Consider the following 72,089-nt stretch of genomic DNA (forward strand, 5'->3'; position numbering starts at 1 on the left):
TACGGTATGTCGGGGCCATCGTAGGTCTGGGGGGTCACTGTATATATATGGTATGTCGGGGCCATCGTAGGTCGGGGGTCACTGTATATATATGGTATGTCGGGGCCATCGTAGGTCGGGGGTCACTTTATATATGGTATGTTGGGGCCATCGTAGGTCGGGGGGTCACTGTATATATATGGTATGTCGGAGCCATCGTGGGTCGGGGGGGGTCACTGTATATATATGGCATGTTGGGGCCATCGTAGGTCGGGGGGTCACTGTATATATATGGTATGTCGGGGCCATCGTAGGTCGGGGGGGTCACTGTATATATATGGTATGTTGAGGCCATCGTAGGTCGGGGGTCACTGTATATATATGGTAGGTCGGGGGGTCACTGTATATATATGGTATGTCGGGGCCATCGTAGGTCGGGGGTCACTGTATATATATGGTATGTCGGGGCCATCGTAGGTCGGGGGATCACTGTATATATATGGTATGTCGGGGCCATCGTAGGTCTGGGGGGTCACTGTATATATATGGTATGTTGGGGCTATCGTAGGTCGGGGGTCACTGTATATATATGGTATGTCGGGGCCATCGTAGGTCGGGGGGTCACTGTATATATATGGTATGTTGGGGCCATCGTAGGTCGGGGGTCACTGTATATATATGGTATGTTGGGGCCATTGTAGGTCGGGGGTCACTGTATATATATATATGGTATGTCGGGGCCATCGTAGGTCGGGGGTCACTGTATATATATGGTATGTCGGGGCCATCGTAGGTCGGGGGGGTCACTGTATATATATGGTATGTCGGGGCCATCGTAGGTCGGGGGGGTCACTGTATATGTATGGTATGTGGGGGCCATCGTAGGTCGGGGGGGTCACTGTATATATATGGTATGTCGGGGCCATCGTAGGTCGGGGGTCACTGTATATATATGGTATGTCGGGGCCATCGTAGGTCGGGGGTCACTGTATATATATATATGGTATGTCGGGGCCATCGTAGGTCGGGGGTCACGGTATATATATTGTATGTCGGGGCCATCGTAGGTCGGGGGTCACTGTATATATATGGTATGTCGGGGCCATCGTAGGTCGGGGGTCACTATATATATATGGTATGTCGGGGCCATCGTAGGTCGGGGGGTCACTGTATATATATGGTATGTCGGGGCCATCGTAGGTCGGCGGTCACTGTATATATATGGTATGTCGGGGCCATCGTAGGTCGGGGGGTCACTATATATATATGGTATGTCGGGGCCATCGTAGGTCGGGGGTCACTGTATATATATGGTATGTCGGGCCCATCGTAGGTCGGGGGGTCACTGTATATATATGGTATGTCGGGGCCATCGTAGGTCGGGGGGTCACTATATATATATGGTATGTCGGTGCCATCGTAGGTCGGGGGTCACTGTATATATATATGGTATGTTGGGGCCATCGTAGGTCGGGGGGTCACTATATATATATGGTATGTCGGGGCCATCGTAGGTCGGGGGTCACTGTATATATATGGTATGTCGGGGCCATCGTAGGTCGGGGGGTCACTGTATATATATGGTATGTCGGGGCCATCGTAGGTCGGGGGGTCACTGTATATATATGGTATGTCGGGGCCATTGTAGGTCGGGGGGTCACTGTATATATATGGTATGTTGGGGCCATCGTAGGTCGGGGGGTCACTGTATATATATGGTATGTCGGGGCCATCGTAGGTCGGAGGGTCACTGTATATATATGGTATGTCGGGGCCATCGTAGGTCGGGGGGTCACTGTATATATATGGTATGTCGGGGCCATCGTAGGTCGGAGGGTCACTGTATATATATGGTATGTCGGTGCCATCGTAGGTCGGGGGTCACTGTATATATATATGGTATGTCGGGGCCATTGTAGGTCGGGGGGTCACTGTATATATATGGTATGTCGGGGCCATCGTAGGTCGGGGGGTCACTGTATATATATGGTATGTCGGGGCCATCGTAGGTCGGGGGGTCACTGTATATATATGGTATGTCGGGGCCATCGTAGGTCGGAGGGTCACTGTATATATATGGTATGTCGGGGCCATCGTAGGTCGGGGGGTCACTGTATATATATGGTATGTCGGGGCCATCGTAGGTCGGGGGGTCACTGTATATATATGGTATGTCGGGGCCATCGTAGGTCGGGGGGTCACTGTATATATATATGGTATGTCGGGGCCATCGTAGGTCGGGGGGGGGTCACTGTATATATATGGTATGTCGGGGCCATCGTAGGTCGGAGGGTCACTGTATATATATGGTATGTCGGGGCCATCGTAGGTCGGGGGAGTCACTGTATATATATATGGTATGTCGGGGCCATCGTAGGTCAGGGGTCACTGTAAATCATTAACATTTTATTTTATCAGTTCAGACCATTACCCATGCGGCGGGATCACATTTACGCTGGTTTCTGTACAGGATCATTAATAATGACGGCGTAAACGTAAAACATTTCAAAAATTTCTGCTGTTTGGTCACATGACATGTAGAAGACTTTTGATGTGGTCATTGTACAGAATTCTTCAAGTAGAATCAGCTGGACCCCTTATTTTGGCCCTTTTTTCCGATTAATCGATACAATACTCGCCAGCTGCAGTCCTAAAACCATGTGACCAATAGATTGTAATGAACAGGTCCTAATTGTGATGTCACCAAATGGAACAATAGTAATTGTGATGTCACCAAATGGAACAATAGTAATTGTGATGTCACCAAATGGAACAATAATAATTGTGATGTCACCAAATGGAACAATAGTAATTGTGATGTCACCAAATGGAACAATAGTAATTGTGATGTCACCAAATGGAACAATAGTAATTGTGATGTCACCAAATGGAACAATAGTAATTGTGATGTCACCAAATGGAACAATAGTAATTGTGATGTCACCAAATGGAACAATAATAATTGTGATGTCACCAAATGGAACAATAGTAATTGTGATGTCACCAAATGGAACAATAGTAATTGTGATGTCACCAAATGGAACAATAGTAATTGTGATGTCACCAAATGGAACAATATTCATTTCTGTATCTTTAGTGATTGTGAAATGGAGAGATTTCAATATTGTGCTAAACGTATCCCACAAACCAATATGGCTGCCGGACCATGTGACCTGTGACCTTTCTGTTACATATTTGAGTTCTGACGTAACATACAGAAATAATAGGGATGATGGATGATATTAACCCCGTGTTGCCTCCTTCTGACAGGGTCAGGTGTTGTATCCGGATGGAGCGTCTGGTCACACGACTGTTCTGCTGGATCTACAGTCGTCCTCGAGTACGGTAAATTCTCACTCCATAAAACTACCGCCACATGATGGGAGGCGGAGCCACCGTATAACTGTCCGCCATATTGTCTGCAGATCAGCGGCCTCCAGTGGATGATCCATTCAGAAGAGCGCGGAGGAGGAGCCTATAACCCATATGATGTCATCAGTCAGGTGACACTCTACACATATATACAAGGGACCCCCCATATATGTATACAAGGGGCCCCCCACATATATACAAGGGGCCCTCCACATATATACAAGGGACCCCCCCACATTTATACAAGGGACCCCCCCACATATATACAAGGGGACCTCCACACATATATACAAGAGACCCCCCATATATGTATACAAGGGAACCCCCACATATATACAAGGGGCCCCCCACATTTATACAAGGGGCCCTCCACATATATACAAGGGGCCCTCCACATATATACAAGGGGCCCTCCACATATATACAAGGGGCCCTCCACATATATACAAGGGGCCCTCCCCACATATATACAAGAGACCCCCCATATATGTATACAAGGGGCCCCCCACATATATACAAGGGGCCCTCCACATATATACAAGGGGCCCTCCACATATATACAAGGGGCCCTCCACATATATACAAGGGGCCCTCCACATATATACAAGGGACCCCCCATATATGTATACAAGGGGCCCTCCACATATATACAAGGGGCCCTCCACATATATACAAGGGACCCCCCACATATATACAAGGGGCCCTCCACATATATACAAGAGACCCCCCACATATATACAAGGGGGCCTCCATATATATACAAGGGACCCCCCATATATGTATACAAGGGGCCCTCCACATATATACAAGGGGCCCTCCACATATATACAAGGGACCCCTCACATATATACAAGGGACCCCCCCACATATATACAAGGGGACCTCCACACATATATACAAGAGACCCCCCATATATGTATACAAGGGAACCCCCACATATATACAAGGGGCCCCCCACATTTATACAAGGGGCCCTCCACATATATACAAGGGGCCCTCCACATATATACAAGGGGCCCTCCACATATATACAAGGGGCCCTCCACATATATACAAGGGGCCCTCCCCACATATATACAAGAGACCCCCCATATATGTATACAAGGGGCCCCCCACATATATACAAGGGGCCCTCCACATATATACAAGGGGCCCTCCACATATATACAAGGGGCCCTCCACATATATACAAGGGGCCCTCCACATATATACAAGGGACCCCCCATATATGTATACAAGGGGCCCTCCACATATATACAAGGGGCCCTCATCATATATACAAGGGACCCCCCACATATATACAAGGGGCCCTCCACATATATACAAGAGACCCCCCACATATATACAAGGGGGCCTCCATATATATACAAGGGACCCCCCATATATGTATACAAGGGGCCCTCCATATATATACAAGGGGCCCTCCACATATATACAAGGGACCCCCCACATATATACAAGGGGACCTCCACATATATATACAAGGGGCCCTCCATATATATACAAGGGGCCCTCCACATATATATACAAGGGGTCCTCCACATATATACAAGGGGCCCTCCACATATATACAAGGGACCCCCCATATATATACAAGGGGCCCTCCACATATATATACAAGGGGCCCTCCATATATATACAAGGGGCCCTCCACATATATATACAAGGGGCCCTCCACATATATACAAGGGGCCCTCCACATATATACAAGGGACCCCCCATATAAATACAAGGGGCCCTCCACATATATACAAGAGACCCCCCACATATATACAAGGGGGCCTCCACATATATACAAGGGACCCCCCATATATGTATACAAGGGGCCCTCCATATATATACAAGGGGCCCTCCACATATATACAAGGGACCCCCCACATATATACAAGGGGACCTCCACATATATATACAAGGGGCCCTCCATATATATACAAGGGGCCCTCCACATATATATACAAGGGGTCCTCCACATATATACAAGGGGCCCTCCACATATATACAAGGGACCCCCCATATATATACAAGGGGCCCTCCACATATATATACAAGGGGCCCTCCATATATATACAAGGGGCCCTCCACATATATATACAAGGGGCCCTCCACATATATACAAGGGGCCCTCCACATATATACAAGGGACCCCCCATATAAATACAAGGGGCCCTCCACATATATATACAAGGGGCCCTCCATATATATATACAAGGGACCCCCCATATATATATACAAGGGGCCCTCCACATATATACAAGGGACCCCCCACATATATACAAGGGACCCCCCATATATATACAAGGGACCCCCCATACATATACAAGGGGCCCTCCACATATATACAAGGGACCCCCTATATATATACAAGGGGCCCTCCACATATATATACAAGGGGCCCTCCATATAAATATACAAGGGACCCCCCATATATATACAAGGGGCCCTCCACATATATATACAAGGGGCCCTCCATATATATACAAGGGGCCCTCCACATATATATATATATACAAGGGGCCCTCCACATATATACAAGGGGCCCTCCACATATATACAAGGGACCCCCCATATATATACAAGGGACCCCCCATATATATACAAGGGACCCTCCATATATATACAAGGGGCCCTCCACATATATACAAGGGACCCCCACATATATACAAGGGACCCCCCATATATATATACAAGGGACCCCCCATATATATACAAGGGGCCCTCCACATATATACAAGGGACCCCCCATATATATACAAGGGGCCCTCCACATATATATACAAGGGGCCCTCCATATAAATATACAAGGGAACCCCCATATATATACAAGGGGCCCTCCACATATATACAAGGGACCCCCCACATATATACAAGGGACCCCCCATATATATACAAGGGGTCCTCCACATATATACAAGGGGCCCCCCATATATATACAAGGGGCCCTCCATATATATACAAGGGGTCCTCCACATATATACAAGGGACCCCCCCATATATACAAGGGACCCCCCATATATATACAAGGGGCCCCCCATATATATACAAGGGGCCCTCCACATATATATATATACAAGGGGCCCTCCACATATATACACAAGGGGCCCTCCATATATATACAAGGGGCCCTCCACATATATACAAGGGACCCCCCATATATATACAAGGGGCCCCCCATATATATACAAGGGGCCCTCCACATATATACACAAGGGGCCCTCCATATATATATATATATATACAAGGGACCCCCCCATATATATACAAGGGGCCCCCCACATATATACAAGGGACCCCCCATATATATACAAGGGGCCCTCCATATATATACAAGGGGCCCTCCACATATATACAAGGGGCCCTCCACATATATACAAGGGACCCCCCATATATATACAAGGGGTCCTCCACATATATACAAGGGGCTCCCCATATATATACAAGGGGTCCCCCACATATATACAAGGGGCCCCCCATATATATATACAAGGGGCCCTCCATATAAATATACAAGGGGCCCTCCATATATATACAAGGGGTCCTCCACATATATACAAGGGACCCCCACATATATACAAGGGACCCCCCATATATATATACAAGGGACCCCCCATATATATATACAAGGGACCCCCCACATATATACAAGGGGCCCCCCATATATATATACAAGGGACCCTCCACATATATATACAAGGGGCCCTCCATATATATATATATATACAAGGGACCCCCCCATATATATACAAGGGGCCCCCCACATATATACAAGGGACCCCCCATATATATACAAGGGGCCCTCCACATATATATACAAGGGGCCCTCCATATATATACAGGGGGCCCCGTACATATATACAAGGGGCCCCCCATATATATACAAGGGGGCCTCCACATATATACAAGGGGCCCTCCACATATATACAAGGGGCCCCCCACATATATATACAAGGGGCCCTCCACATATATATACAAGGGGCCCTCCACATATATACAAGGGGCCCTCCACATATATACAAGGGGCCCTCAACATATATACAAGGGGCCCCCCACATATATACAAGGGGCCTTACACATATATATACAAGGGCCCCCCCACATATATACAAGGGGCCCTCCACATATATACAAGGGGCCCCCCACATATATACAAGGGGCCCTCCACATATATACAAGGGGCCCTCCACATATATATACAAGGGGCCCTCCACATATATACAAGGGGCCCCCCACATATATACAAGGGGCCCTCCACATATATACAAGGGGCCCTCCACATATATACAAGGGGCCCTCCACATATATACAAGGGGCCCTCCACATATATATACAAGGGGCCCTCCATATATATACAAGGGGCCCTCCACATATATACACAAGGGGCCCTCCACATATATACAAGGGGCCCCCCACATATATACAAGGGGCCCCCCACATATATACAAGGGGCCCTCCACATATATACACAAGGGGCCCTCCACATATATACAAGGGGCCCTCCATATATATACAAGGGACCCTCAATATATATACACGGGGCCATCCACATATATACAAGGGGCCCTCCACATATATACACAAGGGGCCCTCCACATATATACAAGGGGCCCCCCACATATATACAAGGGACCCCCACATATATACAAGGGGCCCTCCACATATATACACAAGGGGCCCTCCACATATATATACAAGGGGCCTTCCACATATATATACAAGGGGCCCTCCACATATATACAAGGGGCCCTCCACATATATGTACAAGGGGCCCTCCACATATATATACAAGGGGCCCTCCACATATATACAAGGGGCCCCCCACATATATACAAGGGGCCCTCCACATATATATACAAGGGGACCTCCACATATATACAAGGGGCCCTCCACATATATACAAGGGGCCCTCCACATATATACAAGGGGCCCTCCACATATATATACAAGGGGCCCTCCACATATATACACAAGGGGCCCTCCACATATATACAAGGTGCCCCCCACATATATACAAGGGGCCCTCCATATATATATACACAAGGGGCCCTCCACATATATACAAGGGGCTCTCCATATATATACAAGGGACCCTCCATATATATATATACAAGGGGCCCTCCATATATATACAAGGGGCCCCCCACATATATACAAGGGGCCCTCCATATATATACAAGGGACCCTCAATATATATACACGGGGCCCTCCACATATATACAAGGGGCCCTCCACATATATACACAAGGGGCCCTCCACATATATACAAGGGGCCCCCCACATATATACAAGGGGCCCTCCACATATATACAAGGGGCCCTCAATATATATACAAGGGGCCCTCCATATATATACAAGGGACTCTCCACATATATACAAGGGACCCCCCATATATATACAAGTTTCCCTCCATATATATACAAGGGACTCTCCACATATATACAAGGGATCCCCCATATATATACAAGGGGCCTTCCATATATATACAGGGGGCCCACCACATATATAAAAGGGGCCCCCCACATATATACAAGGGGCCCTCCATATATATATACACAAGGGGCCCTCCACATATATACAAGGGGCCCTCCATATATATACAAGGGACCCTCCATATATATACAAGGGACCCTCCATATATATACAAGGGGCCCTCCACATATATACAAGGGGCCCTCCACATATATACAAGGGGCTCTCCATATATATACAAGGGGCCCTCCATATATATACAAGGGACCCTCCATATATATACAAGGGGCCCTCCATATATATACAAGGGGCCCTCCACATATATACAAGGGGCCCTCCACATATATACAAGGGGCCCTCAATATATATACAAGTGGCCCTCCATATATATACAAGGGACTCTCCACATATATACAAGGGGCCCCCCACATATATACAAGGGGCCCTCCATATATATATACACAAGGGGCCCTCCACATATATACAAGGGGCTCTCCATATATATACAAGGGGCCTTCCATATATATACAGGGGGCCCACCACATATATACAAGGGGCCCCCCACATATATACAAGGGGCCCTCCATATATATATACACAAGGGGCCCTCCACATATATACAAGGGGCCCTCCACATATATACAAGGGGCCCTCCACATATATACAAGGGGCCCTCAATATATATACAAGTGGCCCTCCATATATATACAAGGGACTCTCCACATATATACAAGGGGCCCCCCACATATATACAAGGGGCCCTCCATATATATATACACAAGGGGCCCTCCACATATATACAAGGGGCTCTCCATATATATACAAGGGACCTTCCATATATATACAGGGGGCCCACCACATATATACAAGGGGCCCCCCACATATATACAAGGGGCCCTCCATATATATATACACAAGGGGCCCTCCACATATATACAAGGGGCCCTCCACATATATACAAGGGGCCCTCCATATATATACAAGGGGCCCTCCACATATATACAAGGGGCCCTCCACATATATACAAGGGGCCCTCCATATATATATATACACAAGGGGCCCTCCACATATATACAAGGGGCCCTCCACATATATACAAGGGGCCCCCCACATATATACAAGGGGCCCTCCATATATATATACACAAGGGGCCCTCCACATATATACAAGGGGCCCTCCACATATATACAAGGGGCCCTCCACATATATACAAGGGGCCCTCCACATATATACAAGGGGCCCTCAATATATATACAAGTGGCCCTCCATATATATACAAGGGACTCTCCACATATATACAAGGGGCCCCCCACATATATACAAGGGGCCCTCCATATATATATACACAAGGGGCCCTCCACATATATACAAGGGGCTCTCCATATATATACAAGGGACCTTCCATATATATACAGGGGGCCCACCACATATATACAAGGGGCCCCCCACATATATACAAGGGGCCCTCCATATATATATACACAAGGGGCCCTCCACATATATACAAGGGGCCCTCCACATATATACAAGGGGCCCTCCACATATATACAAGGGGCCCTCCATATATATACAAGGGGCCCTCCACATATATACAAGGGGCCCTCCACATATATACAAGGGGCCCTCAATATATATACAAGTGGCCCTCCATATATATACAAGGGACTCTCCACATATATACAAGGGGCCCCCCACATATATACAAGGGGCCCTCCATATATATATATACACAAGGGGCCCTCCACATATACACAAGGGGCCCTCCACATATATACAAGGGGCTCTCCATATATATACAAGGGACCTTCCATATATATACAGGGGGCCCACCACATATATACAAGGGGCCCCCCACATATATACAAGGGGCCCTCCATATATATATACACAAGGGGCCCTCCACATATATACAAGGGGCCCTCCACATATATACAAGGGGCCCTCCACATATATACAAGGGGCCCTCCATATATATACAAGGGGCCCTCCACATATATACAAGGGGCCCTCCACATATATACAAGGGGCCCTCCATATATATACAAGGGGCCCTCCATATATATACAAGGGACCCTCCATATATATATACAAGGGGCCCTCCACATATATACAAGGGACCCCCCATATATATACAAGGGACCCTCCACATATATACAAGGGACCCCCCATATATATACAAGGGACCCTCCACATATATACAAGGGGCCCTCCACATATATACAAGGGGCCCTCCACATATATACAAGGGGCCCTCCACATATATACAAGGGGCCCTCAATATATATACAAGGGGCCCTCCATATATATACAAGGGACCCCCACATATATACAAGGGGCCTTCCATATATATACAGGGGGCCCTCCACATATATATACAAGGGGCCCTCCACATATATACAAGGGACCCTTCACATATATAAAAGGGGCCCTCCACATATATATACAAGGGGCCCTCCATATATATACAAGGGGCCCTCTATATATATACAAGGGGCCCTCCACATATATACAAGGGGCCCTCCACATATATACAAGGGGCCCTCCACATATATACAAGGGGCCCTCCACATATATATACAAGGGGCCCTCCATATATATATATACAAGGGGCCCTCCATATATATACAATGGACCCCCCATATATATATATACAAGGGACCCCCCACATATATACAAGGGGCCCTCCATATATATACAAGGGACCCCCATATATATACAAGGGACCCTCCATATATATACAAGGGGCCCTCCACATATATATACAAGGGACCCCCCACATATATACAAGGGACCCCCCATATATATATACAAGGGACCCCCCACATATATACAAGGGGCCCTCCATATATATACAAGGGACCCCCCACATATATACAAGGGACCCTCCACATATATACAAGGGACCCCCCATATATATACAAGGGGCCCTCCATATATATACAAGGGGCCCTCCACATATATACAAGGGGGCCTCCACATATATACAAGGGACCCTCCACATATATACAAGGGGCCCTCTACAGATATACAAGGGGCCCTCAACATATATACAAGGGGGCCTCCACATATATACAAGGGACCCTCCACATATATACAAGGGGCCCTCCCCACATATATACAAGGGGCCCTCCACATATATACAAGGGGCCCCCCACATATATACAAGGGGCCCTCCATATATATACAAAGGACCCCCCACATATATACAAGGAGCCCTCCATATATATACAAGGGACCCCCCACATATATACAAGGGACCCCCCATATATATATACAAGGGACCCCCCACATATATACAAGGGGCCCTCCATATATATACAAGGGACCCCCCACATATATACAAGGGACCCTCCATATATATACAAGGGGCCCTCCACATATATACAAGGGACCCTCCACATATATACAAGGGGCCCTCCACATATATATACAAGGGGCCCTCCACATATATACACAAGGGGCCCTCCACATATATACAAGGGGCCCTCCACATATATACAAGGGGCCCTCCATATATATATACATGGGGCCCTCCACATATATATAAGGGGCCCTCCACATATATACAAGGGGCCCCCCAAATATATACAAGGGACCCCCCACATATATATTCAAGGGGCCCTCCATATATATACAAGGGGCCCTCCATATATATACAAGGGGCCCCCCACATATATATACAAGGGACCCTCCATATATATACAAGGGTCCCTCCACATATATACAAGGGACCCCCCATATGTATACAAGGGGCCCTCCATATATATACAAGGGGCCCTCCACATATATATTCAAGGGGCCCTCCACATATGTACACAAGGGGCCCTGCACATATATACAAGGGGCCCTCCATATAGATATATACACAAGGGGCCCTCCACATATATACAAGGGACCCTCCACATATATATAAGGGGCCCTCCATATATATATATACAAGGGGCCCTCCACATATATACAAGGGGCCCTCCACATATATACAAGGGGCCCTCCACATATATATACAAGGGGCCCTCCACATGTATACAAGGGGCCCTCCACATATATACAAGGGGCCCTCCATATATATACAGGGGGCCCCCCACATATATACAAGGGGCCCTCCATATATCTGATGGGTCAGGGGTCCGGGGTTCTAGGTCTTCTCCCTCTCACACTTCTTTCTGTTCTAGACTGCTGATCTCTGCTCCTCGCTCGCTCCGCTGCTCTGCAGAGTCGGGGATCTGAAGGGAAAACACGGATCAGTGATTCCTGGAGACAAAGTTCTGGTGACCGACCCCAACCTGCCCCTCACCGGGGACTTCTCAGGTATCTGAATGGAGATGATGAGTGCAGGATAAGACATGATGGAACAGCAGAATAGTGAGTGCAGCTCTGGAGGATAAGACATGATGGAACAGCAGAATAGTGAGTGCAGCTCTGGAGGATAAGACATGATTTAACAGCAGAATAGTGAGTGCAGCTCTGGAGGATAAGACATGATGGAACAGCAGAATAGTGAGTGCAGCTCTGGAGGATAAGACATGATGGAACAGCAGAATAGTGAGTGCAGCTCTGGAGGATAAGACATGATGGAACAGCAGAATAGTGAGTGCAGCTCTGGAGGATAAGACATGATGGAACAGCAGAATAGTGAGTGCAGCTCTGGAGGATAAGACATGATGGAACAGCAGAATAGTGAGTGCAGCTCTGGAGGATAAGACATGATGGAACAGCAAAATAATGAGTGCAGCTCTGGAGGATAAGACATGATGGAACAGCAGAATAGTGAGTGCAGCTCTGGAGGATAAGACATGATGGAACAGCAGAATAGTGAGTGCAGCTCTGGAGGATAAGACATGATGTAAAAGCAGAATAATGAGTGCAGCTCAGGAGGATAAGACATGATGGAACAGCAGAATAGTGAGTGCAGCTCTGGAGGATAAGACATGATGTAAAAGCAGAATAATGAGTGCAGCTCAGGAGGATAAGACATGATGGAACAGCAGAATAGTGAGTGCAGCTCTGGAGGATAAGACATGATGGAACAGCAGAATAGTGAGTGCAGCTCTGGAGGATAAGACATGATGTAAAAGCAGAATAATGAGTGCAGCTCTGGAGGATAAGACATGATAGAACAGCAGAATAGTGAGTGCAGCTCTGGAGGATAAGACATGATGGAACAGCAGAATAGTGAGTGCAGCTCTGGAAGATAAGACATGATGTAAAAGCAGAATAATGAGTGCAGCTCTGGAGGATAAGACATGATGGAACAGCAGAATGGTGAGTGCAGCTCTGGAGGATAAGACATGATGTAACAGGAGAATAGTGAGTGCAACTCTGGAGGATAAGACCTGATGTAACAGCAGAATAGTGAGTGCAGCTCTGGAGGATAAGACATGATGTAACAGCAGAATAGTGAGTGCAGCTCTGGAGGATAAGACATAATGTAACAGCAGAATAGTGAGTGCAGCTCTGGAGGATAAGACATGATGTAACAGCAGAATAGTGAGTGCGGCTCTGCAGGATAAGACATGATGTAACCGCAGAATAGTGAGTGCAGCTCTGGAGGATAAGACATGATGTAACAGCAGAATAGTGAGTGCAGCTCGGGAGGATAAGACATGATGGAACAGCAGAATAGTGAGTGCGGCTCTGCAGGATAAGACATGATGTAACAGCAGAATAGTGAGTGCAGCTCTGCAGGATAAGACATGATGTAACAGCAGAATAGTGAGTGCAGCTCTGGAGGATAAGACATGATGTAACAGCAGAATAGTGAGTGCAGCTCTGGAGGATAAGACATGATGTAACAGCAGAATAGTGAGTGCAGCTCGGGAGGATAAGACATAATGTAACAGCAGAATAGTGAGTGCAGCACTGGAGGATAAGACATGATGTAACAGCAGAATAGTGAGTGCAGCTCTGGAGGATAAGACATGATGTAACAGCAGAATAGTGAGTGCAGCTCTGGAGGATAAGACATGATCTAACAGCAGAATAGTGAGTGCAGCTCTGAAGGATAAGACATGATGTAACAGCAGAATAGTGAGTGCAGCTCTGGAGGATAAGACATGATGGAACAGCAGAATAATGAGTGCAGCTCTGGAGGATAAGACATGATGTAACAGCAGAATAGTGAGTGCATCTCTGGAGGATAAGACATGATGTAACAGCAGAATAGTGAGTGCAGCTCTGGAGGATAAGACATGATGGAACAGCAGAATAATAAGTGCAGCTCTGGAGGATAAGACATGAAGTAACAGCAGAATAGTGAGTGCAGCTCTGGAGGATAAGCCATGATGTAACAGCAGAATAGTGAGTGCAGCTCTGGAGGATAAGACATGATGTAACAGCAGAATAGTGAGTGCAGCTCTGGAGGATAAGACATGATGTAACAGCAGAATAGTGAGTGCAGCTCTGGAGGATAAGACGTGAAGGAACAGCAGAATAGTGAGTGCAGCTCTGGATGATAAGACATGATGTAAAAGCAGAATAGTGAGCGCAGCTCTGGAGGATAAAACTTAATGAAACAACAGAATAGTGAGTGCAGCTCTGGAGGATAAGACATGAAGTAACAGCAGAATAGTGAGTGCAGCTCTGGAGGATAAGACATGAAGTAACAGCAGAATAGTGAGTGCAGCTCTGGAGGATAAGACATGATGTAACAGCAGACTAGTGAGTGCAGCTCTGGAGGATAACACATGATGTAACAGGAGAATAGTGAGTGCAGCTCTGTAGGATAAGACATCATGTAACAGCAGAATAGTGAGTGCAGCTCTGGAGGTTAAGACATGATGTAACAGCAGAATAGTGAGTGCAGCTCAGGATGATAAGACATGATGTAACAGCAGAATAGTGAGTGCAGCTCTGGAGGATAAGACATGATGTAACAGCAGAATAGTGAATGCAGCTCTGGAGGATAAGACATGATGTAACAGCAGAATAGTGAGTGCAGCTCGGGAGGATAAGACATGAGGTAACAGCAGAATAGTGAGAGCAGTTCTGAAGGATAAGACATGATGTAACAGCAGAATAGTGAATGCAGCACTGGAGGATAAGACATGATGTAACAGCAGACTAGTGAGTGCAGCTCTGGAGGATAAGACATGATGCAACAGCAGAATAGTGAGTGCAGCTCTGGAGGATAAGACATGATGCAACAGCAGAATAGTGAGTGCAGCTCTGGAGGATAAGACATGATGTAACAGCAGAATAGTGAGTGCAGCTCTGGAGGATAAGACATGATGTAACAGCAGAATAGTGAGTGCAGCTCTGGAGGATAAGACATGATGTAACAGGAGAATAGTGAGTGCAGCTCTGGAGGATAAGACATCATGTAACAGCAGAATAGTGAGTGCAGCTCTGGAGGATAAAACTTATTGAAACAACAGAATAGTGAGTGCAGCTCTGGAGGATAAGACATCATGTAACAGCAGAATAGTGAGTGCAGCTCTGGAGGTTAAGACATGATGTAACAGCAGAATAGTGAGTGCAGCTCTGGATGATAAGACATGATGTAACAGCAGAATAGTGAGTGCAGCTCTGGAGGATAAGACATGATGTAACAGCAGAATAGTGAATGCAGCTCTGGAGGATAAGACATGATGTAACAGCAGAATAGTGAGTGCAGCTCGGGAGGATAAGACATGAGGTAACAGCAGAATAGTGAGAACAGTTCTGGAGGATAAGACATGATGTAACAGCAGAATAGTGAATGCAGCACTGGAGGATAAGACATGATGTAACAGCAGAATAGTGAATGCAGCACTGGAGGATAAGACATGATGTAACAGCAGACTAGTGAGTGCAGCTCTGGAGGATAAGACATGATGCAACAGCAGAATAGTGAGTGCAGCTCTGGAGGATAAGACATGATGTAACAGCAGAATAGTGAGTGCAGCTCTGGAGGATAAGACATAATGTAACAGCAGAATAGTGAGTGCAGCTCTGGAGGATAAGACATGATGTAACAGCAGAATAGTGAGTGCGGCTCTGCAGGATAAGACATGATGTAACAGCAGAATAGTGAGTGCAGCTCTGGAGGATAAGACATGATGTAACAGCAGAATAGTGAGTGCAGCTCTGGAGGATAAGACATGATGTAACAGCAGAATAGTGAGTGCAGCTCTGGAGGATAACACATGATGTAACAGGAGAATAGTGAGTGCAGCTCTGGAGGATAAGACATCATGTAACAGCAGAATAGTGAATGCAGCTCTGGAGGATAAGACATGATGTAACAGCAGAATAGTGAATGCAGCACTGGAGGATAAGACATGATGTAACAGCAGAATAGTGAGTGCAGCTCAGGATGATAAGACATGATGTAACAGCAGAATAGTGAGTGCAGCTCTGGAGGATAAGACATGATGTAACAGCAGAATAGTGAATGCAGCTCTGGAGGATAAGACATGATGTAACAGCAGAATAGTGAGTGCAGCTCGGGAGGATAAGACATGAGGTAACAGCAGAATAGTGAGAGCAGTTCTGAAGGATAAGACATGATGTAACAGCAGAATAGTGAATGCAGCACTGGAGGATAAGACATGATGTAACAGCAGACTAGTGAGTGCAGCTCTGGAGGATAAGACATGATGCAACAGCAGAATAGTGAGTGCAGCTCTGGAGGATAAGACATGATGCAACAGCAGAATAGTGAGTGCAGCTCTGGAGGATAAGACATGATGTAACAGCAGAATAGTGAGTGCAGCTCTGGAGGATAAGACATGATGTAACAGCAGAATAGTGAGTGCAGCTCTGGAGGATAAGACATGATGTAACAGGAGAATAGTGAGTGCAGCTCTGGAGGATAAGACATCATGTAACAGCAGAATAGTGAGTGCAGCTCTGGAGGATAAAACTTATTGAAACCACAGAATAGTGAGTGCAGCTCTGGAGGATAAGACATCATGTAACAGCAGAATATTGAGTGCAGCTCTGGAGGTTAAGACATGATGTAACAGCAGAATAGTGAGTGCAGCTCTGGATGATAAGACATGATGTAACAGCAGAATAGTGAGTGCAGCTCTGGAGGATAAGACATGATGTAACAGCAGAATAGTGAATGCAGCTCTGGAGGATAAGACATGATGTAACAGCAGAATAGTGAGTGCAGCTCGGGAGGATAAGACATGAGGTAACAGCAGAATAGTGAGAACAGTTCTGGAGGATAAGACATGATGTAACAGCAGAATAGTGAATGCAGCACTGGAGGATAAGACATGATGTAACAGCAGAATAGTGAATGCAGCACTGGAGGATAAGACATGATGTAACAGCAGACTAGTGAGTGCAGCTCTGGAGGATAAGACATGATGTAACAGCAGAATAGTGAGTGCAGCTCTAGAGGATAAGACATAATGTAACAGCAGAATAGTGAGTGCAGCTCTGGAGGATAAGACATGATGTAACAGCAGAATAGTGAGTGCGGCTCTGCAGGATAAGACATGATGTAACAGCAGAATAGTGAGTGCAGCTCTGGAGGATAAGACATGATGTAACAGCAGAATAGTGAGTGCAGCTCGGGAGGATAAGACATGATGTAACAGCAGAATAGTGAGTGCGGCTCTGCAGGATAAGACATGATGTAACAGCAGAATAGTGAGTGCGGCTCTGCAGGATAAGACATGATGTAACAGCAGAATAGTGAGTGCGTCTCTGCAGGATAAGAGATGATGTAACAGCAGAATAGTGAGTGCAGCTCTGGAGGATAAGACATGATGTAACAGCAGAATAGTGAGTGCGGCTCTGCAGGATAAGACATAGTTACATAGTTACATAGTTAGTACGGTCGAAAAAAGACATATGTCCATCAAGTTCAACCAGGGAATTAAGGGGTAGGGGTGCGGCGCAATATTGGGGAAGGGATTTTATATTTCTTCATAAGCATTAATGTTATTTTGTTCCATGAATGTATCTAACCCTGTTTTAAAGCTGTTAATTGTTCCTGCTGTGACCAGTTCCTGAGGTAGACCGTTCCATAAATTCACAGTCCTCACGGTAAAGAAGGCGTGTCGCCCCTTGAGACTAAACCTTTTCTTCTCCAGATGGAGGGAGTGCCCCCTCGTCCTTTGGGGGGGTTTAACCTGGAACAGTTTTTCTCCATATTTTTTGTATGGGCCATTAATATACTTATATACGTTTATCATATCCCCCCTTATACGTCTCTTCTCAAGACTAAACAATTGTAACTCCTTTAATCGCTCCTCATAGCTAAGATGATCCAGGCCCCATATTAGTTTAGTCGCGCGTCTCTGCACCCTTTCCAACTCCGCTGTGTCCCTTTTATGAACAGGCGACCAAAACTGAGCAGCATATTCCAGGTGAGGCCGTACCAATGCTTTATAAAGGGGGAGTATTATACACTATAGACTGTACCAATGCTTTATAAAGGGGGAGTATTATACACTATAGACTGTACCAATGCTTTATAAAGGGGGAGTATTATACACTATAGACTGTACCAATGCTTTATAAAGGGGGAGTATTATACACTATAGACTGTACCAATGCTTTATAAAGGGGGAGTATTATACACTATAGACTGTACCAATGCTTTATAAAGGGGGAGTATTATACACTATAGACTGTACCAATGCTTTATAAAGGGGGAGTATTATACACTATAGACTGTACCAATGCTTTATAAAGGGGGAGTATTATACACTATAGACTGTACCAATGCTTTATAAAGGGGGAGTATTATACACTATAGACTGTACCAATGCTTTATAAAGGGGGAGTATTCTACACTATAGACTGTACCAAGGCTTTATAAAGGGGGAGTATTATACACTATAGACTGTACCAATGCTTTATAAAGGGGGAGTATTATACACTATAGACTGCACCAATGCTTTATAAAGGGGGAGTATTATGTCCCTGTCCCTCGAGTCCATGCCTCTTTATACATGACAATATCCTGCCGGCTTTGGAGATTTGCTTACATTTATATCACTTAACTTACCTTGTACCATCTCTACATTAAGCCAGTTCAGTACATTACATGATGTGTTACCAGCACTGACCTGTACATGATGTGTTACCAGCACTGACCTGTAGATGATGTGTTACCAGCACTGACCTGTACATGATGTGTTACCAGCACTGACCTGTACATGATGTGTTACCAGCACTGACCTGTACATGATGTGTTACCAGCACTGACCTGTACATGATGTGTTACCAGCACTGACCTGTACATGATGTGTTACCAGCACTGACCTGTACATGATGTGTTACCAGCACTGACCTGGCCAATGTCAGCTCCTTTTTCCATAGTATATACAGAACTAAAGATCCCATTCAGTAGCTCCGTCTTCTCTTGATCGCCTGTGACAACCTCCCCATTATCATTATTAAGGGGTCCTACATGCTCTGTCCTTGTTTTTTTTGCATTTATATATCTAAAAAAAATATTTAGGATTAGTTTTGCTTTCTTTGGCCACCTGTCTCTCGTTTTGAATTTTTTCTGTTTTTATTAAATTTTTACAGATTTTATTAAGCTCTTTGTACTGTATAAATGTTATCGCTGACCCATCAGATTTGTATTTTTTGAAGGCTATTTTTTTGTTGTTTATTGCTCTTTTAACCTCATTTGTCAGCCATGTAGGATTTAGTTTTAATGGTTTATATTTGTTCCCCTTTGGTATATATTTAGCTGTATAGTTATTTAGAGTTGATATAAAGATGTCCCATTTCCCTTCTGTATCAGTATTTGAGAACCCCTCCCCCCAGTCTATGTCCTGTAGTGCAGATCTCAGCCCAGGGAAATTTGCCTTTTTAAAGTTATATGTTTTTGCTTTCCCCGTCTGTCTTTGTCTTCTACATTTTAAGTGAAAAGTAACTATATTGTGGTCGCTATTCCCAAGGTTTTCCCGCACAGTTACATTACCAACCAGCTCTGCGTTGTTGGAAATGATCAGATCCCACAAGGCATCACTTCTTGTTGGGTCCTCCACAAACTGGCCCAGAAAATTATCCTGCAATAAATTTAGGAATTGTCGCCCCTTTGTAGTTTTAGCCAACCCCGGACCCCAATCTATATCTGGCTAGTTATAATCTCCCATTATTACCACTGTACCTGCCCGGGCGGCCTCTCTATTTGTTTATACAGCCGACCTTCTATCTCTTCAGTGATATTAGGGGGTCTGTAGATTACACCAAATATTATTTTTTCAGTATTTCCCTCCTTTTGTAATTCTACCCACAGTGATTCCACCTCCTCAGAATCATCACACACTATGGCATCGTTCACACTGACTTTCATACCACTTCTTACATACAGACAGACTCCACCACCTTTTCTGTTCATTCTATCCTTGGGGAACAATGTAAACCCTGCAGATTAACAGGCCAGTCATGTGAGGAGTCCAGCCATGTCTCAGTGACCCCAACTATATCACCAGCCATGTCTCAGTGACCCCAACTATATCACCAGCCATGTCTCAGTGACCCCAACTATATCACCAGCCATGTCTCAGTGACCCCAACCATATCACCAGCCATGTCTCAGTGACCCCAACTATATCACCAGCCATGTCACAGTGACCCCAACTATATCACCAGCCATGTCTCAGTGACCCCAACTATATCACCAGCCATGTCTCAGTGACCCCAACTATATCACCAGCCATGTCTCAGTGACCCCAACTATATCACCAGCCATGTCTCAGTGACCACAACTATATCACCAGCCATGTCTCAGTGACCCCAACTATATCACCAGCCATGTCTCAGTGACCCCAACTATATCACCAGCCATGTCTCAGTGACCCCAACTATATCACCAGCCATGTCTCAGTGACCCCAACTATATCACCAGCCATGTCTCAGTGACCGACAGCGAAGTCAGCCCAGTTGTCCATGAACCCAAACCCCTCATTCCTACACCAGCTTCTGAGCCACTTGTTTACCTCCCTGATCTCCCGCTGCCTCTCTGGTGCGGCTCGTGGTACAGGTCCCTGATCTCCAGCTGCCTCTCTGGTGCGGCTCGTGGTACAGGTCCCTGATCTCCCGCTGCCTCTCTGGTGCGGCTCGTGGTACAGGTCCCTGATCTCCCGCTGCCTCTCTGGTGCGGCTCGTGGTACAGGTCCCTGATCTCTCGCTGCCTCTCTGGTGCGGCTCGTGGTACAGGCCCCTGATCTCCTGCTGCCTCTCTGGTGCGGCTCGTGGTACAGGTCCCTGATCTCCCGCTGCCTCTCTGGTGCGGCTCGTGGTACAGGTCCCTGATCTCCCGCTGCCTCTCTGGTGCGGCTCGTGGTACTGGTCCCTGATCTCCCGCTGCCTCTCTGGTGCGGCTCGTGGTACAGGTCCCTGATCTCTCGCTGCCTCTCTGGTGCGGCTCGTGGTACAGGCCCCTGATCTCCTGCTGCCTCTCTGGTGCGACTCGTGGTACAGGTCCCTGATCTCCCGCTGCCTCTCTGGTGCGGCTCGTGGTACAGGTCCCTGATCTCCCGCTGCCTCTCTGGTGCGGCTCGTGGTACAGGTCCCTGATCTCCCGCTGCCTCTCTGGTGCGGCTCGTGGTACAGGGAATATTTCAGAAAATACTACCTTGGAGGTCCTTGCCTTAAGCTTGCGGCCTAACTCCCTGAAATCATTTTTAAGGACATTCCACCTACCTCTTTGTCATTGGTACCAATATGTACCATGACTGCTGGGTCCTCTCGAGCCCCGCCCAGCAACCTGTCAACCCGATCCGCGATGTGCCGAACTCGAGCGCCAGGCAGACAACACACTGTTCGGCGATCCTGGCCTTTGTGACAGATCGTTCTGTCTGTCCCCCTAATAATTGAGTCCCCCACCACTAGTACCTGTCTGGCCTGCCCTGCACTCCTCCCTCCCTCCTTACTGGAGCAGACACCCCCCTGGCGGTCAGAGGCGGTATCCTGCTGCAGTTCTGCTAGCTCTGTAATGGCATCCCCCTCATCTGCCAAGTGGGCAAACTTGTTGGGGTGTCCAGTTCAGGACTAGCCTCCCTGACACTTTTTCCCCTACCCTCCCTACTTTTTCCCCTACTGTCCTCCCCCACCTCTACTCCCGAGAGTACTTGCTCAGTGAGCAGGAGACTCCTCTCCATGTTGTTAATGCTTCTCATTGTTGCCAGTCGCCCCTCTAGATGCAGGATCTGGGCTTCCAAACGGACAACTAGCGCACATCTCGCACAACAATACGCACCTCACACTGCTGGTCAAGGACTGTATACATTGTGCAGGGTATATACCGGACTGCATGGTCCAACATGGAGGCCATCTAGTTATGGGGATTTCACAAATGTATAGGAAAAAACAGACACTCAAAATTACACTTCAATTTTTTTTGCAGACCTTGTGGGTTCATTTAACACTCACAGCGATCTCAACCTCCTGCTTTCAAACTCCTCTTTCACGCCCCTTCTTACACAGCAACACTCAGAAGAGCAAGATCTCAGTAAGAGTCCCAAGCGAAGATCTATACACCTGTGCCCAATTATACACCTGTGCCCAATTATACACCTGTGCCCAATTATACACCTGTGCCCAATTATACACCTGTGCCCAATTATACACCTGTGCCCAATTATACACCTGTGCCCAATTATACACCTGTGCCCAATTATACACCTGTGCCCAATTATACACCTGTGCCCAATCTACTCCTGCTCCCCCTAGAGGTGGAACAGAGGGTGTTTAACCTCTAACAGTTATCCCACTATGTGCAAGAGAGAAAGACTTACCCGAAATATGAATGTGGGCTATAGGCAGTCGCACCCACTCCACAGATTCACTCCGCACAACAGATAATCACAGTTTTTGAAACTCCTCTTACATGATGTAACAGCAGAATAGTGAGTGCAGCTCTGGAGGGGAACACATAAAATAACAGCAGAATAGTGAGTGCATCATGATGATGGTGATAATTATATTGATGATGATGATAATGAAGACGATGATGATGATGAAGGTGATGATGATGATGACTGATGATAATGATGATGATGGTAATAATGATGATGACGATGATGATAATGATGGTGATGATGATGATGATGATGACTGTGATGATAATGATAATGATGAAGACGATGATGATGATGGTGATGATAATGATAATGATGAAGACGATGATGATGATGGTGATGATGACAATGATGATGATGACTGTGATGATAATGATGATAATGGTGATAATTATATTGATGATGATGATGATGATGATGATGATGATAATAACTGTGATGATAATGATGATGATTGTGATAATTATATTGATGATGATGATGATAATGATGAAGACGATGATGATGATGAAGATAACTGTGATGATAATGATGATGATGGTAATAATGATGATGACGATGATGATGATGACTGTGATGATGATGGTGATAATTATATTGATGATGATGATGATGATGATGACTGTGATGATAATGATGATGATGGTAATAATGATGATGATGATGATGGTGATGATGGTGATGATGATAATGATGGGGATGATGGTGATGATGATGATGATGATGACTGTGATGATAATGATGATGATGGTAATAATGATGAAGACGATGATGATAATGATGGTGATGATGGTGATGATGATAATGATGATGATGGTGATAATTATATTGATGATGATAATGATAATGATGGTGATGAAGACGATGATGGTAATAATGATGATGACGATGATGAATGTGATGATAATGATGATGATGGTGATAATCATATTGATGATGATGATGATGATAATGATGGTGATGAAGACGATAATGATGATGGTGATGATGATAATGATGATGATGATGGCTGTGATGATAATGATGATGATGGTAATAATGATGATGACGATGATGATAATGATGGTGATGATGATACTGACGATGATGATGATGATGATGATGACTGTGATGATAATGATGATGATGGTAATAATGATGATGACGACGATGATAATGATGGTGATGATGATGCTGACGATGATGATGATAATGATGGTGATGAAGACAATGATGATGATGGTGATGATGATACTGATGATGATGATGACGATGATGATGATGATGATGACTGTGATGATAATGATGATGATGGTAATAATGATGATGATGACGATGATAATGATGGTGATGATGATGATAATGATGGTGATGAAGACAATGATGATGATGGTGATGATGATACTGATGATGATGATGACGATGATGATGATGATGATGACTGTGATGATAATGATGATGATGGTAATAATGATGATGATGACGATGATAATGATGGTGATGATGATGATAATGATGGTGATGAAGACAATGATGATGATGGTGATGATGATACTGACGATGATGATGATGACTGATTTTGTGTTGTTGTCTCAGTCATAGGGAGAAGCCTGAAGGTGACATCGGACAGTGTGGAAGTGTCGTCCCTCATCCTCCCTGATGTCCCCATCACTTGGCTGCATCTTCAGAGGATGACATCATTTGATAGGTGCTGTGATGTCACACGTGGGGGGAATGGGGGACATGTTCTGTGTCACTTGTACATCATAACACATCTCCTTACAGATCAGCCTTCAGAGAAGCCGTGTCCATCATCCTCAACGTCACCTCCTGGAGAATAACATTGTTACCTGACCATGCGGACCCGGACACACCGTGCCACCATGTGGCCTTCTTCATCATAGGTAACATGACCACATGACCGCCACATGATCAGCACACTCCTCTCCTGTATACTCTGTACTGCTGTGGACCCTGCTCCTCCACTATATAACTCTCACCCTGTGACCTCAACATGATCAGCACACTCCTCTCCTGTATACTCTGTACTGCTGTGGACCCTGCTCCTCCACTATATAACTCTCACCCTGTGACCCCCACATGATCAGCACACTCCTCTCCTGTATACTCTGTACTGCTGTGGACCCTGCTCCTCCACTATATAACTCTCACCCTGTGACCTCCACATGATCAGTACACTCCTCTCCTGTATACTCTGTACTGCTGTGGACCCTGCTCCTCCACTATATAACTCTCACCCTGTGACCTCAACATGATCAGCACACTCCTCTCCAGAACTCCTCTGTACTGCTGTGGACCCTGCTCCTCCACTATATAACTCTCACCCTGTGACCTCCACATGATCAGTACACTCCTCTCCTGAAATACTCTGTACTGCTGTGGACCCTGCTCCTCCACTATATAACTCTCACCCTGTGACCTCCACGTGATCAGCACACTCCTCTCCTGTATACTCTGTACTGCTGTGGACCCTGCTCCTCCACTATATAACTCTCACCCTGTGACCCCCACATGATCAGCACACTCCTCTCCTGTATACTCTGTACTGCTGTGGACCCTGCTCCTCCACTATATAACTCTCACCCTGTGACCCCCCCCCCCACATGATCAGCACACTCCTCTCCTGTATACTCTGTACTGCTGTAGACCCTGCTCCTCCACTATATAACTCTCACCCTGTGACCCCCACATGACCAGCACACTCCTCTCCTGTATACTCTGTACTGCTGTGGACCCTGCTCCTCCACTATATAACTCTCACCCTGTGACCACCACATGATCAGCACACTCCTCTCCTGTATACTCTGTACTGCTGTGGACCCTGCTCCTCCACTATATAACTCTCACCCTGTGACCTCCACATGATCAGCACACTCCTCTCCAGAACTCCTCTGTACTGCTGTGGACCCTGCTCCTCCACTATATAACTCTCACCCTGTGACCTCCACATGATCAGCACACTCCTCTCCAGAACTCCTCTGTACTGCTGTGGACCCTGCTCCTCCACTATATAACTCTCACCCTGTGACCTCCACGTGATCAGCACACTCCTCTCCTGAAATACTCTGTACTGCTGTGGACCCTGCTCCTCCACTATATAACTCTCACCCTGTGTCCTCCACATGATCAGCACACTCCTCTCCTGTATACTCTGTACTGCTGTGGACCCTGCTCCTCCACTATATAACTCTCACCCTGTGACCTCCACATGATCAGCACACTCCTCTCCAGAACTCCTCTGTACTGCTGTGGACCCTGCTCCTCCACTATATAACTCTCACCCTGTGACCTCCACGTGATCAGCACACTCCTCTCCAGAACTCCTCTGTACTGCTGTGGACCCTGCTCCTCCACTATATAACTCTCACCCTGTGACCTCCACGTGATCAGCACACTCCTCTCCTGAAATACTCTGTACTGCTGTGGACCCTGCTCCTCCACTATATAACTCTCACCCTGTGTCCTCCACATGATCAGCACACTCCTCTCCTGAAATACTCTGTACTGCTGTGGACCCTGCTCCTCCACTATATAACTCTCACCCTGTGACCATCACATGATCAGCACACTCCTCTCCAGAACTCCTCTGTACTGCTGTGGACCCTGCTCCTCCACTATATAACTCTCACCCTGTGACCTCCACATGATCAGCACATTCCTCTCCTGTATACTCTTTACTGCTGTGGACCCTGCTCCTCCACTATATAACTCTCACCCTGTGATCTCCACATGGACAGTACATTTCTTTCCTCAAATACTCTGTACTGCTGTTGACCCTGATCCTCCACAATATACCTCTCACCCTGTGACCTCCACATGATCAGCACTCTCCTCTCCTGAAATACTCTGTACTGCTGTGGACCCTGCTCCTCAATGATATAACTCTCACCCTGGGACCTCCACATGATCAGCACACTCCTCTCCTGAAGTACTCTGTACTGCTGTGGACCCTGCTCCTCCACTATATAACTCTCACCCTGTGACCACCACATGATCAGCACACTCCTCTCCTGAAGTACTCTGTACTGCTGTGGACCCTGCTCCTCCACTATATAACTCTCACCCTGTGACCCCCCCCCCCCCCCCTATGATCAGCACACTCCTCTCCTGTATACTCTGTACTGCTGTGGACCCTGCTCCTCCACTATATAACTCTCACCCTGTGACCCCCCCTATGATCAGCACACTCCTCTCCTGTATACTCTGTACTGCTGTGGACCCTGCTCCTCAATGATATAACTCTCACCCTGGGACCTCCACATGATCAGCACACTCCTCTCCTGAAGTACTCTGTACTGCTGTGGACCCTGCTCCTCCACTATATAACTCTCACCCTGTGACCCCCCCCCCCCCCCACATGATCAGCACTCTCCTCTCCTGTATACTCTGTACTGCTGTGGACCCTGCTCCTCCACTTTATAACTCTCACCCTGTGACCACCACATGATCAGCACACTCCTCTCCTGTATACTCTGTACTGCTGTGGACCCTGCTCCTCCACTATATAACTCTCACCCTGTGACCTCCACATGATCAGCACACTCCTCTCCAGAACTCCTCTGTACTGCTGTGGACCCTGCTCCTCCACTATATAACTCTCACCCTGTGACCTCCACATGATCAGCACACTCCTCTCCTGAAATACTCTGTACTGCTGTGGACCCTGCTCCTCCACTATATAACTCTCACCCTGTGTCCTCCACATGATCAGCACACTCCTCTCCTGTATACTCTGTACTGCTGTGGACCCTGCTCCTCCACTATATAACTCTCACCCTGTGACCTCCACATGATCAGCACACTCCTCTCCAGAACTCCTCTGTACTGCTGTGGACCCTGCTCCTCCACTATATAACTCTCACCCTGTGACCTCCACGTGATCAGCACACTCCTCTCCAGAACTCCTCTGTACTGCTGTGGACCCTGCTCCTCCACTATATAACTCTCACCCTGTGACCTCCACGTGATCAGCACACTCCTCTCCTGAAATACTCTGTACTGCTGTGGACCCTGCTCCTCCACTATATAACTCTCACCCTGTGACCTCCACATGATCAGCACACTCCTCTCCTGTATACTCTGTACTGCTGTGGACCCTGCTCCTCCACTATATAACTCTCACCCTGTGACCTCCACATGATCAGCACACTCCTCTCCTGAAATACTCTGTACTGCTGTGGATCCTGTTCCTCCACTATATAACTCTCACCCTGTACCCTCCACATGATCAGCACACTCCTCTCCTGAAATACTCTGTACTGCTGTGGACCCTGCTCCTCCACTATATAACTCTCACCCTGTGACCATCACATGATCAGCACACTCCTCTCCAGAACTCCTCTGTACTGCTGTGGACCCTGCTCCTCCACTATATAACTCTCACCCTGTGACCTCCACATGATCAGCACACTCCTCTCCTGTATACTCTGTACTGCTGTGGACCCTGCTCCTCCACTATATAACTCTCACCCTGTGATCTCCACATGGTCAGTACATTCCTTTCCTCAAATACTCTGTACTGCTGTGGACCCTGCTCCTCCACTATATAACTCTCACCCTGTGACCTCCACATGATCAGCACATTCCTCTCCTGTATACTCTTTACTGCTGTGGACCCTGCTCCTCCACTATATAACTCTCACCCTTTGATCTCCACATGGACAGTACATTTCTTTCCTCAAATACTCTGTACTGCTGTGGACCCTGCTCCTCCACAATATACCTCTCACCCACCTCTCACCCTGTGACCTCCACATGATCAGCACTCTCCTCTCCTGAAATACTCTGTACTGCTGTGGACCCTGCTCCTCAATGATATAACTCTCACCCTGGGACCTCCACATGATCAGCACACTCCTCTCCTGAAGTACTCTGTACTGCTGTGGACCCTGCTCCTCCACTATATAACTCTCACCCTGTGACCACCACATGATCAGCACACTCCTCTCCTGAAGTACTCTGTACTGCTGTGGACCCTGCTCCTCCACTATATAACTCTCACCCTGTGACCACCACATGATCAGCACACTCCTCTCCTGAAGTACTCTGTACTGCTGTGGACCCTGCTCCTCCACTATATAACTCTCACCCTGTGACCCCCCCCCCCTATGATCAGCACACTCCTCTCCTGTATACTCTGTACTGCTGTGGACCCTGCTCCTCCACTATATAACTCTCACCCTGTGACCCCCCCCCCCCCCCCTATGATCAGCACACTCCTCTCCTGTATACTCTGTACTGCTGTGGACCCGTCTCATGTTTACCTGCCGCGTGTCCCCAGGTGATGTTTCCATCAGTCACAGCTTTACGATGATCTCCTCACAATGGGGGGTTTAGTCATCGGGTCTCATTGAGTGCAGGGCGGCTCCGTCTGTCACTTCCTTATATTCTATCTCCACATAAAGATAATCCTGCACTCATCGCCGCAGCCGTGTAATGCGGGGATCTGATGACATCATCCTCCCATGTCACATGACATCTTTATTCCATACTTGCCCCATATACAGCAGCAGATACCAACCCGGGCACCATCACCGCTCGTATGGGGTGAATACTTCAAGCAGTTTAGGTAAATATGGGCGAGGAGACGTTGTAATACACATCATCATGAGCACCAGGCCCCTCCCACTGCGCTGTCATCCCAGATGGAGATCATCTCGTCCATCATGTGATCTGCAGGACTCCAGGTGGAGATCAGCTGCTCTGTGTGCAGGAGTCGCCTCTGTATTCCTGACCACAATGTCTCCTGTATACGTTCATCTTCACCTCCCCAGGCTCAGCTGCTCCTGAGTTCACCATCAAAAGGTGTTCACACTATGATGATCTCCCAAAATCTCAGGCGCACTGCACCCCCAGCCCACAAATCTCTGCCTGATGTAATGAACTAGAAGAAGGTCCTGATCTGTATCCTGGGTGAGATGCCCATATCATTCAACCTTAATATTGGGATCAGAACAGGTTGCCGTTGTGTATACCTTCCCACACACATAAACTCTCAGGAGCACTGCACCCCCAGCCCACAAATCTCTGCCTGATGTAATGAACTAGAAGAAGGTCCTGATCTGTATCCTGGGTGAGATGCCCAAGTCATTCAACCTTAATAATGGGATCAGAACAGGTTGCCGTTGTGTATACCTTCACACACACACATAAACTCTCAGGAGCACTGCACCCCCAGCCTGCAAATCTCTGCCTGATGTAATGAACTAGAAGAAGGTCCTGATCTGTATCCTGGGTGAGATGCCCATATCATTCAACCTTAATACTGGGATCAGAACAGGTTACCTTTATGTATACCCTCACACACTCATAAACTCTCAGGAACACTGCACCCCCAGCCCACAAATCTCTGCCTGATGTAATGAACTAGAAGGTCCTGATCTGTATCCTGGGTGAGATGCCCATGTCAGTCAACCTTAATACTGGGATCAGAACAGGTTGCCTTTATGTATACCCTCACAAACCCATAAACTCTCAGGAGCACTGCACCCCCAGCCCACAAATCTCTGCCTGATGTAATGAACTAGAAGGTCCTGATCTGTATCCTGGGTGAGATGCCCATGTCATTCAACCTTAATACTGGGATCAGAATAGGTTGCCGTTATGTATACTTCACACACACATAAACTCTCAGGAGCACTGTACCCCCAGCCCACAAATCTGAGCCTGCTATAATAAACTGGTAGAAGGTCCTGATCTGAATCCGTGGCAAGATGCCCACCCCATTCAACCCTCGATATTGTGATCACTCATTAGGACAGGTTACCTCTTTGCATACCCTTACACACACTCAGAAGCACTGCACCGCAGCCCAGTGTCTGTTGTAATGACCCTCTGTACAGATTGAGCTGTCCATGCCATTTAACTCTCAGAACTGTAGGGGAGATGTATCAAACCCTGTGCAGAGGAAGAGTGGTGCAGCTGCCCATAGCAACCAATCAGATTGCTTGTTTTATTTTTAAAGTGACCTGTGGAAAATGTAAGAAGTGATCTGATTGGTTGCTATGGGTAACTGGTCAACTTTTCTACTGCACAGATTTTGATGAATTTCCCCTGTAATCAGACATTAGAACAGGTTGCCTCTTTGCATACCCTCTCACACACACAAGCACTGCACCCCCAGCCCACAAATCTGTGCTGTAATAAACTCCTCTCGCTCCTCCTTATTCCCTCGGTCTTGTTTATTTGACCTCACACAATGTCTCTGCAGCTCATCCTCCATTAATATATCCATTGTAATATTAATCCTCCAATATATGCTCTGTGTAATATTATCCATTGGTCAGATCCTCTGTTCACCTTCATGTCTCGTATGTTTTCTTGTGCTTTTTGGTGACTGCAGAGATTCTGAGCAGTTACAGACATTGTACTATGCAGGTATTGGCCTGAGGCCGACTCAGTTCTGCTGCATCTCTGTCAGATCTTATACATAACGTGTCTGGTGTGTCTTTGTCTACTCAGGATTCAATGACACGGATGCCCTGTCCTCAATACACACCCAGGAATCACTGGGGCCGCCCTGTCCCCCATCTATAGGTAAATGAACCTGCTGAAGATGGAGAAGAGGAGGAAGATGAGGAGAATGAGGAAGATGGAGAAGAGGAGGAGGATGAGGAAGATGGGGTGGATGAGGAAGATGGGGAAGAGGAGGAGGATGAGGAAGATGGAGAAGAGGAGGAGGAAGAGGAGGAGGAAGATGGGGAGGATGTGGAGGATGGGCAGGATGAGTAAGATGAGGAGGATGGGGAGGATGGGGAGGATGAGGAGGATGGGGAGGATGGGGAGGATGGGGAGGATGAGGAGGATGAGGAGGATGGGGAGGATGAGGAAGATGGGGAGGATGAGGAGGATGAGGAGGATGGGGAGGATGGGGAGGATGGGGAGGATGGGGAGGATGAGGAGGATGGGGAGGATGAGGAGGATGAGGAGGATGGGGAGGATGAGGAGGATGAGGAGGATGGGGAGGATGAGGAAGATGAGGAGGATGGGGACGATGAGGAGGATGGAGAGGATGAGGAAGATGAGGAGGATGAGGAAGATGAGGAGGATGGGGAGGATGAGGAAGATGAGGAGGATGGGGAGGATGAGGAGGATGGAGAGGATGAGGAAGATGAGGAGGATGAGGAAGATGAGGAGGATGGGGAGGATGAGGAAGATGAGGAGGATGAGGAAGACAGGGAGGATGAGGTAGATGAGGATGAGGAAGATGGGGATGAGGTGGAAGATGGGGAGAATGAATAAAGAAGAAGATTATGGGAGGGTGAAGAATAATATACGAGAGGATAATGGAGGATTATGATGATGCAGAGGCGTAGATGGATATATAGCAGATAGAATCGGTGCGGATATAACAAAGACACATTGTAACTCACATCTGCAGTGCGCTCGTTCTTCAACAGATCTAAAGGCGTTCTCAAGAATTACAAAAACATGGCTGCCTTCATCCCGTAACAGCACCACCCCTGTCCCCAGGTTGCGTGTGGTATTGCAGCTCGGTTCCATTGAAGTGAATGGGGCTGGGAAGTAATACCAAACACAACCTGAGAACAGGGGTGGCACTGTTTCATGTTTTTCTAATTCTGGATAAAGCCTTTAACCCTTTACATGAGTTAAATCTGCATAAAAAACATATTTACTGGATGAAGATTCACAGCAAAATCCCTGAAAAAAACATGAAGCTGGTAAAAAAAGAAAAAACACTTATAACCAGATGTGAAAACAATAGAAATCAACCGTAAAGAGAAGCGGCGCTCAAAGTCTGTTACATATACAGACACTAGTAAATATATGTGATTTAATTACTAAATATAATATAAAGTTAGGAATATAGAACATCCACAGGGTCTATAAAATAATAGTGAACTGTATAAACATAAATAATAAAATAATAGATAAATGTATAAACATAAATAATAAAATAATAGATAACTGTATAAAAATAAATAATAAAATAATAATGAACTGTATAAAAATAAATAATAAAATAATAGTGAACTGTATAAAAATAAAAAATAAAATAATAGATAACTGTATAAACATATAAAATAATAGATAACTGTATAAAAATAAATAATAAAATTATAGATAACTGTATAAACATAAAAAATTAAATAATAGATAACTGTATAAACATAAATAATAAAATAATAGATAACTGTATAAACATAAAAAATAAACTAATAGATAACTGTATAAACATAAATAATAAAATAATAGATAACTGTATAAACATAAAAAATAAACTAATAGATAACTGTATAAACATAAATAATAAAATAATAGATAACTGTATAAACATAAAAAATAAACTAATAGATAACTGTATAAACATAAATAATAAAATAATAGATAACTGTATAAACATAAAAAATAAACTAATAGATAACTGTATAAACATAAATAATAAAATAATAGATAACTGTATAAAAATAAATAATAAAATTATAGATAACTGTATAAACATAAAAAATAAAATAATAGATAACTGTATAAACATAAATAATAAAATAATAGATAACTGTATAAACATAAATAATAAAAAATAGATAACTGTATAAAAATAAATAATAAAATAATAGATAACTGTATAAAAATAAATAATAAATTTATAGATAACTGTATAAAATAAATAAATAATAAAATAAATAAATAAATAATAAAATAGGTAATATAGAACACTCACAGGGCCCTTGTGGGCAAACAATAAAATAATAGATAACTTTATGACTATAAAAATAAATAATAAAATAATAGAGAACTGTATAAAAATAAATAATAAAATAATAGATAATTGTATAAAAATAAATAATAAAATAATAGAGAACTGTATAAAACTAAATAATAAAATAATAGATAACTGTATAAAAATTAATAATAAAATAATAGATAACTGTATAAAACTAAATAATAAAATAATAGATAAATGTATAAAAATAAATAATAAAATAATAGATAACTGTATAAAAATTAATAATAAAATTATAGATAACTGTATAAAATAAATAATAAAATAAATAAATAATAAAATAGGTAATATAGAACACTCGCAGGGCCCTTGTGGGCAAACAATAAAATAATAGATAACTGTATAACTATAAAAATAAATAATAAAATAATAGATAACTACCGTATTTTTCGCCCTATAGGAGGCACCGGCATATAAGACGCACCCAATTTTAAAGGTGCAAAGTCTAGAAAAAAAAAAGATTCTGCACCCAACAGTGATCTTCAATCTGCAGACCTCCAGATGTTGCAAAACTACAACTCCCAGCATGCACGGACAGCCATTGCATGTCCGGGCATACTGGGAGTTGTAGTTTTGCAACATCTGGAGGTCCGCAGGTTGAAGACCACTGGTATAGGAGGTAATACTCACATGTCCCCGCCGCTCCGGACCCGTCACCGCTGCCCTGGATGTCGCCCTCCATCACTGTCGCCGCGTCCCCGTGGTGTCCCCGACGCTCTGGACGTCTTCTTCCCCGGGATCCACGCTCTCCGTCGCCGTCATCACGTCGCTACGCATGCCGCTCCTATTGGATGACGTCGAAGGAGAGCGCCAACCATGCAGGAGATCCCGGCACAAAGCAGACACCGAGGAGGCAAGTAAGGTCCCTCCCGGTGTCCTGTAAGCTGTTCGGGACGCCGCGATTTCACCGCGGCGGTCCCGAACAGCCCGACTTTCGCTTCAGACGCGGCGGTCAGCTTTGATCGCCGCGTCTGATGGGTTAATACAGGGCATTTTATAATTGTATAAAAATAAATAATTAAATAATTGTATAAAAATAAATAATAAAATAATAGAGAACTGTATAAAAATAAATGATAAAATAATAGATAACTGTATAAAAATAAATAATAAAATAATAGATAACTGTTTAAAAATAAATAATTAAATAATAGATAACTGTATAAAATAAATAATAAAATAATAGATAACTGTATAAAAATAAATAATTAAATAATAGAGAACTGTATAATAATAAATAATAAAATAATAGATAACTGTATAAAAATAAATAATAAAATAATAGATAACTGTATAAAAATAAATAATTAAATAATAGAGAACTGTATAATAATAAATAATAAAATAATAGATAACTGTATAAAAATAAATAATAAAATAATAGATAACTGTATAAAAATAAATAATTAAATAATAGATAACTGTATAAAACTAAATAATAAAATAATAGATAACTGTATAAAAATAAATAATAAAATAATAGATAACTGTATAAAAATAAATAATAAAATAATAGATAATTGTATAAAAATAAATAATAAAATAATAGATAATTGTATAAAAATAAATAATAAAATAATAGAAAACTGTATAAAAATAAATAATTAAATAATAGATAACTTTATAAAAATAAATAATTAAATAATAGATAACTGTATAAAAATAAATAATAAAATAATAGATAACTGTATAAAAATAAATAATTAAATAATAGATAACTGTATAAACATAAATAATAAAATAATAGATAACTGTATAAAACTAAATAATAAAATAATAGATAACTGTATAAAACTAAATAATAAAATAATAGATAACTTTATAAAAATAAATAATTAAATAATAGATAACTGTATAAAAATAAATAATAAAATAATAGATAACTGTATAAAAATAAATAATAAAATAATAGATAATTGTATAAAAATAAATAATAAAATAATAGATAATTGTATAAAAATAAATAATAAAATAATAGAAAACTGTATAAAAATAAATAATTAAATAATAGATAACTTTATAAAAATAAATAATTAAATAATAGATAACTGTATAAAAATAAATAATAAAATAATAGATAATTGTATAAAAATAAATAATTAAATAATTGTAATTGTATAAAAATAAATAATTAAATAATTGATAATTGTATAAAAATAAATAATAAAATTATAGATAACTGTATAAAAATAAATAATAAAATTATAGATAACTGTATAAACATAAAAAAATAATAACATTAGGTCACGACAACGTAATTCCAATGTGTACACATGTAACAAGTGTTGTTAAGCAAGAAAGAAGCTACAATGTATCTTGAATCCTCACAGTCTTGATGTAACAATCAGAGGAATATAGATGGATCCGTTCAGCAATAAAGGGGCCTGCAGTTCTTTTGAAAACATTTGACATGTAGCAGCGCCGTGTGCGCGTTCTGGTCTCCAGTATGTGGGAGATGTTATAAATCCTGGGAAAATGTCACCTACAGGCCGCTGTTGTTATTAAATTGGGAATCAATGGGAATAATAGTATATATATATATATAGTAATGGCCGTAAATGTTGCCCCCCTGATATTTTTCTATAAAATGAAGTATTCCTCACAGGAAAGGATTGCAGTAACACAGGTTTATTCCCTTTGTGTGTATATATATATATATATATATATATATATATATATATAGATCTCCTCTGTATATATATATATATATATATATCTCCTCTCCTCTGTATGTATATATATATAGATCTCCTCTCCTCTGTGTATATATATATATATAGATCTCCTCTCCTCTGTATATATATATATATATATATAGATCTCCTCTCCTCTGTATATATATATAGATCTCCTCTCCTCTGTGTATATATATATATAGATCTCCTCTCCTCTGTATATATATATATATATATATATATAGATCTCCTCTCCTCTGTATATATATATATATATATATATATATATAGATCTCCTCTCCTCTGTATATATATATATATATATATAGATCTCCTCTCCTCTGTATATATATATATATATATATATATATATATATATAGATCTCCTCTCCTCTGTATATATATATTGCAGTAACACAGGTTTTGCTATACACATGTTTATTCCCTTTATGTGTATATATATATATATATATATATATATATATATATATATATATAGATCTCCTCTCCTCTGTATATATATATATATATATATATATATATATATATAGATCTCCTCTCCTCTGTATATATATATATATATAGATCTCCTCTCCTCTGTATATATATATATATATATAGATCTCCTCTCCTCTGTATATATATATATATATATATATATATAGATCTCCTCTCCTCTGTATATATATATATATATATATATATATATATATATACATATAGATCTCCTCTCCTCTGTGTATATATATATATATATATATATATATCTCCTCTCCTTTGTGTATATATATATATATATAGATCTCCTCTCCTCTGTATATATATATAGATCTCCTCTCCTCTGTATATATATATATATATAGATCTCCTCTCCTCTGTGTATATATATATAGATCTCCTCTCCTCTGTATATATATATATATATATATATATATATATATATATATAGATCTCCTCACCTCTGTATATATATATATATATATATATATATATATAGATAGATAGATAGATCTCCTCTCCTCTGTATATATATATATATATATATATATATATATATATATATATTGCAGTAACGTATGTTTTGCTATACACATGTTTATTCCCTTTGTGTATATATATATATATATATATATATAGATCTCCTCTCCTCTGTGTATATATATATATATATATATATATATATATAGATCTCCTCTCCTCTGCATATATGCATATATATATATATAGATCTCCTCTCCTCTGTATATATATATATATATGTATATATATATATATAGATCTCCTCTCCTCTGTGTATATATATATAGATCTCCTCTCCTCTGTATATATATATATATATATATATATATATATATCTCCTCTCCTCTGTATATATATATATATATATATATATATATATATATATATATATATATGTATATATATATATATATATATATATATATATATATAGATCTCCTCTCCTCTGTATATATATATTACAGTAACGTATGTTTTGCTATACACCTGTTTATTCCCTTTGTGTGTATTCAGTAGGAGTAGGAATGCAGGAAAAATTCCGGGTACCTGGCGCAATCCACTGTGGAAGGACTTAATCCAAGCAGGTTATGTGGAAAGATGCCGTTTATTAGCCAGTGAGCACAGACGCGTTTCGAGGTAACAACCTCTTTCTCAATGTGGTTATGGCATAATGTGGAATTCCATAACCACATTGAGAAAGAGGTTGTTACCTCGAAACGCGTCTGTGCTCACTGGCTAATAAACGGCATCTTTCCATAACCTGCTTGGACTAAGTCCTTCCACAGTGGATTGCGCCAGGTACCCGGAATTTTTCCAGCATTCCTACTCCTAATGTCTACACTTCGGCCCGGAGGATCCGTGTCGCTGACTACCGGGAGGCAGCACCACTAACATCTATGCGCTATAAGTTGTTCTGTTTTGCCATATACAACAACTAAAGGTGAGCAGTTTATTCAATGTAATAACTAATTACTCTATGGGAAGCTCTGCTTATCTTTTTTGTTTATAGTTCCTTTGTGTGTATTGGAACTAAACCAAAAACTCAAATGTCACACCAAACTCCAAAAATGGTCTGGACAAAATTATTGGCACCCTTAACTTAATATTTGGTTGCCAACATTTGGAAAAAAAATCGTGAAATCAGTGTCTTCCTATAAGCATCAGTAAGCTTCTTACACCTCTCAGTCGGAATGTTGGACCACTCTTCCTATAACCATCAATAAGCTTCTTACACCTCTCAGTCGGAATGTTGGACCACTCTTCCTATAACCATCAATAAGCTTCTTACACCTCTCAGTCGGAATGTTGGACCACTCTTCCTATAACCATCAATAAGCTTCTTACACCTCTCAGTCGGAATGTTGGACCACTCTTCCTTTACAAACTGAACCCCGGTCTCTTATTGGACGGTGCCTTTTCCCAACAGTAATTATAAGATCTCTCCACAGGTGATCAATGGGATTTAGATCTGGACTCATTGCTGCCACTTCAAAGAAAAGAATGAACATGATCCTTCTCGGCGCTGAACAATTTCAGTGGCAGAATTGTCCGACCGCTGAAATTCCTCAGTGTGAACGGGTATCGTAGAAAACTCATTCACACTGATGTTTTGTTCACTGCGCTGAATTCTGATCACAGAATTCCGCAGGAATTACGTAGTGTGAACATACTCATAGGGTATGCAGGTCAATAATGTGGAGATTTTGTATAGAAGAACTTCCTTAGACGCATTTTGGAGCCTCCATAGGCTCCTTCCTCAGTCAGGATAAAGGAGAGAAAACACATTACTCATATTCCTCTGTGATTGTTACATTAAGACTACGATGATTCAAGATACATTGTAGCTTCTTTCTTGCTCAACAACAATTTTTATATGTGCACACATTAGTATTAGGTTGTGGTGACCAAATGTTATTATTTATTTATTATTATACAGTTATCTATTATTTTAAGTTTGTTAATTTTTATACAGTTATTTATTATTTTATTTATTTTTATACTGTTATCTATTTTTTATTTATTTATTGTTATACAGTTATCTATCTATTATTTATTTATACAGTTATCTATTATTTTATTATTTATTTATTTATTACAGTTATCTGTTATTTTTTTATACAGTTATCTTTTATTTTAATATTTATTTTAATGCAGTTATCTTTTATTTTAATATTTATTTTAATACAGTTATCTATTATTTTATTATTTATTTTTATAATTTTCTTTTATTCTTTTATTTATTTTATAGTTATCTATTATTTTATTATTTATTTAATACAGTTATCTATTGTTTTATTATTTATTTATTTTTTATAGTTTTCTATAATTTAATTATTTATTTATTTTATACTGTTATCTATTTTATTGTTTATTTTTATACAGTTATCTATTATTTTATAGTTTATTTTTATACAGTTATCTATTATTTTATTATTTATATTTATACAGTTATCTATTGTTTTATTGTTTATTTTTATAGTTATCTATTATTTTGTTATTTATTTATTTTTATAGTTTTCTATTATTTTATTATTTATTTATTTTATACAGTTAGGCTAAGTTCACACAGCCGTTGGTTCCCGTCCCGATATTCACCCGTTCAAGTAAAATAACGGAACATGAAAAAAACGGGTTACCAACGGGTGCAAACGGATTGCAAACTGGTCTAGTAACCCGTTTTTTTTTTTTTTTTTTTAACGGATGAAAACTCCTATATTATATCCGTTTGTACCCGTTTTAATCCATTAATCCTTTAACCTGTGAAGGACCCAGGGCGTACCTGTACGTTCTGAATCCACTCCCGATCTATCACGCGGGGCCACGGCTCGGTCCCACGTCATAGCGGGTAGGGCCCAGCCTCTAACAACGGCCGAGACCCGTGGCTAATAGCACGCGGCATTGATAGCGGTGCCGCACGCTATTAACACTTTAGACGCGGCGTTCAACTAAAATGAAAGTGAAACCATGCCAGTTAGCTCAGGGAGCTGTTCGGGATAGCCGCGGCGAAATCGTGGCATCCCGAACAGCTTACATGACAGCTGAAGGATCACTACCTGCCTCCTCGCTGTCCGATCGCCGAATGACTGCTCAGTGCCTGAGATCCAGACATGAGCAGTCAAGCGGCAGAATCATCGATCACTGGTTTCTTATGAGAAACCACTGATCAATGAAAAAGATCAGTGTGTGCAGTGTTATGGATTCCTATGGGATAACAATGATCAGTATAAGAGATCAGTGTGTGCAATGTTATATGTCCCTATGGGATAATAATGATCAGTATAAGAGATCAGTGTGTGCAGTGTTATGGTCTCCTATGGGATAATAATGATCAGTATAAGAGATCAGTGTGTGCAGTGTTATAGTCTCCTATGGGATAATAATGATCAGTATAAGAGATCAGTGTGTGCAGTGTTATAGTCTCCTATGGGATAACAATGATCAGTATAAGAGATCAGTGTGTGCAGTGTTATGGTCTCCTATGGGATAATAATGATCAGTATAAGAGATCAGTGTGTGCAGTGTTATAGTCTCCTATGGGATAATAATGATCAGTATAAGAGATCAGTGTGTGCAGTGTTATAGGTCCCTATGGGATAATAATGATCAGTATAAGAGATCAGTGTGTGCAGTGTTATAGGTCCCTATGGGACTTATAACATTGCAAAAAAAAAAAGTGAATAAAGATCATTTAACCCCTTCCCTAATAAAAGTTTGAGTCACCCCCCTTTTCCCATTAAAAAATAAAACAGTGTAAATAAAAATATACATATGTGGTATCACCGCGTGCGTAAATGTCCGAATTATAGAAATATATTGTTAATTATACCGCACGGTCAATGGCGTACGCGCAAAAAAATTCCAAATTCCAAAATAGTGCATTTTTGGTCACTTTGTATATCATGAAAAAATGAATAAAAAGCGATCAATAAGTCCTATCAATGCAAAAATGGTAGCGCTAAATACTTCAGATCAGGGCGCAAAAAATGTTATGATTTTTTCCAGAAGTCCGGAAAAATCCAACCGAAATAAGTAGGGGATCATTTTTACCATATGGACCTAAAGAATAAAGTTAAGGTGTCATTTTTACTGAAAAATGTACTTTGTAGAAACAGAAACCCCCAAAATTTACAAAATGGCGGGGGTTTTTTCAATTTTGTCTCACATTGATTTTTTTTCTGTTTCGCTGTAGATTTTTGGGTAAAATGATTGACGTCATTACAAAGTAGAATTGGTGGTGCAAAAAATAAGCAATCATATGGATTTTTAGGTGAAAAATTTAAAGAATTATGATTTTTTAAAGGTAAGGAGGAAAAAAAGAAAGTGCAAAAACTGAAAACCCCCGGGTCCTTAAGGGGTTAATCTGTTAATTCCTGGTTCATTCCACCTCTTCTGAGCATGCTCAGAAGAAAATAGAGGTGAAAAATGGAGTGAAATTAACGGGGACAAACGGGTACATTAAAGGGTAACCCCTTTTGTAACCCGTTTCCCATAGACTTCAATCTTAAATTTAAAAGACCCGTTTTTCACCCGTTATTTTTGATGGGAAAAAAAATTGTGCATGGAACGTCATTTGGCCGTCAAAAATAACGGGTTACAAACATAACTGGTGCAAACGGGTGATAAAGGACTGTAAAAAAAATGACATTGAGATCAATGGGATCCGTTTACCAAATTAGCAAACGAGTTGCATAACGGGCATTTTTGACAGGAGGAGGTGGCTGTGTGAACGAGCCCTTATCTATTGTTTTATTATTTTGTATACAGTTATCTATTATTTTATTAATTTTTATTAAATTATCTATAATTTTATAATTCATTTTTATACGATTATCTATTATTTTATTATTTATTTTTATACATATTTTTATACATATATATTGTTCACTCAATATTGTTCTATATGACTTTTTTTTTTAAATCACATTTATTTACCAGTGTCTGTATATGTAACAGACTTTGAGCGCCGCTTCTCTTTACAGAACCCAGAAGCCTCCTGTATAATGGCGCAATGGGAGGAGCTTGACTCGTTTATTACAATTCTCAGGTGTCTCTGATGTCACCATCTTTACTTTTTCTTTTAGTGACATCGAATTCTGGTGCTGGCAGCGACCTAAGAGCAATGGCGGTCTACGTGGTTATGGCGTTCACACTTCTACTCCTGTGGTGACCACTGTGACCCCGGACGTGTTATCTGCCCCCTAATGGTGAAGAGTCACGTTTACCCCACCCCTCCCTCATCACTGATCTCTGTGACCCCGGACGTGTTATCTGCCCCCTAATGGTGAAGAGTCACGTTTACCCCACCCCTCCCTCATCACTGATCTCTGTGACCCCCGGACGTGTTATCTGCCCCCTAATGGTGAAGAGTCACGTTTACCCCACCCCTCCCTCATCACTGATCTCTGTGACCCCCGGACGTGTTATCTGCCCCCTAATGGTGAAGAGTCACGTTTACCCCACCCCTCCCTCATCACTGATCTCTGTGACCCCCGGACGTGTTATCTGCCCCCTAATGGTGAAGATTCACGTTTACCCCACCCCTCCCTCATCACTGATCTCTGTGACCCCCGGACGTGTTATCTGCCCCCTAATGGTGAAGAGTCACGTTTACCCCACCCCTCCCTCATCACTGATCTCTGTGACCCCCGGACGTGTTATCTGCCCCCTAATGGTGAAGAGTCACGTTTACCCCACCCCTCCCTCATCACTGATCTCTGTGACCCCCGGACGTGTTATCTGCCCCCTAATGGTGAAGAGTCACGTTTACCCCACCCCTCCCTCATCACTGATCTCTGTGACCCCCGGACGTGTTATCTGCCCCCTAATGGTGAAGAGTCACGTTTACCCCACCCCTCCCTCATCACTGATCTCTGTGACCCCCGGACGTGTTATCTGCCCCCTAATGGTGAAGAGTCACGTTTACCCCACCCCTCCCTCATCACTGATCTCTGTGACCCCCGGACGTGTTATCTGCCCCCTAATGGTGAAGAGTCACGTTTACCCCACCCCTCCCTCATCACTGATCTCTGTGACCCCCGGACGTGTTATCTGCCCCCTAATGGTGAAGAGTCACGTTTACCCCACCCCTCCCTCATCACTGATCTCTGTGACCCCCGGACGTGTTATCTGCCCCCTAATGGTGAAGAGTCACGTTTACCCCACCCCTCCCTCATCACTGATCTCTGTGACCCCCGGACGTGTTATCTGCCCCCTAATGGTGAAGAGTCACGTTTACCCCACCCCTCCCTCATCACTGATCTCTGTGACCCCCGGACGTGTTATCTGCCCCCTAATGGTGAAGAGTCACGTTTACCCCACCCCTCCCTCATCACTGATCTCTGTGACCCCCGGACGTGTTATCTGCCCCCTAATGGTGAAGAGTCACGTTTACCCCACCCCTCCCTCATCACTGATCTCTGTGACGCCCGGACGTGTTATCTGCCCCCTAATGGTGAAGAGTCACGTTTACCCCACCCCTCCCTCATCACTGATCTCTGTGACCCCCGGACGTGTTATCTGCCCCCTAATGGTGAAGAGTCACGTTTACCCCACCCCTCCCTCATCACTGATCTCTGTGACCCCCGGACGTGTTATCTGCCCCCTAATGGTGAAGAGTCACGTTTACCCCACCCCTCCCTCATCACTGATCTCTGTGACCCCCGGACGTGTTATCTGCCCCCTAATGGTGAAGAGTCGCATCTGCACCCCCATTACTGATCCCGATCTCCTGTCCTCACCCCCAAACTCTGTATAACATGTGTAATAATAAAGTCATGTGACCCTGCACTGACAGATCAGATGGGGCAGCGCTGAGCGCTCAGTGTTATTATTGTGTCCTGACACCGGGAACAGGTCCAGACAAGCGTCAAATATGTGACGGGTGTGGGGTGTCTGACCCCCTCTAATCCCTGCCCCGCCCTGAGCATAACAAATAACAATCCCCTCACTAACAGGGAAGGATCACACCCCGACAGGTGCGAGCGCGGAGTCACAGACAGCATGCAAGGCGAGAGAAGTGATACTGTGCACCGCTCCATCATGGATGATCAGAGAAGTGATACTGTGCACCGCTCCATCATGGATGATCAGAGAAGTGATACTGTGCACCGCTCCATCATGGATGATCAGAGAAGTGATACTGTGCACCGCTCCATCATGGATGATCAGAGAAGTTGTACTTTGCACCGCTCCATCAAGGATGATCAGAGAAGTGATACTGTGCACCGCTCCATCAAGGATGATCAGAGAAGTTGTACTGAGCAGTCTCCATATATACAGGACAGGAGAAGTGGTACTGTGCAGTGTATATATACAGAATAGGAACAGATACTGAGAAACTCTTATTTTATATCAAAAGGAATACAAAACATAAACCAACATAACAACCATAACAATGATAATCAAATAAACTCAATACATAACAAATCATAATATCACAAACACAAACAAAATACCTTCTGGTCTAGGACAACACACACTACATACCTATATATACACACTACATATCTATATATACACACACCACCAACCTATATAACTACATACACCACATACCTATATATACACACCACAACACACAGAGCATATACCTATACAATTTTTTTTATATAATACATATATATATATATACACATAAACAATAATCAATAATAAACACAACAAACTAAGAATTTACTCATAATATCCCCCACCTTCCCTATAACCTACACAAAAATATACACAAAATATAAATCAAATATTATAACCTTATTCATAACACTCTTAATACTCATATACATATATACAACCCCTATAAAATACAGTCCCTATACATATATACAACCCCTATACAATATACAGTCCTTATACATATATACAACTCCTATACAATATACAGTCCTTATACATATACAACTCCCATACATATATACAGCCTTTATACATATACAACTCCTATACAATATACAGTCCTTATACATATACAACTCCCATACATATATACAGTCCTTATACATATACAACTCCCATACATATATACAGTCCTTATACATATACAACTCCTATACATATATACAGTCCTTATACATATACAACTCCCATACATATATACAGTTCTTATACATATACAACTCCTATACAATATACAGTCCTTATACATATATACAACTCCTATACAATATACAGTCCTTATACATATATACAACTCCTATACAATATACAGTCCTTATACATATACAACTCCTATACATATATACAGTCCTTATACATATACAACTCCTATACATATATACAGTCCTTATACACATACAATTCCTATACATATATACAGTCCTTATACATATACAACTCCTATACAATATATCGTCCTTATACATATACAACTCCCATACATATATACAGCCCTTATACATATACAACTCCCATACATATATACAGCCCTTATACATATACAACTCATATACATATATACAGTCCTTATACACATACAATTCCTATACAATATACAGTCCTTAGACATATACAACTCCCATACATATATACAGTCCTTATACATATACAACTCCTATACATATATACAGTCCTTATACACATACAATTCCTATACATATATACAGTCCTTATACATATACAACTCCCATACATATATACAGTCCTTATACATATACAACTCCTATACATATATACAGTCCTTATACATATACAACTCCTATACATATATACAGTCCTTATACATATACAACTCCTATACAATATACAGTCCTTATACATATACAACTCCTATACATATATACAGTCCTTATACATATACAACTCCTATACATATATACAGTCCTTATACATATACAACTCCTATACATATATACAGTCCTTATACATATACAACTCCTATACAATATACAGTCCTTATACATATACAACTCCTATACAATATACAGTCCTTATACATATACAACTCCTATACATATATACAGTCCTTATACATATACAACTCCTATACAATATACAGTCCTTATACATATACAACTCCTATACATATATACAGTCCTTATACATATACAACTCCTATACAATATACAGTCCTTATACATATACAACTCCTATACATATATACAGTCCTTATACATATACAACTCCTATACAATATACAGTCCTTATACATATACAACTCCTATACAATATACAGTCCTTATACATATACAACTCCTATACAATATACAGTCCTTATACATATACAACTCCTATACATATATACAGTCCTTATACATATACAACTCCTATACAATATACCGTCCTTATACATATACAACTCCTATACATATATACAGTCCTTATACATATACAACTCCTATACATATATACAGTCCTTATACATATACAACTCCTATACATATATACAGTCCTTATACATATACAACTCCTATACATATATACAGTACTTATACATATATACAAGTCCTATACAATATACAGTCCTTATACATATACAACTCCTATACAATATACCGTCCTTATACATATACAACTCCTATACAATATACAGTCCTTATACATATACAACTCCTATACAATATACAGTCCTTATACATATACAACTCCTATACAATATACAGTCCTTATACATATACAACTCCTATACAATATACAGTCCTTATACATATACAACTCCTATACATATATACAGTCCTTATACATATACAACCCCTATACAATATACAGTCCTTATACATATACAACTCCTATACATATATACAGTCCTTATACATATACAACTCCTATACATATATACAGTCCTTATACATATACAACCCCTATACAATATACCGTCCTTATACATATACAACTCCTATACAATATACAGTCCTTATACATATACAACCCCTATACAATATACAGTCCTTATACATATACAACTCCTATACATATATACAGTCCTTATACATATATACAACTCCTATACATATATACAGTCCTTATACATATACAACTCCTATACAATATACAGTCCTTATACATATACAACTCCTATACATATATACAACCCTTATACATATACAACTCCTATACAATATACAGTCCTTATACATATACAACTCCTATACATATATACCGTCCTTATACATATACAACTCCTATACAATATACAGTCCTTATACATATACAACTCCTATACATATATACAGTCCTTATACATATACAACTCCTATACAATATACAGTCCTTATACATATACAATTCCTATACAATATACAGTCCTTATACATATACAACTCCCATACATATATACAGCCCTTATACATATACAACTCCTATACATATATACAGCCCTTATACATATACAACTTCTATACATATATACAGTCCTTATACATATACAACTCCTATACATATATACAGTCCTTATACATATACAACCCCTATACAATATACAGTCCTTATACATATACAACTCCTATACATATATACAGTCCTTATACATATACAAATCCTATACATATATACAGTCCTTATACATATACAACTCCTATACATATATACAGTCCTTATACATATACAACCCCTATACATATATACAGTCCTTATACATATACAACTCCTATACATATATACAGTCCTTATACATATACAACTCCTATACAATATACAGTCCTTATACATATACAACTCCTATACAATATACAGTCCTTATACATATATACAACTGCTATACATATATACAGTCCTTATACATATACAACTCCTATACATATATACAGTCCTTATACATATACAACTCCTATACAATATACCGTCCTTATACATATACAACCCCTATACAATATACAGTCCTTATACATATACAACTCCCATACATATATACAGTCCTTATACATATACAACTCCTATACAATATACAGTCCTTATACATATACAACTCCTATACAATATACAGTCCTTATACATATACAACCCCTATACATATATACAGTCCTTATACATATACAACTCCTATACATATATACAGTCCTTATACATATACAACTCCTATACAATATACAGTCCTTATACATATACAACTCCTATACATATATACAGTCCTTATACATATACAACTCCTATACAATATACAGTCCTTATACATATCCAATTCCTATACATATATATACACCCCTATACATATCCAATTCCTATACAATATACAGTCCTTATACATATACAACTCCTATACAATATGCAGTCCTTATACATATACAATTCCTATACAATATACAGTCCTTATACATATCCAACTCCTATACATATATACAGTCCTTATACATATCCAACTCCTATACAATATACAGTCCTTATACATATACAACTCCTATACAATATACAGTCCTTATACATATACAACTCCTATACATATATACAGTCCTTATACATATACAACTCCTATACAATATACAGTCCTTATACATATATACAACTGCTATACATATATACAGTCCTTATACTTATATACAACTCCTATACATATATACAGTCCTTATACATATATACAAGTCCTATACATATATACAGTCCTTATACACATACAACTCCTATACAATATACAGTTCTTATACATATACAACTCCTATACAATATACCGTCCTTATACATGTACAACTCCTATACATATATACAGTCCTTATACATATATACAACTCCTATACATATATACAGTCCTTATACATATATACAACTCCTATACAATATACAGTCCTTATACATATACAACTCCTATACATATATACAGTCCTTATACATATATACAACTCCTATACATATATACAGTCCTTATACATATACAACTCCTATACATATATACAGTCCTCATACATATCCAATTCCTATACAATATACAGTCCTTATACATATGCAACTCCTATACATATATACAGTCCTTATACATATACAACTCCTATACATATATACAGTCCTTATACATATACAACTCCTATACAATATACAGTCCTTATACATATACAACTCCTATACATATATACAGTCCTTTTACATATACAACTCCTATACAATATACAGTCCTTATACATATATACAACTCCTATACATATATACAGTCCTTATACATATATACAAGTCCTATACAATATACAGTCCTTATACATATACAACTCCTGTACATATATACAGTCCTTATACATATATACAACTCCTATACATATATACAGTCCTTATACATATACAACTCCTATACATATATACAGTCCTTATACATATACAACTCCTATACATATATACAGTCCTTATACATATCCAATTCCTATACAATATACAGTCCTAATACATATACAACTCCTATACAATATACAGTCCTTATACATATACAACTCCTATACAATATACAGTCCTTATACATATACAACTCCTATACAATATACAGTCCTTATACATATATACAACTGCTATACATATATACAGTCCTTATACATATACAACTCCTATACATATATACAGTCCTTATACATATACAACTCCTATACAATATACAGTCCTTATACATATACAATTCCTATACATAAATACAGTCCTTATACATATACAACTCCTATACAATATACAGTCCTTATACATATACAACTCCTATACAATATACAGTCCTTATACATATACAACTCCTATACAATATACAGTCCTTATACATATACAACTCCTATACATATATACAGTCCTTATACATATACAACTCCTATACAATATACCGTCCTTATACATATACAACTCCTATACAATATACAGTCCTTATACATATACAACTCCTATACAATATACAGTCCTTATACATATACAACTCCTATACATATATACAGTCCTTATACATATACAACTCCTATACAATATACAGTCCTTATACATATATACAACTGCTATACATATATACAGTCCTTATACATATATACAACTCCTATACATATATACAGTCCTTATACATATACAACTCCTATACAATATACAGTCCTTATACATATACAACTCCTATACAATATACAGTCCTTATACATATACAACTCCTATACAATATACAGTCCTTATACATATACAACTCCTATACAATATACAGTCCTTATACATATACAACTCCTATACAATATACAGTCCTTATACATATACAACTCCTATACAATATACAGTCCTTATACATATACAACTCCTATACAATATACAGTCCTTATACATATACAACTCCTATACATATATACAGTCCTTATACATATATACAACTCCTATACAATGTACAGTCCTTATACATATACAACTCCTATACAATATACAGTCCTTATACATATACAACTCCTATACAATATACAGTCCTTATACATATACAACTCCTATACATATATACAACCCCTATACCATAACACCAACCCCTCAGGGCTCCGGTTCGATGTCTCTAGCCGCCTACATCTTTTCATCTTGAGAAAACAAAACAAAAATGTCTGGTGACGGCTTCAGCCCATCACCAGGGACGAGATTACTCGGTCAGGGAACCTTAAAAGTGAACCCCCTCCACAGGGAAGAGGCTGCAAATGCCCCCAACCTTTCATACTCCAAAGAACGAACCTTTACCAGGTCACCGGGAGTGTTCCTACAAACCTCGTCCATGGGGAGGATTTTCTGTCTCGTCGACACTAAACACCTCTCTTACCACGTGTGATACCTGACCACTACACTGACTATAAATGAAATGCACCGGTCCCAGACACCCAGATCTTTGAAAGCCCCATAAAGCCACCCAGCATAGGAAAGGGCAGCCAGCCGATGGAAAGTTCCCACCCTTTGATATACCTCTATATTAAAAGGGCACTGAAGCAGAAAGTGGTCCATGTCCACCAGCACACCCCCACACTCCTCCCGGGGACAACCCTTTTCATTGGAGTTCATCTACTTCAGTACTTCACCTACTTTGCCCCTTACATATAGCTTATCGTGGAAGCCTCGCCAGGCCAAGTCCCAATACTTCAAGGGCATCCTAGGTGAATTTAAAAGAGACAACCCAATCCCTTGATCCCGACCTGGGCAATTCTTGAGGGCCAGTGGTTTCTGGGAATGAGTCAGCAAGACCCTGTTATCGAGGATTTTCCTCGGCAGAGTTCTTACCTCCCACATCCCCAGCCCCCACCTCCTGATGACCTTCAGAACCAGTGCAGCATAAGTCAGGAGATGCCCGTTTGGCTTGTGAAAATCCTTCACTTGACCGCCTCTCTCCCATTCCTGGAAGAAATGCTGAAACCATCTCCTGCAAGAGACTAACCACAGAGGAGCCCTCTCTGTCCAGAGGTTTGATATATTGGTCTTTTAAAAGGTATTCACTAGGAATACCACCGGGTTGACCATACCCAACCCGCCTAGTCTCCTGGGGCGGTAAGTCCCCCCCCCTCTAAATTAGGTTCAGTCTGTTCCCCCACAACATTAGGAAGAACATACTGTAGACCCGGGCCCAGAGAGGTTCTGGCAAAAGGCTGACATTGCCCAAATAGATTAACAAGGGGAACAAGAAAGACCTGATCAAGAAGACCAACCTTTCCACTGTTCCACTCTTTTGGAGACATCTTCCAGTCTGCTTTCCCAATTTCGTGTGGGGTAATCCCCGGACCAAATTCGATGCCCAGAATTCTTGCAGATTTCTGGGGCACAGGGAGGGTGTCCGGGAGACAAATCTCAGGGTCTCCACCTCCCAACCAAAGACTTTTGCACTTGTCCCGGTAGAATTTAGACCCGGATGCCTCCGAGTAGCAATCACCTCCGACATCACCCACTCCGCCTCCCCTTAAGAAGAGACAAAAATGGAGACGTCATCAGCGTATGCCACTACCCTTAAGGCAGAATCCGGCACCGCCGTGTCCATCCTCACCCCCACCAATGGTCCCCGATCGATCCTTCGAAAGAAGGGGTCAATCGCGAACACATAAAGCAAAAGGTTTAACGGATAGCCTTGACGCACACCAGACTCCACCCCAAAAGGGCGGCCCATCCAACCGTTAACCAATGGAAAAGTCTCAGCCCCTGCATACAATGTTCTCATCCAATCCATGACCCCCCCTCCCCCCCCACCCCCCGGCAAACCGTATTTCAAAAGAGTGGACCAGAAATACTCATGATGAACTCGATCAAAAGCCTTTGCCTGGTCCAAGGACAGCAGAAACCCCTTCCAGTGACCAGCCCGACCCTGCTCGACGGCCTTGCAGACACCCAGCACCGCACTAAAATGGCTAAGACCGGGAACAGGGCAGTGATGGGACCCCAAAAGGAGCTGGGGTGCAAATTTCACCAAAGGCCTCACTTTGGACACCGGCATCTTGTCCCTGGCCTCCTCATCTGAGGAAAAGATGTCATCCCTGAGGACTTAGTACCGGTTAGGGCTATCTACCAGAGGGGAGCCAGTAGTTCCTTCCACTGGTACCTGGACAAGGGTGAGGGGGACTGAATGATCCCACTCCAAAGAAGGGGAATTTATTCTCCTTCCTCTTCTTCACCCTCTTTTTTCTAGCACCCGATTCTAGAAACTTATTCTTTAGCCACTCTTTGCTCTCCTCATCCATACTCTCTCCTAGAGATGAGGTAGCAGTGATGGCCCTTTTCCCCTCCTCCTCCTCTCTATCCAGTCTCCTGGCCTCCTCCTCCAGCTCACCATCCCTCAGGTCCTCAGCAGAATCCACCATCTCAGGGTCAGGTAAAGCTACCTCAGCTCCCTTTCCCTTTGGCGTGCCTCCAAACGCCTCAGCCTAGAAGGTGTCATTATTTTCTTCCTTGGACCCGTAGTCTCCCCGCCTCCGCCGGTACCCTCCCCAATGGAGTCAGCATCTCGGCTAACCCCAGCTGGAGATTCAACCGCATTGACAAAAGAGACCGGACAGCGGCTGAAGGGGTGACCGAGGTCACCACACAGGTGACAACGAATGTCTCCACAGGTTGCGGCGAGATGTCCTAACCCTCCACACAACGCGCACTTCTGGACCCAACATTGTGCACTGATGTGTGGCGGGTGACGGCACCTATGGCAGACCTTCGGCTGTCCTTGGTAAAAGACCAGAATCCTGCCCCTCCCCAGAAAAATCGTGGTGAGATCGTGGGTGACAGAATTACCTGAAACCTTCAGCTTGACCATGAAGGTCCAGGCCCCCGACCAGATACCAAATTCATCCCTATTATTCTGGGGAATGCTGACCACCTCTCCATAACGCCCAATCCAGGTCATGATGTCTATGCAAGAAAGAGATTTGTTACACGTGAATACTGTCACTTTCTAAATGTTATTCTGGCGAGAAATTGCCTGGACAGCAAAATCTCGCCACTTGGGTTCTATCTTTGCCAGCTCGTACCGAGACCAAAAGAGCTCGAGCCCTTCGGCCCAGACGAAACTGACATCGAAAAATGGGGCACCATGAGGATGTATCAGGGCAAAGATGTCACCTGCCCTGAAATCCATTTTGAGGAGGAGCTCTACCACCTTTGTCCTGTTTGGACAAATATCATTGCCCCTCCACCTAAGACGGACCACATTCCTCCTGGTGACCCCAGACCCGGCTGTGGGGAGTGACCATGACTCCTCTCCTTTGCTCTCGGAAGGCCCCGAGGCCGTGCCTCTCTATCCAAAAGGATAGTTTTACCTCTCTACCCTCTACAGTGATAGATTCATCCCCCCTCCGCAAGGCCTCCAGAAAGCGTCTCTGAAGGTCACTATTCCCAGGACCAGAGGGTGCAGGACTCTCATGTGGCCTACGTGACCTGGCAGCAACACAAGCACAACTCCTATTGGGCACTGCTGATGGACCAATCACTCTAGCATCACTACTACTCTCCACAGAATTCATACTCTCCCTCCTTCTCACACTCACATCCCCTCCATCCATCCTTTCATCATCCTTCCCATCCTCCCTCACTCCCTCTCCCCATTCATACCTCCATTCAGTCCTGGACCAGACCCCACAGACAGATCCCCCATATCTACAGTATGTACAATATTTACAGATGTGACCTTGGCGTCCTCGGGTGATCCTGACCAGTCTTGCTCCGCCGCAATAACAGACTCTGGCTGGTCAGGAACTCCCTCTGCTACAACGGCCACAGGAAAGTCCTTTGGGGCAGGAGGTCATCCAGATACAGGAACAGTCTTTGGTATTTTGTCCACAGGACCTCCCGTCCCCATTGGTTTGAGGACAGTCCCTTTCATTTTTTCAACAGCTTTAGTAGCCGCCATAGCCAGTCCAGCCTTGGCCGGTTTTAATATCCCTGTCGAGGCACCGCCTGCCCCAAACACAGATGAGGTTCCCCCACGAGACGCCTCTGCAGGCAACACCCCGACAGAAGACACACAATCTGCAGACCCCACTGAGGAGCCTGCTATGCCACTAGGCGCTCCATGGCACCGCTTATCTTCACCCTCGCTCCTACTCTCCGGCATCGGGACCAAAACTTTACCCCTGCACGCCTTGCCCTGGCCCGGTGCCGAAGAAAAGCAGCCTCCCGCTGGGCTGCTGACCTCACCATACATGTCCGGCTTCACAGCCGAAATCGCCCCAACACTCTTGCCACTACTACAAGCTGAAACAGTGTCACATGACTCTCCTGTAGGAACCTCTATACTCTTCCCACTGCTCTTCCCCTGCACAGATCCCACCGCAGGGCCCTGACTATGGGGAGCAGGGGAAAGGGGGGCATAAGAAAATGACACCGACTCACCCCTTTTCTTGTCACCTTTCCTCTTTCTCCTCCTTATCCGGTACAGGGTCTTCTCCGAACGTAAATCACTCCAAATGAACTAGAGACTCTATCTTCCTGATGACTGCCATGAGTCTTCCCCCGGGGTCACTGCTGTCCCCCTCCGAGCTCCTCCTGGCACTGAGGCTGGAGGTCCTTGTCCGGGGTGATAATTGGGTCCCCATCCTCCTCAGGGTCATTTAACCCCTTCATCCCCTCAAACCTCTCCTTGTTAAGGAGCTTCTCCATGAAGGGACCGCTGTTGGTCTGAATGTCCATTATTTTCTTTTCAATATTGTTTATTTCTGATTTAATCGTTGTAATATCCTTATTGGCCTCTTTGCATCTGCTCCTGGACTTGGTGTTTGCCCGCACTCGAGCGCATCTCAGCTCTGCACGCAATCTGCACAATTCTTTGCCATTCCTTTTAAATGCTTGTAGAAAATAAGCAATCCTTGAAGCAAAGTCACTGACAGACTCCTGGGGCCTCTGCACACCCCAGTCCTTCACATCTTCACCTGAAACCTCTCAGCTTAAGCCAGAAACTAGAGGGGGGCAGGAGAAACATTGCTGCTTCTCCCACCAGGTCTCCTCATATCCTGACCTCATATCCCAACCTCATATCCTGACCTCATATCTCATCCTCATATTTTGTCCTCATAACCTGTCCTCATATCCCAACCTCATATCCCATCCTCACATCCCAACCTAATATCCCATCCTCATATCCAGTCCTCATATCCCGACCTCATATCCCGACCTCATATCCCGTCCTCATATCCCGACCTCATATCTCAACCTTATATATTGTCCTCATATCCCAACTTCACATCCCATCGTCATATCCAGTCCTCATATCCCGACCTCATATCCCGTCCTCATATCCCATCCTTATATCTCGACCTCATATCTCAACCTTATATTCTGTCCTCATATCCCAACTTCATATCCCGTCCTCATATCCCAACCTCATATCTTATCCTCATATCCCGACCTCCTATTCTGACCTCATATCTCGTCCTCATATGCTGTTCTCATATCCTGCCCACATTCTATCAGATGTGGGAGCCCAGTGACAGGCGGTGTAGATGACTTCAGATGGTCCACCATGTCTATGTGCCTTCTCCATCCCCACATCAGTCCGATCAGGAACCATCTGTCAGGGAGCGGCCGTCTATAGACCAGGGTGAATCACTCAGGGTGGAGATACAATGGGGCTTTATGAGGGGAGGAGGTTATAAGGAGATAGGAGTGAAGCCGGTTCTATAAGCCCTCCGTCAGGTTGATGATCCTCTCTTGTCTGTAGGTGTCTTCACATACTGCATCTGTTTTTTTGTGGAGTTTCTCTCCTCATCCTGGTCTATCATTGTCCACCATCTCTCCTCATCCTAGTCTGTTATTATCCACGGACATCTCTCCTCATCCTATTCTATCATTGTCCACCGTCTTACCTCATCCTGGTCTATCATTGTCCACCATCTTACCTCATCCTGGTCTATCATTGTCCACCATCTTACCTCCCCTCCGCTCACCCTGAGCTGTGGAGGGGTCATCCAGAAGGCTTCAAGTCTATGAGAATCATGGGGCATCATCACCTGTGGACACTGCTGCTTGTTCTCTCCTCAGGTGGGTACCAAACATGGTGCTGGGTATGTTCTTCACCAGATGAGGTCCTAAGAGGTTAGCTGCCTTCTCAGCCTCTCATGGTGTCACCAGGTCCACCAGGTTATCTACTATATACAGTGCACTGTCCTCTATAGTGTTTAGTGCTTTACAGAGTTTAGTGTAATCTACAGAGATTGCTATTTACTATTCAACCCCTCTACAAGGTCATTAATAAATATATTAAATAGAACAGGACCCAAGACTGACCCCTTTGGTCCCCACTAGTAACAGTCACCCAATCAGAATAAGTACCATTAATAACCACCCTCTGTTTCCTATCATTGAGCCAGTTACTTACCCACTTACACACATTCTCCCCCATCCCCATCCTTCTCATATGCACCAATCTTTTATGTGGAACCGTTTCAGTCCTGGGTATAAATAGATCATGGAGAGATCTCTGTAATGTCCTGATATATTATATATATTATTAGGTCACCTCCTTGTTATATATACAGTCCTGGGTATAAATAGATCATGGAGAGATCTCTGTGCTGTCCTGATATATATATTATTAGGTCACCTCCTTGTTATATATACAGTCCTGGGTATAAATAGATCATGGAGAGATCTCTGTACTGTCCTGATATATTATTATATATATTATTAGGTCACCCCCTTGTTATATATACAGTCCTGGGTATAAATCGATCATGGAGAGATCTCTGTACTGTCCTGATATATTATATATATTATTAGGTCACCTCCTTGTTATATATACAGTCCTGGGTATAAATAGATCATGGAGAGATCTCTGTACTGTCCTGATATATTATTATATATATTATTAGTCACCTCCTTGTTATATATACAGTCCTGGGTATAAATCGATCATGGAGAGATCTCTGTACTGTCCTGATATATTATATATATTATTAGGTCACTTCCTTGTTATATATACAGTCCTGGGTATAAATAGATCATGGAGAGATCTCTGTACTGTTGTGATATATTATATATATTATTAGGTCACCCCCTTGTTATATATACAGTCCTGGGCATAAATAGATCATGGAGAGATCTCTGTACTGTCCTGATATATTATATATATTATTAGGTCACCTCCTTGTTATATATACAGTCCTGGGTATAAAGACCCTAAGTCCTTTTCCACGTCAGTCGTCCCAAGTGTTCTCCCATTTAATATATAAACCTGTCCTGTATTTTTCCTCCCCATGTGCATTACCTTACATTTATCAGTGTTATCTCATCTGCCACTTCTCAGCCCAACCTCCAACCTATGCAGATCCATTTGTAACAGTGCACTGTCCTCTATAGTGTTATCTACTATATACAGTGCACTGTCCTCTACTGTGTTATCTACTATACACAGTGCACTGTCCTCTATAGTGTTTACCACTTTACAGAGTTTCGTATCATCTACAAAGATTGCTACTTTACTATTCAACCCCTCTACAAGGTCATTAAAGGGGTTGTGCGCTGCCCTGCAATTCGGAGCTCGCTCACAGCGTCCGGAAGTTCATTACTCCGAACGCTGTGTGCGGGCTTCCGCGTTCGCAGCCGCCGGGCGTGATGTCACGCCTGGCCCCTTCGTGACGTCTTGCCCACCCCCTCGTGACGTCTCGTCCACCCCCTCAACTAAAGTCTATGGGAAGGGGGCGCAACTGATGTCACGCCCCCTTCCCATAGACTTTGGTAGAGGGGGCGGGCGTGACGTCACGAGGGGGCGGGCACGATGTCACGAGGGGCCGGGCGTGATGTCACACCCGGCGGCTGCGAACACGGAAGCCCGCACACAGCGTTCGGAGTAATGAACTTCCGGACGCTGCGAGCGGAGCTCCGAACTGCAGGGCAGCGCACAACCCCTTTAATAAATGTATTAAATAGAACAGGACCCAAGACTGACCCCTGTGGTCCCCACTAGTAACAGTCACCCAATTAGAATAAGTACCATTAATAACCACCCTCTGTTCCCTATCATTGAGCCAGTTACTTACCCACTTACACACATTCTCCCCCAGCCCAATCCTTCTAATTTTAAGCACCAATCTTTTATTTGGCACCATATCCAGATATACGACATCCAGCGATTGCCCCTGGTCTAGTCTGGAGCTCACCTCCTCATAAAAGCTGATCAGGTGACATGACCGATCCCTCATAAAGCCATGTGATATGGGGTCATACATTTATTTTTATCTAGTTATTCCAAAAAAACATCTCTTAGAAAACCCTCAAACAATTTACATACAACGGAGGTTAAACTAACAGGCCTATAATTCCCTGGGGTCACCTTTTGATCCCTTTTTAAATATTGGCACCACATTTGCCATGCGCCAGTCCTGGAGAACAGTCCCTGTTACTATAGAGTCCCTGAATATTAAAAATAGGGGTCTGTCTATTACATTGCTTAATTCCTTTAGAACACGGGGGTGAATGCCATCTGGACCTGGTGATTTGTCTATTTTATCTATCTAGAGGGAGCAGAAGAGTCTGCAGTAGGACAAGTGGATTTGGAGGAGGAGGACAATGGAGTCTGAAGGAGAACAGAGGTGTCTAAAAGGGACAGAGGAGTTTGGCAGAGGACAGAGGAGTTTGAGGGAGGAAGACAGAGGAGTCTGAAGGGAATAGAGGAAACTGGAGGAGAAGGGGACTGGTGGGTCTGGAGAGGACCGGGAAGTCTAAAAGAGGAGGACAGAGGGGTCTGGAAGGAACAGAGAAGTCTGGGAGGAGAGGACAGAGGATTCTAGAGGAGAGGATAGGGGAGTCTGGATAAGGACTGAGGAGTCTGGAGAAGGACAGAGGATTTTAGAGGAGAGGACAAAGGGGTCTGGAGGAGAGGGCAGAAGAGTCTGGAAAAGAAGGACAGGTGAGTCTGGAGAACAGAGGATTCTAGAGGAAAGGACAGAAGATTTTAGAGGAGAAGAAAAAGGAGTCTGGAGGAGGAGGACAGAAGAGTCTGGAGGAGGACAGAGAGGTTTGGAGGGGAGGACAGAAGAGTCTGGAGGGGGAAAGAGGGGTTTGGAGGGGATGACAGAAGAGTCTGGAGGAGGACAGAGGGGTTTGGAGGGGAGAACAGAGGAGTCTGGAGGAGAGGACAGAGGAGTCTGGAGGAGAGGACAGAGGAGTCTGGAGGAGAAGACAGAGGGCTCTGAAGGAGAGGACAAAGAGTTCTGGAGGAGAGGACATAGGATTCTGGAGGAGAGGACAGAAGTGTCTGGAGGAGAGTACAGGGGAGTCTGGAGGAGGAGGACAGAGGAGTCTGGAGGAGAGGACAAAGGATTCTACAGGAGAGGACAAAGGAGTCTGGAGGAGAGGACAGGGGAGTCTGGAGGAGAGGACAAATTATTCTAGAGAAGAGGACAGATGAGTCTGGAGGAGAAGAAAGAGGACAGATGATTCCAGAGGAGAGGACACAGGATTCTAGATAAGAGGACAGAGTAATCTGAAGCAGAGGACAGATGAGTCTGGAGGAAGACACAGAGGAGTCTGAGGGAGGACATAGGAGTTTGCAGGGGGCAGAGAAGTCTGGAGCTGGGGACATAGTGGTCTGGAGGGGACATAGGAATCTGGAAAAGGACAGATGAATCTGAAGGAGGGGAAAGAGGAATCTTGAGGAGGACAGAGAAGTCTGGAAGAGGAGGATAGAAGAGTCTTAAGGAGACAGAGTAGTCTGGTAAGAATAGACAAATCTCGTGGGAAGAGAGGAGTCTGGACAGAACAGAGGATTCTGTAGAGGAACAGTGGAGTCTGGGGAGGAGAGGACAGAGGAGTCTAGAGGGAGCAGAATAGTCTGCAGTCGGACAAATGGGTTTGGAGAAGGAGGACAGAGGAGTTTGGAGGGGACAAAGTAGTCTGGAATACAACAGAGGTGTCTAAAAGGAATCTGGAGGAGGACATAGGAATCTGGAGGGTGAGGACAGAAGAGTCTAAAGGGAATAGAGGAGACTGGAGGAGAAGGGGATAGATGGGTCTGGAAGGAAAAGAGAAGTCTGGAGGAGAAGAACAGAATGGGAAGGAGGAGGACAGAGGAGTCTGGAGAAGGATAGAGGGGCCTGGAGGAGGAGAACAGATGGGTCTGGAGGAGGAGGACAATGGAGTCTGGAGGAGGAGGACAGAGAAGTCTGGAGGAGGACAGAGGGATCTGGAGGAGGAGGAAAGAGTAGTCTGGAGTTAGGACAGAGGAGTCTGGAAGAGAACAGAGGAGTGTGGAGGAGGAGAGAGGAGTCTGGAGGAGGATAGAGGAGTCTTGAGGAAGGGACAGAGGAGTCTGTAGGAGGATAGAGGAGTCTTGAGGAAGGGACAGTGGAGTCTGGATGAGGAGGAGAGAGACATCTGGAGGAGAAGGACAGAGGAGTCTGGAGGAGGAGGACAGACGAGTCTGAATGAGGATAGAGGAGTCTGGAGGAGGGGACAGAGAAGACTGGAGGAGGGGACAGAGGAGTCTGGAGGAGGAGGACAGGGGAGTTTGGAGGAGGAGATGAGAGGAGTCTGGAGGAGGAGGACAGAGGAGTCTGGAGGGAGGAGGACAGAGGAGTCTGGAGGGAGGAGGACAGAGGAGTTATGCTCAGAAAATGACTTGAACAGAAGCAATAGGTGACCATATTTAGCCATTAGATTGAACGGGGTCTGTGCCAATCCCAAGGCCGATCTGTGAGAAACCGATTTCGAGCTTCTGCAAACGTATCTGTGGCATCAAACATAATGTGAAAGCCGCCAAATCCATCAGCTGAAGACTTTCTCTTTTGGGATTGGTTATGTCTCGAGGTGGGATATGTATTGGGATGGGTAATATTTTGGGGTGGATAATGTCTTGGGATGGGTAATGTCTTGGGATGGGTAATATTTTGGGGTGGATAATATCTTGGGATGGGTAATATTTTGGGGTGGATAATATCTTGGGATGGGTAATATCTTCGGGTGGGTAATGTCTTGTGTTAAGATATGTATTGGGATGGGTAATATTTTGGGGTGGATAATGTCTTGGGATGGGTAATATCTTGGGGTGAGTAATATCTTGGGGTAGGATATGTGTTGGGGTGGGTAATGTCTTGGGGTAAGATATGTATTGGGATGGGTAATGTCTTGGGATGGGTAATGTCTTGGGGTGGATAATATCTTGGGGTGGATTATATCTTAGGATGGGTAATATCTTGGGGTGGATAATATCTTGGGGTGGATAATATCTTGGTATGGGTAATATTTTAGTATTTGTTATGTCTTGGGGTGGGTAATATCTTGGGATGTGTAATGTATTGGGATGGGTAATATCTTGGGATTGGTTATGTCATGGGGTGGGTAATATCTTGGAAAGTATAATGTCTTGGGGTGGGTAATATTTTGGAATTGGTTATGTCTTGGGATGGGTAATATTTTGGCATTGGTTATGTCTTGGGGTGGGTAATATCTTGGGATGTGAAATGTATTGGGATGGGTAATGTCTTGGGATGGGTAATATGTTGGAGTGGGTGATGTCTTGAGGTGGGATATGTATTGGGATGGGTAATGTCTTGAGGTTGGATGTGTTTTGGGATGGGTAATGTCTTGAAGTGGGTAATATCTTGGGATGAGTAATATCTTGGGAAGGATATGTCTTGGGATGGGTAATATCTTTAGGTGGATAATGTCTTGGAGTGGGTAATATGTTAGGATGAGTAATATCTTGGGAAGGATATGTCTTGGGATGGGTAATATCTTGGGATGGGAAATCTCTTGAAGTGGGTAATGTCTTGGAGTGAGTAATATCTTGGAATGAGTAATATCTTGGGGGTAGGATATGTCTTGGGATGGGTAATATCTTGGGATGGGCGTTACGCCGAGCGCTCCGGGTCCCTGTTCCTCCCCAAAGCGCTCACGGCGTTCTCATGCATGCAGCACCCCGGTCAGACCCGCTGACCGGGAGCGCTGCTCTATTATCACCAGCGGGGATGCGATCCGTGTGGCGGGACGCGCCCGCCCGCGGGTCACATCCCAATCTCCTCACCTGCCCCATCCTCCTTCTGTCCCATCCCGGCACGCGCTCTAGGGCGCGCGCGCACCGGCTCTCTGACATTTAAAGGGCCAGTGCACCACTAATTGGTGCCTGGCACAATTAAGTGTAATCATTCCCTACACATAAAAACCCACTCCCCTTTCCTGTCCTTGCCGGATCTTGTTGCCCTAGTGCCCTGAGAAAGCGTTTTGTGTGAATCCCTAGCCTGTGTATCCAGACCCTTTGCCGTTGCCCCTGACTACGAACCTTTGCCGCCTGCCTTGACCTCTTGCTACGTCCGACCTTGCCTTCGCCTTGTCCTTGTGTACCACGCCTATCTCAGCTGACAGTGAGGTCAAGTCCCTATCAGGGGTTACGACCTGGGAGTTACCGCCGCAGCAAGTCCATCCCGCCTTGCGGCGGGCTCTGGTGAAAACCAGTAACTTCTTAGAACCGGTCCCCTGGTACGGCCCACGCTATCGCCTCACTGACACAGAGGATCCACTACCCGTATCCTACTCACATACCGGTCCGGTTCCTGACAATGGGTAATATCTTGGGGTGGGATATGTATCGGGATGGGTAATATCTTGGGGTAGGATATGTATCGGGATGGGTAATATCTTAGGGTAGGATATGTATCGGGATGGGTAATATCTTGGGGTAGGATATGTATCGGGATGGGTAATATCTTGGGGTAGGATATGTATCGGGATGGGTAATATATTGGGATGGGTAATATCTTGGGGTAGGATATGTATCAGGATGGGTAATATATTGGGATGGGTAATATCTTGGGGTAGGATATGTATCGGGATGGGTAATATCTTGGGATGGGTAATATCTTGGGGTAGGATATGTATCGAGATGGGTAATATATTGGGATGGGTAATATCTTGGGGTAGGATATGTATCGGGATGGGTAATATATTGGGATGGGTAATATCTTGGGGTAGGATATGTATCGGGATGGGTAATATCTTGGGGTGGGTAATATCTTGGGGTAGGATATGTATCGGGATGGGTAATATCTTGGGGTAGGATATGTATCGGGATGGGTAATATCTTGGGGTAGGATATGTATTGGGATGGGTAATATATTGGGATGGGTAATATCTTCGGGTAGGATATGTATCGGGATGGGTAATATATTGGGATGGGTAATATCTTGGGGTAGGATACGTATCTGGATGGGTAATATATTGGGATGGGTAATATCTTGGGGTAGGATATGTATCTGGATGGGTAATATATTGGGGTAGGATATGTATCGGGATGGGTAATATCTTGGGGTAGGATATGTTTCGGGAGGGGTAATATCTTGGGGTAGGATATGTATCGGGATGGGTAATATCTTGGGATGGGTAATATCTTGGGATGGGTAATATCTTGATGAGGGATCTGTTTTGGAGTGGGTAATATCTTGTAGTGGGTAATGTATTGAGGTGGGTAATGTCTTGGGATGGGTAATATTTTGGTATTGGTTATGTCTTGTGGTGGGTAAAATCTTGGGATGGATAATGTCTTGGGATGGTTAATATCATGGAGTGGGTAATGTCTTGAGGTGGGAAATGTATTAGGGTCGTCAATGTCTTGAGGTGGGATGTGTCTTGGGATGGGTAATATGTTGGGATTGGTAATGTGTTGGGGTGGGATGTGTATTGGGATTGGTAATATTTGGGGATTGGTTATGTATTGGGATGGGTAATATCTTGGGGTAGGATATGTATCTGGATGGGTAATATATTGGGGTAGGATATGTATCGGGATGGGTAATATCTTGGGGTAGGATATGTTTCGGGAGGGGTAATATCTTGGGGTAGGATATGTATCGGGATGGGTAATATCTTGGGATGGGTAATATCTTGGGATGGGTAATATCTTGATGAGGGATCTGTTTTGGAGTGGGTAATATCTTGTAGTGGGTAATGTATTGAGGTGGGTAATGTCTTGGGATGGGTAATATTTTGGTATTGGTTATGTCTTGTGGTGGGTAAAATCTTGGGATGGGTAATGTCTTGGGATGGTTAATATCATGGAGTGGGTAATGTCTTGAGGTGGGATATGTATTAGGGTCGTCAATGTCTTGAGGTGGGATGTGTCTTGGGATGGGTAATATGTTGGGATGGGTAATGTGTTCGGGTGGGATGTGTATTGGGATTGGTAATATTTGGGGATTGGTTATGTATTGGGATGGGTAATATCTTGAGATGGGCAATAACTTGAGATAGGCAATATTTTGAGAATGGTAATATCTTGGGAGGGATAACATTTTGAGATGGGTAATATCTTCGGATGAGTAAGGGATGGGAAAAATATCTTGAGATGGGTAATATTTTTGGATGAGTAACATCTTGGGATGGGCAATATCTTGGAGTAGAATATGTCATCAATCAGCTTACAACTTGTTCCACCACAATCCTGAATTTCTTCCATCTTTTAGTCAGAATTCCTTGAGAGATTTCCTTCTAGAATTACAATCAGCCGCCATTGGGTATTTATTGCTCATTGCTAATACTTTGAATGGCTCAAAAGAATGTTGTTCTGCTCTACTGTGTAATTCTTCAAGTAATGCTGCAATTAATGTGCAAATACATGTGTAATAATGCTCCATGTGTGATAGTAACAATGCTCCATGTGTGATAGTAACAATGCTCCATGTGTGATAGTAACAATGCTCCAACTTTGATAGTAACAATGCTCCATGTGTGATAGTAACAATGCTCCATGTGTGATAGTAACAATGCTCCATGTGTGATAGTAACAATGCTCCATCTCTGATAGTAACAATGTTCCATCTCTGATAGTAACAATGCTCCCTCTGTGATAGTAATAATGCTCCATCTCTGGTAGAAACAATGCTCCATCTCTGATAGTAACAATGCTCCCTCTGTGATAGTAATAATGCTCCATCTCTGGTAGTAACAATGCTCCATCTCTGATAGTAACAATGTTCCATCTGTGATAGTAACAATGCTTCATCTGTGACTGATAGTAACAATGCTCCATCTCTGATAGTAACAATGCTCCCTCTGTGATAGTAATAATGCTCCATCTCTGATAGTAATAATGCTCCAGCTGTGATAATAACAATGATCCATCTGTGACTGATCGTAATAATGCTCCATATGTGATATTAATAATGCTCCAGCTCTGATAGTAACAATGCTCCATCTCTGATAGTAACAATGCTTCATCTCTGATAGTAACAATGCTCCATCTCGGATAGTAACAATGCTCCATCTCTGATAGTAACAATGCTCCATCTCTGATAGTAACAATGCTTTATCTGTGACTGATAGTAATGATTCTCCATCTCTGATAGTAATGATTCTCCATCTCTGATAGTAACAATGCTCCAGCTCTGATAGTAACAATGCTTCATCTCTGATAGTAACAATGCTCCATCTCTGATAGTAACAATGCTTCATCTGTGACTGATAGTAATGATTCTCCATCTCTGATAGTAACAATGCTCCAGCTCTGATAGTAACAATGCTTCATCTCTGATAGTAACAATGCTTCATTTCTGATAGTAATGATTCTCCATCTCTGATAGTAACAATGCTCCATCTCTGATAATAACAATGCTCCATCTGTGACTGATAGTAACAATGCTCCATCTCTGATAATAACAATGCTCCATCTCTGATAATAACAATGCTCCATCTCTCATAGTAACAATGTTCCATCTCGGATAGTAACAATGCTCCATCTCTGATAGTAACAATGCTCCATCTCTGATAGTAACAATGCTTCATCTGTGACTGATAGTAATGATTCTCCATCTCTGATAGTAATGATTCTCCATCTCTGATAGTAACAATGCTCCAGCTCTGATAGTAACAATGCTTCATCTCTGATAGTAACAATGCTCCATCTCTGATAGTAACAATGCTTCATCTGTGACTGATAGTAATGATTCTCCATCTCTGATAGTAACAATGCTCCAGCTCTGATAGTAACAATGCTTCATCTCTGATAATAACAATGCTTCATCTCTGATAGTAACAATGCTTCATCTCTGATAGTAATGATTCTCCATCTCTGATAGTAACAATGCTTCATCTCTGATAGTAATGATTCTCCATCTCTGATAGTAACAATGCTCCAGCTCTGATAGTAACAATGCTTCATCTCTGATAATAACAATGCTTCATCTCTGATAGTAACAATGCTTCATCTCTGATAGTAATGATTCTCCATCTCTGATAGTAACAATGCTCCAGCTCTGATAGTAACAATGCTTAATCTCTGATAGTAACAATGCTCCATCTCTGATAGTAACAATGCTTCATCTCTGATAGTAATGATTCTCCATCTCTGATAATAACAATGCTCCATCTCTGATAATAACAATGCTCCATCTCTGATAGTAACAATGCTCCATCTGTGACTGATAGTAACAATGCTCCATCTCTGATAATAACAATGATTCATCTCTGATAGTAACAATGATTCATCTGTGACTGATAGTAATGATTCTCCATCTGTGACTGATAGTAACAATGCTCCATCTCTGGTAACAACAATGCTTCATCTCTGATAGTAACAATGATTCATCTGTGACTGATAGTAATGATTCTCCATCTCTGATAGTAACAATGCTCCATCTCTGTCACATGCCTTGTGTAGGTTGCTATTACTTGAAGTAACTGCTCTCTCTCTTGCAGGATTGGAGTCTGCACTCAGTGCTTCAGGTAAGGTCACCCTCCTCTCCACTCTCTACCCCCATATCATCTAACAGGTCGCTGATCGTTTGCTTCTTTTCTATAGCTTGTGGAAATCCAGTGACGTCCGACCGCATTGTGGGTGGACAGGATGCCTTCTATGGGGAGTGGCCTTGGCAGATAAGCCTGAGAAAGAATGGGTACCACATCTGTGGGGGAGTAATGATTGACACCCAGTGGGTGCTGAGCGCTGCCCACTGCTTCATCAAGTAAGAGGCGGCCATGGTGCCCAGTGGACGGTGTCTGGTGGTCTCCATGATGCTCCGCCCACACTCATTCTTTCCTCTTCTTCCTCCCACACCAGACCCTACTCCACCTCCGACTATACGGTGAATCTGGGAGCCTACCAGCTGGCAGTACCCACGGGCATCATGTCTGCCGTCAGCGCCATTTATATCCACCCAATATTTCAACGTGCCGGCTCCAGCGGTGACATCGCCCTCATCAAGCTCATGAACCCCGTGCAGTTTACAGATTATATTATGCCCATCTGTGTCCCCACCCAAGATGTCCAATTCCCCAGTAACCTGAACTGCTTCGTGACCGGCTGGGGATCGATCCAATCAGGAGGTAATGGGGACTTAGAGGATCATTGGGATTAGGATATGTTGGTTCCATCTTGGGGAACTGTTTCTTGACCCCTATCAGATTTACCATGATGGAGGTCAACGATATACATAGAACTATCTACTCAGGGGCTCCTTGGTACTCCTTTGTAACCCAGGATGCCCTATATAACCAGAGAGGAACATTTCATCTCTGATAGTAACAACTCTCCATCTGTGACTGATAGTAACAATGATTCATTTAATCTGTGACTGATATAATCAATGCTCCATCTGTGACTTATAGTAAAAATGCTCCATTTCTGATAGTAACAATGCTCCATCTGTGATAGTAACAATGTTCCATCTGTGATAGTAAAAATGCTCCATTTCTGATAGTAACAATGCTCCATCTCATGTGTGACTGATAGTAACAATGCTCCATCTCATGTGTGACTGATAGTAACAATGCTCCATTTCTGATAGTAACAATTATCCATCTGTGATAGTAACAATACTCCATCTGTGATAGTAACAATGCTCCATTTCTGATAGTAACAATTCTCCATCTGTGATAGTAACAATGCTCCATCTGTGATAGTAACAATGCTCCATCTGTGATAGTAACAATGCTCCATTTCTGATAGTAACAATTCTCCATCTGTGATAGTAACAATGCTCCATTTCTGATATTAATAATGCTACATCTCTGATAGTAACAATGTTCCATCTGTGATAGTAACAATGCTCCATCTCTGATAGTAACAATGCTCCATCTGTGATAGTAACAATGCTCCATCTGTGATAGTAACAATGCTCCATCTCTGATAGTAACAATGCTCCATCTGTGATAGTAACAATGCTCCATTTCTGATAGTAACAATTCTCCATCTGTGATAGTAACAATGCTCCATCTCTGATAGTAACAATGCTCCACCTGTGATAGTAACAATGCTCCATCTCTGATAGTAACAATGCTCCATTTCTGATAGTAACAATTCTCCATCTGTGATAGTAACAATGCTCCATTTCTGATAGTAACAATTCTCCATCTGTGATAGTAACAATGCTCCATTTCTGATATTAATAATGCTACATCTCTGATAGTAACAATGTTCCATCTGTGATAGTAACAATGCTCCATCTCTGATAGTAACAATGCTCCATCTGTGATAGTAACAATGCCCCATCTCTGATAGTAACAATGCTCCATCTGTGATAGTAACAATGCTCCATCTGTGATAGTAACAATGCTCCATCTGTGATAGTAACAATGCTCCATCTGTGATAGTAACAATGCTCCATCTTTGATAGTAACAATGCTCCATCTGTGATAGTAACAATTCTCCATCTGTGATAGTAACAATGCTTCATTTCTGATGGTAACAATTCTCCATCTGTGATAGTAACAATGCTTCATTTCTGATAGTAACAATTCTCCATCTGTGATAGTAACAATGCTCCATTTCTGATATTAATAATGCTACATCTCTGATAGTAACAATGTTCCATCTGTGATAGTAACAATGCTCCATCTCTGATAGTAACAATGCTCCATCTGTGATAGTAACAATTCTCCATCTGTGATAGTAACAATGCTCCATCTCTGATATTAATAATGCTACATCTCTGATAGTAACAATGTTCCATCTGTGATAGTAACAATGCTCCATCTCTGATAGTAACAATGCTCCATCTGTGATAGTAACAATTCTCCATCTGTGATAGTAACAATGCTCCATCTGTGATAGTAACAATGCTCCATCTCTGATAGTAACAATTCTCCATCTGTGATAGTAACAATGCTCCATCTGTGATAGTAACAATGCTCCATCTGTGATAGTAACAATGCTCCATCTGTGATAGTAACAATGCTCCACCTGTGATAGTAACAAATCTCCATCTGTGATAGTAACAATGCTCCATCTCTGATAGTAACAATGCTCCATCTGTGATAGTAACAATTCTCCATCTGTGATAGTAACAATGCTCCATTTCTGATATTAATAATGCTACATCTCTGATAGTAACAATTCTCCATCTGTGATAGTAACAATGCTCCATCTCTGATAGTAACAATGTTTCATCTGTGATAGTAACAATGCTCCATCTCTGATAGTAACAATGCTCCATCTGTGATAGTAACAATGCTCCATCTCTGATAGTAACAATGCTCCATTTCTGATAGTAACAATTCTCCATCTGTGATAGTAACAATGCTCCATTTCTGATAGTAACAATTCTCCATCTGTGATAGTAACAATGCTCCATTTCTGATATTAATAATGCTACATCTCTGATAGTAACAATTCTCCATCTGTGATAGTAACAATGCTCCATCTCTGATAGTAACATTGCTCCATCTGTGATAGTAACAATGCTCCATCTCTGATAGTAACAATGCTCCATCTGTGATAGTAACAATGCTCCATCTGTGATAGTAACAATGCTCCATCTGTGATAGTAACAATGCTCCATCTGTGATAGTAACAATGCTCCATCTTTGATAGTAACAATGCTCCATCTGTGATAGTAACAATTCTCCATCTGTGATAGTAACAATGCTTCATTTCTGATAGTAACAATTCTCCATCTGTGATAGTAACAATGCTTCATTTCTGATAGTAACAATTCTCCATCTGTGATAGTAACAATGCTCCATTTCTAATATTAATAATGCTACATCTCTGATAGTAACAATGTTCCATCTGTGATAGTAACAATGCTCCATCTCTGATAGTAACAATGCTCCATCTGTGATAGTAACAATTCTCCATCTGTGATAGTAACAATGCTCCATCTCTGATATTAATAATGCTACATCTCTGATAGTAACAATGTTCCATCTGTGATAGTAACAATGCTCCATCTCTGATAGTAACAATGCTCCATCTGTGATAGTAACAATTCTCCATCTGTGATAGTAACAATGCTCCATCTGTGATAGTAACAATGCTCCATCTCTGATAGTAACAATTCTCCATCTGTGATAGTAACAATGCTCCATCTGTGATAGTAACAATGCTCCATCTGTGATAGTAACAATGCTCCATCTGTGATAGTAACAATGCTCCACCTGTGATAGTAACAAATCTCCATCTGTGATAGTAACAATGCTCCATCTCTGATAGTAACAATGCTCAATCTGTGATAGTAACAATTCTCCATCTGTGATAGTAACAATGCTCCATTTCTGATATTAATAATGCTACATCTCTGATAGTAACAATTCTCCATCTGTGATAGTAACAATGCTCCATCTCTGATAGTAACAATGTTTCATCTGTGATAGTAACAATGCTCCCTCTGTGATAGTAACAATGCTCCATCTCTGATAGTAACAATGCTCCATCTGTGATAGTAACAATGCTCCATTTCTGATATTAACAATGCTACATCTCTGATAGTAACAATGCTCCATCTGTGATAGTAACAATGCTCCATTTCTGATAGTAACAATGATTCATTTAATTTGTGACTGATAGAATCAATCAGAGATTAGCGAACT

At 42.6% G+C, this 72,089-nt stretch overlaps 2 protein-coding genes across 2 annotated transcripts in view; both read left to right on the plus strand.

Moving 5' to 3' along the window:
* Positions 1–3,211: 3,211 nt before the first annotated feature.
* Positions 3,212–43,215, plus strand: LOC130324854 (uncharacterized). The gene is made up of 6 exons (XM_056553270.1): positions 3,212–3,319; positions 12,987–13,122; positions 25,149–25,260; positions 25,338–25,456; positions 32,034–32,108; positions 43,094–43,215. Exons 1-6 carry the CDS (start codon positions 3,212–3,214, stop codon positions 43,177–43,179), a joined length of 636 nt encoding a protein of 211 aa, XP_056409245.1. The 3' UTR covers positions 43,180–43,215.
* Positions 43,216–67,814: 24,599 nt separating this feature from the next.
* The window catches only part of LOC130324855 (serine protease 27-like), a 19,576-nt gene continuing 15,301 nt past the window's right edge, over positions 67,815–72,089 (plus strand). Inside the window, exons 1-4 of the mRNA XM_056553271.1 lie at positions 67,815–67,828; positions 67,980–68,006; positions 68,054–68,245; positions 68,341–68,606. Coding sequence (XP_056409246.1) covers positions 67,815–67,828; positions 67,980–68,006; positions 68,054–68,245; positions 68,341–68,606 — 499 coding nt within the window. The remainder of the gene's footprint in view (positions 67,829–67,979; positions 68,007–68,053; positions 68,246–68,340; positions 68,607–72,089) is intronic.

This window comes from Hyla sarda, unplaced genomic scaffold (genome assembly GCF_029499605.1).
Source record: "Hyla sarda isolate aHylSar1 unplaced genomic scaffold, aHylSar1.hap1 scaffold_267, whole genome shotgun sequence".
NCBI lineage: Eukaryota > Metazoa > Chordata > Amphibia > Anura > Hylidae > Hyla > Hyla sarda.

Coding starts and splice junctions, on each gene's coding strand:
- LOC130324854 (XM_056553270.1), top strand. CDS start 3,212: ATGGATGATATTAACCCCGTGTTGCCTCCTTCTGACAGGGTCAGGTGT. Junction 3,320..12,986: donor GGATCTACAGTCGTCCTCGA/GTACGGTAAATT, acceptor TTTCTGTTCTAG/ACTGCTGATCTCTGCTCCTC. Junction 25,261..25,337: donor AGGATGACATCATTTGATAG/GTGCTGTGATGT, acceptor ATCTCCTTACAG/ATCAGCCTTCAGAGAAGCCG.